A 72089-nucleotide genomic window follows, 5' to 3' on the forward strand; every position below is an offset into this window, starting at 1 on the left:
CTATAATGAATATAATTCTGTATGAAAGTATACACATCTGGTTTTTAACAATACTTTCCCATTTGGGCATATAATGGTCCATACAAAATGCAAAAAGCACTTAACACAAACCTTATTATGAGACATAAGAAGCCCTCTTTTAAGTTATTGTCCAGGGCTATCCAAGTGTTTCCCAAAATATGCAGTCTACTCTTACAGCCCTTAGTTGCCCCACAGTGGGACATTCTGGGGGCCCAAGCATTTGCAAACATGGTTCTCAGAAGCCTTGCCCTTGGCCCATTCCCTCTTGCTTGCTTAAAAAAAAAGACCTGTTAGATTACATTCTTAAGAATGAGATACCAAGGGTTATCCTCTTATTTGGTGACTTCCTACTCCTGGGGCTGACAATTTAGCTTCATCTATCAAAGTACTTATTTACAGCAATCAAAAGCCCACTTTTGCCTATTCTAATTAAAACCTCATCTGAACACAGAGTTTGCCGTTTTACCTTTACAAACTGTCATTTGCTTGAGGGCCACATCTGTCTCCTCTCTATCCAGAGGCATTTCTTTGTCACTCCAGGGCAACCACAATATACCTTCCTCTTCTCCAATGTTCTTTCCCATTCTCCTATGGCCTTTGTCTCCTTGTCTAGTATTCAATATCCTTCGTCTCTCTGCTGAAGCCATTTTTTTTGTCCTAAGAACTTGGTCATAGGATGTTTTGTGCTGACTCTGAGATTCCTTTCAAAGTCCCTGAAGACATCATGCACTTCTGAAGACATAATGCACTTCAGAAGTAAGACCCAGGGATCCTGAGATAGAACTGGCTTAAATATCTCCTCAATAAGGACTACTTTTCGTGGTAACAAAAGGCACCACGCAAATTGAAAGGTTCAGGCATCATACTGGCATGCCCGTTTTATTTGACAGAATGCACTCAGGCAGTACTCTGGCCAGCCCAGCATTCCATGAGAACTAATTGGCAAGCAGTTGTGTAAAGGCCCCCTTTAAGAGACAGATCCCTGCCCACTTAACACTCTCTTACTTCTCTTTCCTTTTGCTCTCTGCTCTCCCTTCTCTTGTTCCCTTCCTCTTTTGACCTCCCCCTCTCTCCCTTCATTCCAATTTCCTTTCTCCCCTCTTGCTCTTCTATGCTCTAACAAACTATGTTTAACGTATCCCTGCTGGTCCCAGTTCCATCTCGAACCCTTTCTAATTTTACCTAAAGCAAAAGAACAGTATAAGCTACCATAAGAGGGAGGCAAGCAATAGCCCTACTTAGCTCTCATGCTTTTTACCTGCAACAATGACAAGCATCGCGGAATAACCCTAAGTTTACAGTAATGACACTTAACTTTGTGGTAGTCAACAGCTCTCTAGATGGACTTAAGGACTACTTAGCAGGAAAGAAACCATGCTTGTTACTGAAGTATTAGCTATGTACTTAATGTTAGTGTTATCGTTAAGTGAGTTTGCTGGGAGACTGTGTATCTTAGTAACAGTAGAAACAAAGCCATAACGTCTCCCCAACACAATTGCCCAAATGTGACCTGAACAAGTATAACAATAGACATGCCACTGGCAGTTAGTGGCACATGCCTTTAATCCCAGCACTCGGGAGGCAGAGGCAAGGAGTTCTCTGTGAGTTTGAGAACAACCTAGGCTACCAAGTGAGTTCCAGGACAGGCTCCAAAACAATACAGAGAAACCCAACTCAAAGGACCCCATTTAAAGAAAGACTCCTATCCACTTATGCTCTCTTTATCTGTCCTCTCTTTCCTGCTGTTCCACTGAGGCAGATAGGACTTTTCCTATTTCCCTCTAGTCTTCTGTCCTCTCTATGATTCTGTGTCTGTTTACCTTGTTTTTCTTTCCTACCCCTTACCTCCCCTTTAGTTCTGTCTTAAGTCTGACTGCCTGGCATGTTTGTCCGATCCTCAGTCAACCTCACCTGCCATGGAATCCACCAAGGTCCCCCATGAAAGGTTTACCTCATGTATTATAAAACTCAGCATATATGTATGTAACAACAACTTATGAAATAAATGTCATGAATGAGAAAAACAGCAAGGAGGATTTGGAGGAAAGAAACGAAAGTAGAATTGTAGTAATTATAGCCTTAGAAATTTCTAAGAAAAAGAAAAAAAATCTTCCTCATCACAGTGTGATTTTTACTGTGGTTTACGTCTGGAAATTGACCCCATATTAGAGGGCAGAGTACATTCTTGAGGAGTGTGGTGGGTCAATAGGATGTGGAATCTTATGGACGCCTCTTACAGGATTCAGGAATGCCTTTGAACTCCATTATATAACTCTGTTTAGTTCTCCCAGTGACTCAAGACATGCCTTTGTTACAAAGTACAGTCGTCCTTGGCTTTTACCAGAATGCAGGGCATGCTTTAGTCCTGCACCTCTATAAACATTAGCTCAAGCAAACCCTCTCTTTGAAAGCTATTTTCTCCATTTGCTTCATAATAGTAATGTGAAGCTAATATGGCCTGTCTGGTTTTACACCTGGAGATCATGGTTCTTCCTTTTTTCTGTTTTCTGCATGGTGGTTTTGCATGCACAAGCAAGCACAAGCAAACAAGAAGAGCCTTAATCCTTTGACAGCTCTTAACTTTCTATAGGTCTGATTTTAAACAATCTTGTAGGTCATGTTTTATGAATGTCTGACTTTTGTTAAATGTGGATCATTTTTATGCAAAGTCTCATCTGACCACAAAATAAATGTAATTCTTCAGTTTGAATACAAACCATGACTGAAGAAAGGCTGCACATTGAAAGCAAATTGTTAACCTCTGTCGTATTTGGCAATTACATTCATGTAGAAATATATTTCCAGTACTGTCTGTATACTTGGACACTTTTGTGATGTATTCACAGAACACTTGATAGTTAATTAAATTTTGTATATAATGTTTATATATAGTATTTACACCAGACACTAAAACCTTATCAAGGAAAAGCATTGCATTGTCCATTAATGTTGCTGTATATTCAATTCCTTATAACATCTATGCATTTTACATAATAAGATAACTAAGGTTAAAAAGCTATCACAGCCATTTTCTAGTGGTTGGGGACTGCCTGGGGATGGCTACAGAGTCATGCACCCCAGATACCTGGCCTTCTCTTCCATCAAGGGGACCAGGGAACCAGGTAAACTCAGCTCTGTATCTGGACTGACTTTCCAGTGCCTGGGGACTGCCTGGGGACTGCTACAGAGCTTCCCCTCCTGGAAGGAGCCAAGCATTCCAGATACCTGGCCTTCTCTTCCACCAAGAGGACCAGGGAACCAAGAATATCAGGCCCTGTAGCCAGGACCTGCCTCGCAGTGTCTGGGTATTGCCTGGGGACTGCTACAGAGCCTCCCCTCCTGGAAGGAGACAAACACCCCATATACCTGTCCTTCTCTTCCGCCAGTGGGACCAGGGGACTGGGTAAACCAAGCCCTGTATCCCTGCCTGGTTTCCAGTGCCTGGGGACTGCCTGTGGACTTCTACAGAGCCTCCCCTCCCTACAGGAGCACCCAGATTCTGGGTCTACTCTTCCACCAATGGGACCAGGGGACCAGTGCCTGAAGACCACCAAGGGTAGCCTACCAACCCCAGATTCCCAGTCTTCTTCTCCACCCATGTGACCAGGAATAGGGACCAGGAAGAGGAGAACTACCAGAGTATTGGACTTGCTTGCACCCACAAAAGGGAAATCTGTTCTGCTAACTACCAGACCAGTAAGGGTCTCTTTCTGCACCCACTAGAAAAAGAGATGGGAAAGAGACAATACAAAAACACACTCAGCAACAGAAAAACAAATAGGACACAGACATATTCTAGAGACTCCTCACTAGCAATACTCCAATATTCCAATGCAAATGAAGCAGAAGAGAATGACCTTAAAAACAACATCATGGAAATGAAAGAGACCCCAAAGGAGGATATAGGAAAAATCCCTCAAAGAAATGGAAGAAAAAACAAACCAAGAAATACAAGAACTTAAAGAAAAAGCAAACCAAAAACTGCAAGAAATGGAAGAAAAAGCAAACCAAGAAATTCGAGAAATAGAAGGAAAAACATACCAAAAAATGCAAGAAATGGAAGAAAAAACAAACCAAAAAATTCAACAAATGGAAGAAAAAAACCAAAAAATGCATCAAATGGACAAAAACACAAAGCAAAACTGCAAGAAACAATTCAAACAGTGCAAGTGTTGAAAACTAAAATAAAGACAGTAAAAAAAAAACACAATCTGAAGAAAGACTGGAAATAAAAAAGCTGGGCAAATGGTCAGGTACTACAGATGCAATCATTACCAACAAAATACAAGAGATATAAGAGAGAATCTCAGGTGTTGAAGATACACTAGGAGAAACTGATTCATCCACTAAAGAAAATCTTAAGTCCAACAAATCCCTAACATAGAATATCCAGGATATATGAGACAGCATGAAAAGACCAAACCTAAGAATAATAGGTAAGGAAGAAGGTGAAGAAAACCACCTCAAAGGGGCAGAAAATATAGTAAAAAAATCATGGAAGAAAACTTTCCCAACCTAAAGAATGACATGCCAATGAAGGTAGAAGAAGCCTACAGAACACCAAACAGAGTGGGCCACAAAAAATTTCCCCTTGCCACATAATAAACAAGACCCCAAATACACATAATAGAGAAAGAATATTAAGAGCAACTTGGGAAACATGCCAAGTTACACATAAAGGCAAACCTATCAGAATTACATGTGACTTCTCCATGGAAACTCTGAAAGCCAGAAGTTCCAGGATAGATATTCTACCAACACTAAGAGACCATGGATGCTAGCCCAGACTACTATTCCCAGCAAAGCTTTCAATCACTATAGATGGAGAAAACAAGATATTCCATGACAAAATTCGATTCAAGCAATACATATCCACTAACCCAGCCCTACAAAAAATTCTGGAAGGAAAACTCCAACCCAAGGAAGTGGACTACAACCAGAAAAACATAGGCATTAGATAATCCCAACTTACCAACAGCCAAAAGAAAAATGGGTGGAATTCCACACATAATTCCACCACCAACAACCATTCCAAATCAAAGAAGAATGAGCAATCAATGGTCATTACTATCCCTCAATATTAATGGTCTTAACTTGCACATAAAAAATACATAGGCTAACAGAATGGATTTGAAGACAGAAACCATCCTTCTGCTGTATGCAAGAAAGACACCTCAGCCTCAAAGACAGACATTACCTCAGAGTTAAATGTTGGGAAAATATTTTCCAATCAAATGGACCCAAGAAACCAGCGGGGGCAGCAATCCTAATATCTAACAAATTAGATTTTAAAATAAATCAATCAAAAGAGATAAAGGAGGTCATTATATACTCATCACAGGAGAAATCTGCCAAGATGAAGTTTCAATTCTGAACATCTATGCCCCAAAATCAAAGGTATCCACGTTTGTAAAAGAATCATTACTAAAACTCAAATCACAAATAAAGTCTTACACACTTATAGTGACTAGACAGGAATACCAGACAGAAAATACACAAATAAGCAAAGGGTCTAATAGAAAGTATGACCCAATTGGGATTAACAGACATCTATAGAACATTGCATACAAATAAAAGAGAATATACCTTCTTCTCAGCACTACATGGAACCTACTCAAAAATCAAAAACATATTTGGCAACATATCAAACCACAACAGGTACAATAAAATTGGAATAGCTCCATGAACCTTATCAGACCACCATGCATTAAAATTAGAATTCAACAACACAAATTTCAGGAACCCTACAAACTCATGGAAATTGATTCATGCACAATTGCACCATTCCTGGGTCAAAGAACATATAAAAAAAAGAAATTAAAGACTTCCTATAATTCAATGAGACTGAAGACACAACATACCCAAACCTATGGGACATTTTAAAATCAGTGATATGAGGGTAGTTCATAGCACTAAGTGCCCACATGAAGAAACTGGAGAATAGTTACGCTAGAGAATTAACATCATAGCTGAAAGTTGTAGAACACAAAGATGCAAGCTCACCAAGGAGGAGAAGATGCCAGGAAATAATCAAACTGAGGGCTGAATTCAAGAAAGTAGAAACTATGAAAACAATACAAAGAATCAATGCAATGAAGAGTTGGTTCTTTGAATAAATCAACAAGATAGACAAACCATTGTCCAAACTTACCAAACAGCAAAGTGTGAACATGCAAATTAAAAAAATCAGAAACAAAAACGGGGACATAACAACGGACTCTGAGAAAATTCAGGGAATCATCAGGTCATACTTCAAAAACCTGTACTCCTCAAAATTCAAAAATTTAAAGGAAATGGACAATTTTCTGCATAGCTCTCTTTGCCAAAATTAAATCAGATAAGCAATTTAAATAGACCTATATCCCCTATGGAAATATAAGTAGTCATCAAAAGACTCCCAACCCAAAAATGCCCAGGTCCTGATGGCCTCAGTGCAGAATTCTACCAGAATTTCAAAGCAAAGATTACACCAATTCTTCTCAAAGTATTCCATGCAATAGAAGTAGAAGGGTCTTTGCCAAACTCTTTCTACAAGGCTTCAATAACCTTGATACACAAGCCACAAAAAACACAACTTAGAAATAGAACTTCAGACCAATAACCCTCATGAACATTGATGCAAAAATTCTCAAAAAAATACTGGCAAATCGGATCCAAGATCATATCAAAACTATCATTCACCATGATCAAGTAGGTTTCATCCAAGGATGCAGGGATGGTTCAACATATGAAAATCCATCATATAAACAAACAGAGAAACAAAAATCACATGATCATCTTACTAGATGCAGAAAAAGCCTTTGACAAAATCCAACACTCCTTCATGATAAAGGTGTTGGGATAACAGGAATATACCTAAACATAATAAAAGCTATATACAGCAAACCAACATCAAATTAAATGGACAGAAACTCAAATCGATTCTGCTAAAATCAGGAACATGACAAGGCTGTCCATTCTCTCCATACCTTTTCAATACTGTACTTGAAGTTCTAGTTAGAGCAATATGACAACAAAAAGATACAGAGGGGATACAATTTGGAAAGGAAGAGGTCAAACTTTCACTATGATAGTTTACATAATTGATCCAAAAAACTCTACCAGGGAAATCCTACAGCTGATAAATACTTTCAGCAAAGTGGCAGGATACAAGATCAACTCAATAAAATCAGTAGCCCTTCTATATATAGACAATAAAAGGAATTAGAAAGAAATCAGAGAAACATCACCATTTACAATCCCCACAAACCACAAAAAATGCCTGGGGGTAAAGCTAACAAAACAACTGAAACACGTGTATCACAAGAACTTTGAGACTTTAAAGAAAGAAATTAAAGAAGACATTAGAAAAATGGAAAGATCCCCCATGCTCTTTGATAGGTAGGATCAATATAGCAAAAATGACAATTCTGCCAAAAGCAATCTACAGATTCAATGCAATCCCCATTAAAATACCAGTAAAATTCTTCACAGACCTTGAAAGAATAATAATCAATTTCGCATGGAAAAACAAAAGACCCAGGATAGGCCAAACAACCTTACTCAACAAAACACCATCTGGAGGCATCACCATCCCTGACTTCAAGCTCTATTATAGGGCTATAGCCCAAAAACAGCTTGACATGTAAAATAATGGAATCGCATTGAACACCCTGATATTAACCCACACATGTATGAACATCTAATCTTCAACAAAGAAGCTAAAACTGTACAATGGAAAAAGGAAAGCATCTTCAACAAATGGTACTGGCATAACTGGAGGCTGGCATGTAGAAGAATGCGGATCGATTCATGTTTGTCGCCATGCACAAAACTTAAGTCCAAATGGATCACAGACCTCAACATAAATCCAGCCACACTGAATCTATTAGAGGAGAAAGTGGGAAGTACCTTTGAACGAATTGGTACCGGAGACAGCTTCCTGAAATAACACCAGTAGCACAGACACTGAGATTGACGATTAACACATGGGACCTCCTGAAACTGAGAATCTTCTGTAAGGCAAAAGGCAGAGTCACCAAGACAAAAAGGCAGCCCACAGAAAGGGAAAAGATATTCACTAATCTCACATCTGACAGAGGGATGATTTCCAAAATTTACAAAGAACTCAAGAAGCAAGTCTCTAAAACACCAAAGCATTGAATTAAAAGGTGGGCTACAGAACTACATAGATAATTCTCAATAGAGGAGTCTAAAATGGCTGAGAGGCACTTGAGAAAGTGCTCAACATCCCTAGCCATTAGGGTAATGCAAATCAAAACAACTCTGAGATACAATCTTACTCCTGTCAGAATGGCCAAAGTCAAAAACTCCAATGACAGTTTATGCTGGATAGGTTGTGGCAAAAAGGGAACACTCCTCCACTACAGGTGGGTGTGACAACTTGCACAGCCACTTTGGAAATCAGTATGGAGATTCCTCAGGAAAATGGGAATCAATCTACCACAAAACCCAGCAATTTCACTCTTGGGCATATATCCAAAAGATTCACATTCATACAACAAGGACATCTGTTCCACTATGTTGACAGCAGCATTATTCGTAATAGCCAGAACTTGGAAGCAATCTAAATGCCCCCAACCAAATAGTGGATAGAGAAAATGTGGTACATTTACACATGGAGTACTATTCAGCAGAAACAAAAAACAATGCAATTCTGAAATTTGCACGCAAATGTATGGCACTAGAAGAAACCATCCTGAGTGATGTAACCCAGTCACAGAAAAGAGAAACATGATATATATTCTCTCATATATGTATTTTAGACATAGATCTGGGGAGTACCAGCCTACTATCTTACTGCCAGAGAGGCTGGAAACAAAACTTTCATTCAAAGGCTTATGGAAGCAGAGTCAGACTCCTACAGCTAAACACTTAGCTGAACTCAAGGAAACCAGTGACAGAAAGGGAGAACTGATGAGCAAAGTGGTTAAGACTGGACTGCTTTAACCCCCAGAAACAGCTGAACTGACAAGGTTTACCTCTCAAATCCCAGACTGATGGCTGGGAATCCAGCATGGGACCAATCAAAACCCCCTGAATGTGGGCATCAGTGAGGAGGCCTAGGTAATCTATTGGGCCTTGGGTAGTAGGATCAGTATTTATCCCTTGCATACAAATGGACTTTGGGTGCCTATCACATAATGAAAGTTGCACTCTCATCCTGGACTCTTGGGGGAGGGTCTAGGCTTTGCCCTGGGTGAAATTACAGACTATGGACACACCTGGAAGGCCTCACCCTCCCTGGGAAATGAGGGGGTACTGGGGGCATTGGTGGGAGGGTGTGGGAAGAGGGGAGGGAAAAGGAGAGGGACCTGGGATTGACATGTGAAGCAACCTTGTTTCTAATTTAAAAATAAAAAAGTTATCACAGCCACTAAATCAATATGAAAGTTTGAAATTAAAGAATGATTCATATTTTAATTAGTATCTTTACATTGACTGGAAACAATTACAATGTTACCTTGTGTTATGTGCTTCCAATGTCACACAAAGGGAAGCCAGTATGTAAAATATATTTATATTGCCAGCAGCTACCTGAGTGGAGGGCTTGTATTCATTTGAATATAATTCTCACACACTATGAGAGTTGCTCCTAATGCATATGTATTTGATTTAATCTTCAGTTTTATTTTTAGAATGAAATATTTCATTTGGAATTGTTTGGAAGTTTGCATATCTGTAGACAAGTTTCCCAAATACGCACAAGTAAATATATCCAAATATGTATAATAATATCAATGAGATTGCAAAGTAACAATTATGAATTAGAAAATATATCTTTCCATTTAAATCTATACAACATCTCGATTCTATCACTTGACAGTAAAAATAATTAGACACACTTGGTCACCTAAATTTGATATACAATACAAGTGACAAAATAGTTCTATAACATGATTAAGTCTCTGGGAACATGTATCTTCACATGTCGCATCTTTAGCAGGTACTAATTTCAACTTCTTGGTTTTGATAATGTACTACTATTCTGAAAATTTAACATGAGAGTTAATGGCATGCAGAGCTTAAATTTCCCAAGAGTTGATAATTTTCTCTACCAGCCTGCAGTCCACACCGCCAGAGGAGCTAGGAAACAAAGAGGACCCCAAGAAAAGAATGCATGGTCCCCTACCCCCGAAGAAGGGGGGGAAATCCCTGATCAAATTGGGAGCACAGGGCGAGAGAGGAGGGATGTGGGAAGGAGAGAAGTGGGAAGGAGAACAGGAGGACTGAGACAGGGAAGGAATAGAGGAGAGCAAGAAAGGAGATTCCGTGATAGAGGGAACCTGTACAGGTTTGAGGAGAGGTCTGGCACAGGGGGAATGTTAAGGGATCCACAGGGATGACCACAACTAAGAACCTAGGCAGTGATGGAGAAGCTGCCTTTGATGTCCTTCCCCTATAATGAGATTGATGACTACCTTGGTTATCATTCCTAGTGCCTTCACCCAGTAACTGATAGAAGCAGAAACTGACACCCACAGCTAAACACTGAGAAATACCCCTGGAATCCAGTTGTGGAGAGGGAGGAGAGATGAGTAAAATAGCCAAGAAGGTGTTGGAGAAACAGTTGACCTGATGGGAGCTCAGAGACCCTAGTTGTAAAGCTGGCGATCTAGCATGAGAGCAAACCAAGCCCTCTGAATGTGGGTGCAAGCTGGAAGGTCAAGCAGTCTATGGGATCTCTAACAGTGGAGTCAGTGTTTATCCCTAGATCACAAACAGACTTTGGGAATCCATTCTCTATGGAAGGATACTTTTGCAGTCCGGATATGGGAAGAAGGGCTAGGGCTCTCTCCCAAACGATGTGATGGACTTTGATGATCCCTTGTGGAGGGCATCACTATTCCTGGGGAGTAGGTGGGTGATGGATTGGGACATCGGTGGGAAGCATGGGAGTATGGGAGGATGAGGGCATAGGAGGATGGAAATGTAAATAAGAATGCTTCTAAATTAAATAAATAAAAAGTTTAAGCCGGGGTTCCTCAGGCAGCATCAGGTAAACAGGCCGGCTTCCCGGCCTGTGTTCCAGTACCTGCAGATCACCTGGGAACTGCACAGAACTCCCAATCCCGGCGGGAGCCAAGCATCCCAGACTCCAGATCTTCTCTCCCACCAACGAGACCAGGAAAGGAGAGGAGGCTGGGAGTCCAGGGAAGCAGCTGTTCCTCAGGCAGCATCAGGTAAACAGGCCGGCTTCCCAGCCTGTGTTCCAGTGCCTGCAGATCGCCTGGGAACTGCACAGAGCTCCCAATCCCAGCGGGAGCCAAGAACCCAGACCCCAGGTCTTCTCTCCCACCAACGAGACCAGGAAACCAGAGGACCCAGGGAGACCAGGGGAGTAGCTGTTCTGGATCAAGTACAACAGGACCCAGCATAGGGTCCAGGGGACCACGTAAGAGGATAAGCGCCCCAGATTCCTGTTCTTCTTCTCCAGCCACGGGACAAGCATTTGGACAAGGAATAGAAGAACCACCAGATTATTGGACTTGCTATCCCCCACCAAAAGGGAACTCTGGTCCCCAGACCTGTAAGGGGCTTTCTGCACCCACTAGAAGAAGAGATGGGAAAGAGACAATACAAAGACACAGTCAGCAACAGAAAAACAAATATGACACCGCCAGATTCTAGAGACTCCACACCAGCAAGACCCCAACATTCCAATGCGAACGAAGCAGAAGAGAACGACCTTAAAAGCACTTTCATGAAAATGATAGAGGCCCTAAAAGAGGATATTGGAAAATCCCTCAAAGAAATGGAGGAAAAAACAAACCCAAAAATGCAAGAAATGGAAGGAAAAACAAACCAAAAAATGCAAGAATTGGAAGAAAAAACAAACCAAAAAAGGCAGGAAATGGAAGAAGAAATGAAGCAAAAAATGCAAGAAATGGAAGAAAAAACAAAGCAAAAAATGCAAGAATTGGAAGAAGAAACATACCAAAAATGCAGGAAATGGAAGAAGAAACAAAGCAAAAAATGCAAGAAATGGTAGAAAAAACAAAGCAAAAAATGGAAAAAATGGAAGAAGAAACAAACCAAAAAAGGCAGGAAAAGGAAGAAGAAACAAAGCACAAAATGTGAGAAATGAAACAAAAAGCAAACCAAAAAATCAAGAAATGGAAGAAAGAACAAACCAAAAAATTCATAAAAGGCAACAAACGGACGAACAGATAAACAGAAAAGGGCAAGAAGCAATGCAAACACTGCAAGGGTTGAAAACTGAAATAGAGACAATAAAAAAAACACAATCTGAAGAAAGGCAGAAAATAGAAAAGCTGGACAAGCAGTCAGGCACTACCAATACATGCATTACCAACAGAATAGAAGCGATGGAAGAGAGAATCTCAAGTGTTGAAGATACACTAGGAGAAATGGATTTATCAACCAAAGAAAACCTTAAATCCAACAAATCCTTAACTCAAAACATCCAGGAAATATGGGACACCATGAAAAGACCAAACCTAAAAATAATAGGTATAGAAGAAGGAGAAGAAATCCACCTCAAAGGGGCAGAAGGCATATTCAACAAAATCATAGAAGAAAACTTTCCCAACCTTAAGAAAGACATGCCAATGAAGGTACAATAAGCCTACAGAACACCAAATAGAGTGGACCACAAAAAAAATCCCCTCGCCACATAATAATCAAGACCGCAAACATACAGAATAAAGAAAGAATATTAAGAACAGCTAAGGAAAAAGGTCCAGTAACATATAAAGGCAGACCTATCAGAATTACACCTGATTTCTCCATGGAAACGCTGAAAGCCAGAAGGTCCTGGATAGATATTCTACCTACACTAAGAGACCACGCATGCCAGCCCAGACTACTATACCCGGCAAAGCTCTCAATCACTATAGACAGAGAAAACAAGATATTCCATGACAAAACTAGATTCAAGCAATACGTGTCCGCTAACCCAGCCCTACAGAAAATTTTGGAAGGAAAACTGCAACCCAAGGAAGTGGACTACAACCAGAAAAACATAAGCATTAGAGAATCCCTCTCTACCAACAGCCAAAAGAACAAAGGGGTGAAATTCCACACATAATTCCACCAACAACAACCATCGCAAATCCAAGAAGGATGAGCAATCAATGGTCATTAATATCCCTCAATATTAATGGCCTTAACTCACCCATAAAAAGACACAGACTAGCAGAATGGATTCGAAGACAGAACCCTTCCTTCTGCTGCATACAAGAAACACACCTCACCCTCAAAGACAGACATTACCTGAGATTTAAAGGTTGGGAAAAATTTTTTCAATCAAATGGACCCAAGAAACAAGCAGGGGTAGCAATCCTAATATCTAACAAACTAGACTTTAAAATAAAATCAATCAAAAGAGATGAAGGAGGTCATCACATACTCATCACAGGTGAAACCCACCAAGATGAAGTGTCTATCCTGAACATCTATGCCCCAAATACAAAGGCATCCACATTTGTTAAAGAAACATTATTAGAACTTAAATCTCATCTAAAGCCCCACACAGTTATAGTGGGAGATTTCAACACACCAATCTCACCACTAGACAGGAATACCAGAGAGAAACTCAACAAAGAAGCAAAGGGTCTAATAGAAGTAATTACCCAACTGGGATTAACAGATATCTATAGAACATTTCATCCATATAAAAAAGAATATACCTTCTTCTCACCACCACATGGAACCTTCTCAAAAATTGACCACATACTTGGCAACATATCAAACCTCAGCAACTACAAAAAAATTGGAATAACTCCATGCATCTTATCAGACCACCATGCTTTAAAATTAGAATTCAACAACAACACAAATTGGAGAAAACCTACAAACTCATGGAAATTGAATAATGCTCAACTGCACCATCCTTGGGTCAAAGAGGAAATAAAAAAGAAATTAAAGACTTCCTCGAATTCAATGAGAATGAAGACACAACATACCAAAACCTATGGGACACTTTGAAAGCAGTGCTACGTGGGAAGTTCATAGCATTAAGTGCTCACATGAAGAAACAGGAGAACATTTATACCAGAGAATTAACATCACAGCTGAAAGCTCTAGAACACAAAGAAGCAAACTCCCCCAGGAGGAGTAGATGCCAGGAAATAATCAAATTGAGGGCTGAAATCAATAAAGTAGAAACCAGGAAAACAATAAAAAGAATCAATGCAACGAAGAGTTGGTTCTTTGAGAAAATCAACAAGATAGACAAACTTTGTCCAAACTTACCAAACCGCAGAGAGTGAACATGCAAATTAACAAAATCAGAAATGAAAAGGGGGACATAACAACAGACTCTGAGGAAATCCAGAGAATCATTAGGTCATAATTTGAAAACCTGTACTCCACAAAATTCGAAAATTTAAAGGAAATGGATGACTTCCTGGACAGCTATCATTTGCTAAAACTAAATCGAGAACAGATAAGCAATTTAAATAGACCTATAACCACTATGGAAATAGAAGCTGTCATCAAAAGTCCCCAACCAAAAAAAGCCCAGGTCCAGATGGCCTCAGTGCAGAATTCTACCAGAAATTCAAAGAACAGCTTATACCAATTCTTCTCAAAGTGTTCCACACAATAGAAGCAGAAGGGTCTTTGCCAAACTCTTTCTATGAGGCTTCAATAACCTTGATCCCCAAGCCACACGAAGATACAACTAAGAAAGAGAACTTCAGACCAATATCCCTCATGAACATTGATGCAAAAATACTCAATAAAATACTGGCAAATTGGATCCAGGAACACATCAAAATAATCATTCACCACGATCAAGTAGGTTTCATCCCAGGGATGCAGGGATGGTTCAACATACAAAAATCCATCAACGTAATCCACCATATAAACAAGCTGAAAAACAAAACTCACATGATCATCTCACTAGATGCTGAAAAAGCCTTTGACAAAATCCAACACCCCTTCATGATAAAGGTCTTGGAGAGATCTGGGATAACAGGGACATACTTAAACATAATAAAAGCTATATACAGTAAACCAACAGCCAATATCAAACTAAATGGACAGAAACTCAATGCAATTCCTCTAAAATCAGGAACAAAACAAGGCTGTCCACTCTCTCCATACCTTTTCAACATGGTACTTGAAGTTCTAGCTATTGCCATACGACAACAAAGGGGGATCAAGGGGATACAAATTGGGAAGGAAGAGGTCAAACTTTCACTGTTTGCAGACGATATGATAGTTTACATCAATGACCCAAAGAACTCTACCAGGGAACTCTTACAGCTGATTAACACCTTCAGCAAAGTGGCAGGCTACAAGATCAACTCAAGAAAATCAGTAGCCCTGCTATATACAGATGCTAAAAGGGATGAAAAAGAAATCAGAGAAACATCACCCTTTGCAATTGCCACAAACAACATAAAATACCTTGGGTAACGCTAACCAAACAAGTGAAAGACCTGTGTCGTAAGAACTTTGAATCTTTAAAGAAAGAAATTAAAGAAGCCCTCAGAAAATGGAAAGATCTCCCATGCTCTTGGAAAGGTAGGATCAATGTAGTAAAAATGGCAATCCTGCCAAAAGCAATCTACAGATTCAATGCAATCCCCATTAAAATCCCAGCACAATTCTTCACAGACCTTGAAAGAACAATAAACAATTTTGTATGGAAAAACAAAAGACCCAGGATAGCCAAAACAACCCTGTTCAACAAGGCAACGTCCGGAGGCATCACTATCCCTGACCTCAAGCTCTATTATAGAGCTATAGTCCTGAAAACAGCTTGGTATTGGCACAAAAATAGACAGGTAGACCAATGGAATCAAATTGAAAACCCGGGTATTAACCCACACACGTACGAACATCTGATCTTTGACAAAGAAGCTAAAAATATACAATGGAATAAAGAAAGCATCTTCAACAAATGGTGCTGGCATAACTGGAGACTGGCATGTAGAAGAATGCGGATCAATCCTTGTTTATCGCCATGCACAAAATTAAGTCCAAATGGATCAAAGACCTCAACATAAATCCAGCCACACTGAACCTATTAGAAGAGAAAGTGGGTGGTACCCTTGAACAAATTGGTACAGGAGACAGCTTCCTGAACACAACACCAGTAGCACAGACAGTGAGATCAAAAATTAATAAATGGGACCTACTGAAACTGAGAAGCTTCTGTAAGGCAAAGGATATAGTCAGCAAGACAAAAAGGCAGCCCACAGAATGGGAAAAAATATTCACTAATCCCACATCTGACAGAGGGTTGATCTCCAAAATTTACAAAGAACTCAAGAAGCAAGACTCCAAAACACCAAAGGACCCTATTAAAAAGTGGGCTGCAGAACTAAATAGAGAGTTATCAATAGAGGACTGTAAAATGGCTGAGAGGCACTTGAGAAAGTGCTCAACATCCTTAGCCATCCGGGAAATGCAAATCAAAACAACTCTGACATACCATCTCACTCCTGTCAGAATGGCTAAAATCAAAAACACCAATGAAAATTTAATCTGGAGAGGATGTAGTGAAAGGGGGACACTCCTCCATTGCTGGTGGGAGTGCCAACTGGTTCAGCCACTTTGGAAATCAGTATGGAGATTCCTCAGAAAAATGGGAATAAACCTACCACAAGACCCAGCAACTCCACTCTTAGGCATATATCCAAAAGATGCCCATTCATACAACAAGGATGTCTGTTCCACTATGTTCATAGCAGCTTTATTTGTAATAGCCAGAACTTGGAAGCAACCTAGATGTCCCTCACCCGAAGAGTGGATAGGGAAAATGTGGTACATCTACACAATGGAGTATTATTCAGCAGAAAAAAATAATGGAATCATGAGATTCGCAGACAAATGGATGACACGAGAAGAAACCATCCTGAGTGAGGTAACCCAGTCACAAAAAGAGAAACATGGCATGTACTCTCTCATATATGGATTTTAGACATATATCTCTGGTGTGCCAGCCTACAATCCTATGGCCAGAGAGTTTGGGAAACAGAAACTTCATTTAGTGGCTGATCGAAGAAGAGGCAGACTCCCTTGGTTAAGTACTGAGGTGAACTCAAGAAAGCCAGTAACAGAGAGGGAGGACTGATGATCAAAGGGATTAAGACCAGGCTGGTTTAACCCCCAGAAACAGCTTACCAGACAAAGTTTAACGCTTGAATCCCAGGCATCAGCCTGGAATCCAGCATGGGACTGATCAAGACCCCCTGAATCTGGGTGTCAGTGAGGAGGCCTAGGGAATCTATTGAGCCTTGGGCAGCAGATCAGTGCCCATCCCAAGTATACACACGGACTTTGGACTCCCATAGAACAATGTGAGGTGCACTCTCACCCTGAACTCTTGGGGAAGGGTCTAGGCCCTGCCCTATATGAAATGACAGACTATGGACACCCCCATGGAGGGCCTCAACCTCCCTAGGGGAATGAGGGGATAAAGGAGGGGGTTGGGGGGGAGGGCATGGGAGGAGGGGAGGGAATGGGAGAGGGACCTGGAACTGACTTGTGAAGCAACCTCGTTTCTTATCTAAATTTAAACTGGAAAATAAAATTAAAAAAAAAAAGTTTAATCCGGGCGGTGGTGGCGCACGCCTTTAATCCCAGCACTCGGGAGGCAGAGGCAGGTGGATCTCTGTGAGTTCGAGGCTGGGCTGGACCGATAGCCCCAGAAACAATACAGAGATACCCTGTCTCGTAAAAACCAAAAAAAAAGTTTAAAATAAAACAAAAAATGGAAAACTCTAGAGTTGTACATCCAATGAATAATACTGTATGGGAAATCAGACAGTGGGACTGAACATTAAAGGAGATGAATAACTGTATTTATCTTCTTTCAGTTGTATTTATGACTAAAATGTTCATATTTCCTCTTCAATTTTATCAGATTTGTCATTTTTATTCCTCATAGAATTCAACTCTATTTTTACAAATAACTTGATTTAAATCACAAAACTTTTTTAGGAATATTATGTAAACAACCTAATTGTAACCTCTAGAAAAATAAGTAGAATGAATCATGGTGTTGTAAGATATTTCAGACTCTTATTTTTGTGTGGCATTTTCAGAAAGGGATAAATTAGATAGAGATTCCCTTTAATGCTTTTTGAGACCTGACCAACTAAAATTTTTTCTTTTCTTGAAGTATACATTTATCTCATCTCCATTGTGTACTATTACAAGTACTATAGACTGAGCATTTTTAAGTGAGCTTGCAAAGGCTACATCAGTATGACATAATAAATATTATAAATTGTAATTTTCAAAAATTCAATAAAAATATTGTCTTAGTGTGATCTTTCCATATATTTACACAACATGCCCTTATCTAATGCCGGTTCACTTCCTCACTCTGTCTCACCTTCCTGACTCATAGCAATCATTCCATATTCAACTCTACAATTATTTTAAACTTTGACATAGAAGAGAAACCACAGATTATTATTTCCACATTTTGCTTATTTAAGGAAAACCATCGAGTTGTGCTCATAGTGTTATGAATGAGAATTTTACTCTCTTGTGGATGAATTGCACTCCTGGGTATGTAACTTTATTTCCCATATCTATCCTTCTCATATAGGTTCACACCACACTGTGAGTCCTGTGGCTGCTGCTGTAGTAAATAAGGGTGTACAGATATCTCTTTCCTGTACTGTTTGTAATTTGACTAGAAATGAAACTAGATCCCACAGTAGGTGAAACTTTAGGGTTTGTTTTTTTTGAATTGAGGAACCTCCATTCTTTCACTAATAACAGTGTTAAGCAAGTTATAATCACTGAGCCCTTATAACAATTCATGAATAAATCCTTCTAATATACAGAGCTGCCTGTTAGTATATATAGGGATGTCTGTTAATTCTGGTTCACAGTTCTGATACACATTTTAATAATTGTTTGCATTTCGGGCAAATATTTGCCTTAGTTTTGCTTGGAATAATTCCTGTTCCTCTCTTCTTCACACTCCTTGTTCCCTTTTTCCTTACTTGTGTGTTTGTACATGTGTGTATTCATTTTGTGTTTGTTAATTTGTATGTATGTATACATATTTGCATGTATGGGCTTGTGTGTGAATTCATACTTGTACATGTGTGTGTATTTGCACCTGTATGTTTGTTTATGTACACACCACTGTGAGTTTCATTGTGCATTTTTAAGCCCAGTGGACAATTTTCTGGAGTCACTTATCTCCTGTCACCTTATGGAGGCTTGATTCTCATCTTCCTCCCACACTGTGTACTGTTGTTGAGCTGGACTAAAGCTTCCTGGAGATTTTCCCATCCTGTCTTGGAACTCAGTCTTGGAGTGCTAAGATTGTAGGTGCATATCACTACATCTAACTTTTTCCCTTGTGTTCTGTAGATCAAACTCAGGATGTCAGGCTTACAGAGTAAGCACATTTACCCCATGAGTCTTCTTGTCTTCCTCATTCTTCCTTTCTTCTTTCTTTTTATTCTATTTTTAATCTGTTTTTTGTCCTTTCCCCTTTTCATCTCTGAGGATATCTTTTTAATTAATTATCTTGCTATTTCTTCTATGTGTGCCAGTATTGTTGCCACTGCTCTGACTTTAAGGTAGCTTATTAGAGTAAGTTGTAGTCTCTTGAAATGTGAACAAAAATCATCATTCTTTTTTCATATTTATGCACATTCTTTTTAATTGTTTTACTCTATGTGTTTGAGTATTTGCCTGCAATGTATATGTATGTGCACCATTCGTGTGTCTGGTGCCCACATGGTTCAGAAGGAGTCAATTGATGCTCTTGAATGGGCCTTAGAGTTGGTTGTGAGTAGGTACATGGATCCTGGGTCCTCTGAAAGACAACAATATGCTCTTAGCCACCTAGCCATCCATACCTCCAGATCCAAGATTTGTCATAATTTCTAAACTTATTGTTTCATAAATTGTTGTGTGTGAGTCTCAAGGGGAACACTAAAGGCAAGAGGTTTAGTAGAAGTGTATTAATGTCACAGACTGACAAACAGAAAGATAAGAACATAGTGAAGATGCTGAAGTTCAGGCTCTGGTGCTAAGATAGCATGAGGAAGGGGACATCTGAGGAGAAGCAGGCTCACATAGCCAAGTGGAGATTCATGACAGTAGGCTTTAGTATGGCCATGACTATTTTCTTGAGCTAGAGAGAAAGGGACAGCTATTGAAGCAGTGCAGTTTGAGCAGCATAGTCTGGATTCCCTCATGTTTCATTTAGAACTGTTGTATTTTGGGCAATCTAAAAACTTGCTTGCTTCCATTATTTCAATACAATGTGACATTGTTGTCTTTTTAGTTTCCAGATGAAGGATATGAAGCACATCAGTGTTATAATAGTCTTCCAGACCAAAAATTTATCACCATAAAGGTGAGATGTGTATCAATCTCATTTTGGGGGAGGTCATTTAAGGTAGCCTCTCCACTATTTCATAGATTGCCAGTTGGTGTCATCCTTGTAGATCTCTGGGAATCTAGAGCCTTCATCCAGTAGCCGATGGAAGCAGAGGCAGACACCCACAGCTAAACACTGACCTGAACTCCTGGGACCCAGTTGTGGAGAGGGAGGAGTTATGAACAAAGGGGTCAAGACCAGGCTGGTGAAACCCACAGAAACAGCTGACCTGAACAAGGGGGAGCTCATGGACCCCAGACTGATGACTGAGAGGTCAACATGGGACTGATCCAGGCCCCCCTAAATTTGGGTGTCAGTGAGGAGACTTCAGGAGTCTATGGGGCCTCAAGTAGTATATCAGTATTTATCCCTGACATATGGATGGGCCTTGGGAGCCCATTCCACAAGGAGGGGTGCTCTCTCAGCCTGGACATATGAGGGAATGAGGGAGGGACTAGATCCTGCCCCGAATGATATGACAGCCTTTAGATATTCCCCATGATGGACCTGACCCTTGCTGGGGACCAGAGTAGGGATTGTATCGGGAGTTGGGTGTATTGGTGGGGGCTAGAAGAGAAGGGGAGGGAGAGGGAGCTTGGATTGACATGTGAAGCAAGCTTGTTTCTAATTTAATAAAAAAGCAAAGAAACAGTCTCCACAGGCCCCCTGAATGTGAATGTCAGTTGTGGGGCTTGAGTAGTCTATGGAGCCTCTGGCAGTGGAACCAGTGTTTATCTTCAGTGCACGAATGAGCTTTGGCAGCTGGTTCCCTAGGAAAGGCTACTCTCTTAGCACAGATACAAAAGGGAGGGTCTAGATGCACACCAAATGATGTGACAGACTTTGATGATCCCCTGTGGAGGCCTCTCCCTCACTGAGGAGTGGATGGGAGGTTGGTGGGTGGAATAGGAGAACAGGAGAGAGAAGGAACTGGGATTGGTATATTAAATGGTATTGTTTTTAATTTAAATAAAATTAATTTTAAAAAGAAAAATAAATGAAGACAGCTTCTATGCTCTTGCTTTTGTTTTGTGTGGATGACTATTTTTCTAAGAATTCCTTCTATGCATGCCACATATCTCATTCCAAATCTGTGTAAGGTACTCTGCTCTCTAATAAGTTTATATCAAATGAGAAGCAGGCATAACACAATTAGAAACACATGTTTTCTTGCAAGAGCTTTTTCTTAAGTCATACAGATTTCATTATTCTTATTTTAAAAATTAAGTTAATTTATTCTTTGAAGTAAATCCCACTATAATATAAATGCTTTTTGTCATGACACATGAACTCTTTGGGCACAGAGGTATGACCATGACTGAATTACTCCTTCTGATTATTATGTTATAGCAATGATTTAATTTAGTTATTTTATATTATATTTATATAGGATATCATGTAATACAATAATGTATGGTTTTCATGTAAGTAGAAAAAATGACATAAAACATGATGAAGTATTCATATATAGTTTTCACAGCCACAAATACAATATTTTCACAGGCAGCCAAAGCAACACTCAAATACAATGTAAATTTTCACTGTCCTTTCTGCAAAAGCAGGCACCAGGGTGACACTGGTTGCTGGAAGTTTGGGGAAATGGAATCCATACAGCAGCATTTATTTTAAAACTACTTTCCAAAGAATGATCACACACACACACACACACACACACACACACACACACACACACACAGACACACACACACACACCAAGCTAGGTTCTTGTTTGCCTTTTCTTTTTGTCAGAAACTGACCTACATGGTCTTATAAATCTTTGGGTTTTATGAGAAACTCCATAAGTGCCATTAATTTTTATTTATATTAAAAACAATCTCATTTTATATACAATCCCATTTCCCTCTCCCTCCCCTCTTCCCATTCCCCCTTCTCATGTCCCATGCACTCCTCAGGGAGGGTGAGGTCTCCCATGGGGGAATCATTCAAATATGTCACATCATTTGGGGCAGGACCTAGGTCCTCTCCCATGTATCTAGGCTGAGAGAGTATCCCTCAATAAGTAATAGGCTCCCAAAGCCCATTCATGCACTAGGGATGAATACTGGTTCCACTGGGAAAGGCCCCATAGACTGCCAAATCCCACCAACTGACACCTACATTCAATAAGATATTTTTGTAAAGAGGAGTAGCAGGAGCACATCAAAGGCAGTCTTATTGATAAATATGTGTGGGATGGTGCCTGGAACCACACTTATGTGCCTACTTTCAGCCTAAGTTAATTGAAATTTAAAAAGAGACAGTATACCCATTATGACACAATTGGGAGAAGGAATTGTAACTTCTTCCCTGTTGTTTTGGTGTACATTATCTACTTATCACAGATACCAGAAAAACTTCAGCTCACTAAAACTGCAGGCTGTGTTGACTATTTTGCATGGTGTTCTTCTTAAATTATCAAATTATTTAGTTTTCTATAAAAAATACTGTGTCCAATCATTTACATAAGAAATTGTTCATAGGTAAATTTCTTTTATCCTTCATATGCCAGCATCATCACTCTAATGTTGCAGATTCCTGTTGATATTTGGGTTATGTAGGCTTCTGTGACTTATGGGTATACCTTTATACTTTGGAGTACTTCACCTTCTTGCATTATAAAATGACTGAGGCTCAAGATGTCTGCATTTCACCGTCTTACAGTGTGTCAGCAATGTTTTCACTGTTGAACCTATTTGCTCTTTCTTTGGAAGGTGATCTTGGCAAAAGGTATGCATATTGCTGTTGCAATGTCACTACTGCCAGGCCCTTAATAAAACAGAGTCATGAAAACATGCATGCTAAATGCCTGTATCTATATGCACAGATCTCAAGGTTAATATGATCTATTTAGCCCAGACTCAGAATTACACGTTACAGTCTCCCGTTCCTCTCATTTGTAATGACTGACTTTTGACAATGAGATACAGTATCCAATTACAATATTGAATTTCTTTTTGTAGAATACATATAAAATTAGCTCACAATTGCTAAATAGTATCCCCATTATGAATAAATTTAAATTATATTTAAGAATTTGCATTTAAATCACTTTGTCCTTAACTATGTGTAGTTAAAAAATATTATTCTCTAAAGTTGTTTAGGCTAATTCTTAGCTACATCTTGTATCTTCAAATGAGTCTTTTGATTTTCTAGTTGTATCTGTTTGAGATAATATACTGAGAACATTGGTGGGTTTCATTAAATCTTGTTGAATTCTCTTTCCCTTACTCTTTATTTTTATTTATTCTGGGATAATTTCTGGGAGTGACATCCATACATTTTGTACATAGGCCACTTTGTAATCAGTAATGTGAGAGCTTTGCTCTTCTTTGGTAATGTGTACACAACTACTGACTTTTTTTGTCTTTGACCATAAAATATTTTCTATGTGGTATTGATTTCTTACCTAAGTTAGAAGAGAAGCTTGCTGTCCATCATCATTACCTATTTTCTAATTGTAAAAACTGTGGTGTTTCATGTCTTATATATTTTCTAATATAGTATTTGTTGAGCATATATTATAAGGCTATCAATACAACAAATAGTATCTTTTATATTTTTGTGTATAATTACTAGTTTCTTCTAATCGATTTTATTGTACAAACTTGTAGTGATCTTTTACTGAATTGAATTATTTTACTGAGTTTAGATGAAGGCTAAAGAAGGCATAATATGACTTTTTTCTCTTCTGGAATTTTGCTGAGTCTATCAAATATTATCTTTGTGTGATAAATTTTTAAGTGTCTATAAAAAGCTTTAAACTTTCTTCCACTAAGAATAAGTGTCTATTTCTTTAAGAAAAAAGTCATGGTCACCAATTTCTTTGGTAAATAGAAAAGAAAATATATTCTGTACCCTCAAGAGACTGTAGTCAGGATGATGCTGGGAACTTTCTACCATCTACTGTATGAGTCTAGGGTAGTCTGATAAAAGGTGAGGGATATATGTCCTATCTCCTTTCTCCCATCATCAAAATTGAGTCAAGTTCATGGTGTTTTAATCAAGGTTTCAGCCATAAGCTGGAGGTAAATACCTATGTGAGCATAGCCAAAGACAGCATAGAAACTATTTGAATAGATTAAGTACAGCCTGAATTGCCAGTTGACAAGTTAGATCATAGGGATGTATGCTAGATACAGCATGCAGATAATTTCAATCATCATGTATTTTCTGTTCTTAACATATAGAACAATGGTTTTCTTATCATTTTATATTATCAACCCATTATATTTGCTCTTTACTTGGCCTATAACTCTTACATCTTCATTGTGAAAAATGTTTTATAATATTATAGATTCATTTGGATGTGTTTCTCTACTGATGGTGCTGTCAATATTAATTCATTGCAGACTATTTTTCTATAATGTCTAAAATTTAGACATAAGGAACAGTCTCTTTGTGTCCAACATCATCAGAAATGGAAGTATTGATTTCAATGGGTGGAAAGAGTGGAAATCATGTGAACTTATAATGTAAGGAACATGGATTCAGTATCAAGTAAGTAGCAACCATGTTATCATTACTAACCACAGAGATTCCTTTGTTAATAAATACTTAAATACGTCACTAACTTATCACATTCCTCTATTGTCCTAGTTTATTTTTAAAGTTGACTGGTCTCAGTACTAATTATTATAATATTAATTATTTTACACACTAATTCCAGTTACATCTCCCTCTAGTTCTCCCATTTTCCCCACCATTTCCCCATCCCTCCCCCATTCACTCTTCAGAGAGGGTGAGACCTTCCGTGGAGGATCATTAAAGTCTGCAATTGGGGAACTGGGATTGGTGTGTAAAATAATATCTTTTCTTAATTTAAATAAAATTAATTTAAAAAGAAAGTGGCTTATTTAAATATAAAATGAGACAAGTAAGTATTTCCCTATTCAATTTCTTAGTGAGTTGTTTTTGTTTTGCTTTCTTGTTTCTTTCTTTTTACCTTCCATTCTCCTACAGGTAAATAGATTCTGTGTTTTTCTCTAGAAATTTCCTTGGCTTATCTTATTCTTGATCTCTGAAGTAGACCTCAGGTACTTTCCATGTAATTTGTTTAGTAGAATTATCTGATGTAGACTTACTTAGTTGAAGCACTCTAATGAAATAAAGCTCTTCAATTGGTAATAAAAATGTGAAAATAAATAATTTTCTTTAGTGGGAAGTGAGAAAACATTTTCTCTTCTAGGTCATCATTTAGACAATATTTGCAGGTAGACTACAATAACCAATTTGCCAAATGTGGAGGAAAACAGAAATTACTGGTAGTGCCAGAGCTGATACTAAATCCATTACTTTAATTTGACTAAATGAGCAAAATTACATATTAATGATCCTACCATTAGCTATTCCTTTTTCCCCCATATATTTGCTTTTAGCTATTATCACCAGCAGAGTCCCCTTATGCCAATTCCCTTAATTTAGGCTATGTGTGTAATTTTATTTGACAAATATAATGAAGCAAGAGTGCTTGGTTTGCTTCTCAGCCTAAATCTAATGCTCCCCATGCCTTGGCTTTATGCAGTCCTAGCAATCTCCTGGGATCAAAACCAGGTTTAGCCTTGTGAGACAATGGCATACATTTAACAACTTATTACTGTAGCTTTAGTTAATAGCCTGAAATCCCTAATATATAAACACGCACAGCTGAGAGGAAACAGAATGATGTCCACTGATGAGGTCAACTGGCATGGAAATAAGAAACTCTTTTGATCCATTTACTGATGAAAATCTTCAGAAGCTGTATAAATAATGAATTTTTACCTACAAGGTTTGGGATGTGTAACAATAAACAATAAATGGGTATAGGTAAATATTTATTGTAGAAATTACTTACAAGAGAAAATGGGAAACCAAGGTGAGTCAGCATCTTTCACCACAGAACCGGAAGCTGAAAAGAGAGCATCTTTCTCTCTTAAGCAGCCTTTTACTACCACATCAATATGTGCCTCTAGCTACGCCCAAGGTAGGCAAGGTTAGTGGCACAGCTCACCACGTTTTCATTACCACATCCTTATGTGCCTCTAATCACACCCAAAGTGGGCATGGCTAGTGGTGCAGTCCTAAAGCCTCTTCCTACAGGGGTGGCTGGTGTAGTTAAATAATTTTGAAACCTTAAAAAGCATTTAGAACAAACATTAAAATTTAAAGTCACTAACTCCTAAATTCACCTGTTCTTAGATATTTGACTTTTGATATGGAATTAACTTCATCTCTCCCTTAATTGGTTATAAATATGAAGTTTTTGACAAATATGACAAAGGAAAATGCCCTTAGTCTCATTGCTATCAGGTATATGCTCCAAATTTCCTTCCTCCAATATATTTCATGTAATAAAAACAGGAAACTATTACACTTCTTAATAAAAAGCATCTTTGGCTCCCATCTTCTATTTAAGTTTTCATGTATCAGTTTCAGTGTACATGCGGTGCAATTCTAAATTTCAAGTATAAGCAAGAGGCACATAGCATAGCCATAATTTTAGGGAGGTTATCATAATCATAATCACAGTCATAAAAAATTGAAAACTATGCTAGATCACTATTCATTTATGCTTGAAATTCTTAGTGCTGGTTAATCTGTTTCTCTCACCTTTTAAATCCTGCCTATTTCTGAAGAATCTCTACTTTTGGCAACATGTAATAAATGTCATGTGACTTGCACAAGGATCACCTACTTTTGATTTTGGTGGCATACTTCGAAACATCAAATGATGCTTCAATTAACGGTAACTGCACTTAGTTGGTTTTTTTTCTTCAGAAACCATGGTCTATGGTTTACATACAACAACTGTTCAAAGTGCCTTAATGAATGTGCCATCCACTGAGAATACATCATTTATGGGATTTAAAACTGTTGCCTTGGTCAGTTGTATAATTACCTTTTCAATTAAATTAATGAGCTGAAATCTGGACTCTTAGCGGAGTGCCTGGACCCTACCCTGAGTGAAATGACAGACAATAGATATCCCCTATATGGAAGGAATTGGCAGTAGGGTGGGAGGATGGGGGGGAGGATGGAAGGGGGGGGTTTGGGAAGAGGGGAGGGAGAGGAAACTGGGATTGACATTTAAAAATAAAAAATAAAGAAAATAAATAAATTTAGCTATCAAGTTAACTCCAGAATTAAGAATTTAGTACATAGGAAGAGATGTCTGAATGATAGTCAACAACCATGCTTGTGAGAAGGAAATTACCATTAGGCATATTTATTAGTTGAAGTTATTCAAATGTATCACATTATCAAAATAAATCTGCAAGTAAAATCCAAGGGTTAATTGATTTCTTTCTTGGTTTCATGAACTGCTCCCTCTGTAAATGTGCTAGATGTTTCTCATTTTGCTTTCTTATTTTCATAGAAATTAACATCTGTCCTTCTTTAATTAGGATACTCTCTACTCTTCACACTGGTGATTCTTAATGATTTTACTGTTTTATTTAATGTTGATTATAATTATTAGACTCACAAAATTAGTTTTTTCTAAACTCTAATATCTGTCTAGTGTTGTGTGTATGCAAATATTTCTTTTGATATGAAATTTAAGAAATCTTTGAGGTGGTTGAATTGGTGATAGGCAAAGGTAACACACCTTTATATTTTTGGATCTGAGCTTAGTCTTTAACGGCTGAGCCATCTCTCCAGCCTGGTAACTCACCTTTAAAATGCATCATTGGGGAAATGCTTTTCTACATGGGATATTGGCATAAAATGAAAAGAGAAATGGCATCACTAGGAACCTACATAATAAGATTGAGAACCTTTGGGATAAACAGTATTTTCAGCATCTAGAGAACGATTAAACATACATGTTTTACATTTATGAATATTCAATGAAATTATTTATTTATTTAGTATGAAATAATGAATTTATTTATAATGGTCTGTTTAAGAACTAAAGGGCTGGAGAGATAAATCAATGGTTTGGAACACTTGAGTTATGGCAGAGGGTCCAGGTTCAATACTTAGCACTGTCAAGGTTCCCAACCTTTTGAAACACCAGTTCAAGGTGATTCAACATCAGTTTCTCATCTCTGAAGACATCAGGCATGTATGCGCTTCACATACATACATGAAGGCAAAGCACCAACACACATTAAAAAAGGTAAAAATCTTTTAGAAGAATAAAATCATGCCGGACAGTAGTGGTGCATACCTTTAGTCAAAGCACTTGGAAGCCACAGACAGATGGATCTCTGTGAGTGTAAGGCCAGCCTGTTCTACAGAGTGAGTGCCAGGACAGGTTCCAAAAGCTCCAGAAAACCCTGTCTTGAAAATCAACAACAAAAAGTAAAATGTCTTTCTGCATATCATTGGTCAAAATTGTTTAATTGTTATTTATTGGAATTTTCTTATTAGCATCTGGACAGAAACTTAACAGTAACACTGTTAAATATTGCAAACTAATATCCAACTATTGAAATAAAAAAAGAAAATTATTTATTCCATAAGGCACAGTTTGCTAGAATGTTATATCTTTCCAATTAAGTCTATCGTGACCTGTTTAAAGACAAGTTAATTGATAGGGCAATTATCCACAGAGATTTTAAAATCACTATACAACAAAACTAAATCTAGATTATATGATTTACAACTGAATAATAAAGATCATGTCAATATCTGGCTCTAAATAATGACTGAGAATTTAAAAAATGTGTACAAAGTATTACCTAAAATAAAATCAGGCATAAATTGTATGTTTCTTTGGCTATATCAACGACTATTCTTAAATTCAAATGAATCTGATTGTCCTCCGGTAAAATTACTTATATTATCATATAAGAAACGATCAAGAGTGGCTATGAAACGGCAGTAGTCCTCAAAGCAAGCTATTTTCCAACTTGTTATTTCAACATTCTTCTTTTTTTTGGCTTTTTGGCGTAATTGTTTGTGCAACTGCAAGCAGCAGCATTAAAGAGTGGATAATGCAGAGATTGTACAACAGATGACATTTAAAACTCACTCCAATGTAAATAATTCATTTGAAAAGAGAATCAGAAAGGAAGCAGAGACATTGAAGAATAATAACCTGTCAACACGTATGCTAACAAATGACATCATCCATGCCATTCATAATCACTTGAGATTTAAAAAAAAATCCTCATCTATCTTCTTTCTATGTGTTACTCTCTTCAAACTGCAGTGAATACTTTGACTCCTGTGAACATTTGATAGTTCACCAGACCCCTGAAATAGACAATAAAATGGAGGTGTTTTCATTTTGTGACTGTCAACCCTGGGAATATTTCTCTCTGGTTGCCTTGCTTTTTCTCATCCATACAATGTTGTTGTAAACAAATTACACCACCTCCCTTATCTTTCCTTTTATTCTTTCTATTATGGGGGGATGTAAAGAGGGTATCTCTGTGGCATTGACTGCCCTGGAACTTGCTCTGGAAACCCAACCTGGCCTCAAATTCAAAGAGATATGCCTACCTCCCAAGTGGTGGAATTAAAGACATGTGTCATCACTGCACTTATTTACAGCTGTTTTGGTAATCAGAAAACGTAATAAACAAAAGTCGCTTTAAATAATGCCTGAAAGGTAATTGTTATTTATTTTCACCTATTTATAGAGCCCACAAAAATATGTATCTGAAATACTCATTTTTTGCGTGTGTCTTTTCTTTAAACTCATTATTTATCTTTGACTTTTGTTTTCCAACTCCCAGTTACCATATTTCTTGGAGAAAATTAGGGCAACTGATGCTAAGGAGCATGTATCTTATGGTGTATTGGAAAGCTGCCTGTCTGAACAATGTAGATCAGGAAATACTCAAAAAGAGCTGAAATGAGGAGCTGACTCAAAAACTCAGGCTGATTTCACAGGTTTTTCTACTAAATGAATGTGCCCTAGATGTAAGAACACTACTTCTGGACCCCAGGTCGACAGATGGGAGGCCAGCATGGGACTGATCCAGACCTCCTGAATGTGAGAGTGAGTGAGGAGGCTTGGGCAACCTATGGGGCCCCGGGCAGTGGATCAGTGTTTATCCCTGGCATACAAACAGACTTCTAGTGTCCATATCACAAAAGGGATGCTCTCTCAGCCTGAACTCTTAGGGGAGTGCCTGGACCCTGCCCTCAGTGAAATGACAGACTCTAGATATCTCCCATGTGGAAGGAAATGGCAATAGGGTAGGAGGCTGGGGGGATCGGTAGGGTGGTGTGGGAGGAGGGGAGGGAGAAGGAACTTGGATTGACATGTAAAACAAGCTATTTAAAATTAAAATAATAAAAATAAAAGAAAAAAACCGAAAAGGTAAAATTAAAAAAAAAAAGAACACTACTTCTGCAACCCTATCACCATGTACTCTATCAGCATTCAGGTCTAGGATCGCAGCTCAGTGTCTGGAGCATTTGCTTAGCAGGTACAAATCCCTTAGCTAAATCTTCTTTGTGATAAACAGAAGAAAACTATTATCTAACATTTACACTTGGTCAAGGAGACAGCAGTTCCTGAGAGAAAAGGGCACGCATCTCTGCTATTTCTTTGTATAGTCAGAAGGTAAAATAGTCTCTGAAATGTTTCTATGCTACACTCTAGCCTGTATGAAGCTGTATCTATTCATTTCTTATGACTCAATGCATGCTGAATTGACTTGCAGAGAAAGTTGACTTGGCTATGCCAGCTCATTGTTCATCACTTGGTCCACAGTTCATCAGACCTGTGTGAATGCTATCCCATTCGATGATAAGTATTATTAATGGTAGACCAATAAGAATTTTGCCCTTCTGTAACTTGGATGTTCAGATGTCTTGTGTGAGATATTGCTGTGTTCCATATCAAACTACAAACCTAAGACTCCTCCCAGCTTCTAGTATTCATCCCTCTTTCCTACCACGCCCTTATATTACCTACTATAGTTTAGTGCAAACACTAGTAATTTTAAGTGATGTAAGGTTTGAGAAACATTAAAAAGTTCAATGTAAATAGAGTTAACAGTGGGGATACATAATATTTTATGAATTATGATAAATCACATTTTATGGGCATTGTATTATTTTATTGAAAGAATAAATTTTCCTCTGAAAGAATTTGATATCACTATTCAATCTTGATCAGAAAATTAATATCTGTCTTAATTTTTAAAAAGTCTGTCACAACCTTTGTGCTGTATTAAAATGTAGAACTATTACTATACTTATTTACCTTCCTTTACATATAGTGGATAGATTTATATGTACACATGTATATGTGTATATAATATGACATGAAATACCAGATTCCTAACAATGATAATAAGCCTAAAATATGAAGCACAAAATCTGGGACCCACTATTATTTCAGCATGCTGCATTGAGGCACTTTCATAAAGGGAGTCTTCGAATTGTATGTAAATGGAGAAGACCTCATGTACACATAACAGGAGTTTACAATGAAGAAGAGGGATATAAATTACACAAGCTCCCAATTTTTGGAAAAGATATACATCCACATATGTAAGACATTTAGTGAAACCCAAGAGACAGAAATGTTACAATAAAATACAAGATACTTACTGGATTTCTACAACTCATGAATCCAATAAAGCCTACTCCACAAAGGCTTTCCAGGTAAAAGCAGAAGAAGCATTTCCAGTAACTCAGAATTTTACTTTATGAATGATAAAAAGAAAAGCTGCATAACAATATAGTAACAAATAAACAAAAATGAGAAATGCCAACAACTCATGGCAGAAGGAAATCTACAGAATATATGGAATTTCTTCTACCTCATAAAAGACATTTACAAAGAAATAGATGTTTGTCACTACAGGTGACATCACACTAAATGGAGAAAAAATGAATTTACTTTTCAAATCATGCACAGGATAAGAAGGTCATCTCTCCTCTTCAACATTGCTTGTAAAGTTACAGTCAGTTCACAAAGACTGAAATTAGAATAAAAGAAAATATGACATCAGAATACAACTACTCAAACCTACTTGTAATTACTAACATGAATGTATATGGTATACATTATAAATTTCTTCAGTGAAAAGAAAGAAAATTGAGGGCATTTATAAAGTTGATAAAAGCAACATGTAAGCAGAAGTGTAATGTTCATGACAGTGGTGGTCAAGAATAAACAAGCCGGGCGGTGGTGGCACATGCCTTTAATCCCAGCACTTGGGAGGCAGAGGCAGGCGAATCTCTGTGAGTTCGAGGCCAGGCTGGACTGACAGCCTCCAAAACAATACAGAGAAACCTTGTCTTGTAAAAACCAAAAAATAAATAAATAAAATAAAAAACAGGTGTAGTGATATCAGGAAGAACTACCCAACAGAATCAGAAGGCAGAAGGGAAAGTGTGAGGGGGCAGGGGAAGGGGGAAGAAGAAGAGATCAAGGAGGCAGAAGGTGACTCTTAGGGAAGAAAGGAACAGAAAGTGTAGAGCAATATGAGAGATGAGTGCAAATATGTTCCAGGTGCACCCTATATATGCATGAAACTTTCAAGGAGTAAAAAGTAAACATAACTCCGATAAAGTAAAGGAGAAAACCTATATATGATAAATGCCAAAATGATAACACTTAAAGTATCCTAAAACTCAGGAAGAGGAAACACACACATTTTTTAAGGCAACTGACATGAGCTTTTTCCAAGTTGTCTATAGAGATGATTTAGGGAAATGTTCTCAGCAAAGACTCATTAAAGAAGCCAGATTTAGGGCTGGAGATATGGCTCAGCCTTAAAGTAAGGTTCTCAGCATCCATTTCCAGAGGATCACAACTCCTTCTAACTGAAATTCTAGGGCTTCTGATGCCACCCTCTAGTTTCTACAGACAACTATATGTGTCTGGCTTACAAGTGCAGGCACCATGGACTCCTATTAATAAAAACGGGAATAAATATTTTTAAATACAAATTCAATACTCACATTCAAGTTGTTCACTTAGTATAGTGCCTGATAGGGTCATGCCAAGTTCTGGCAAAGATACTCATCATTATTTCTCAGGAGATTTCAGTTGTGTGAGAGTTGACATAATAACTTCAGGAGACTCTTCTAAATGCATGTGTTCAGATCCATACAGTCTTGCATTTCCAGTTACTTCATTATTTACTCAGTGAAAGGACATCACATCTCCATGAAAATATTGTACAAGAAGATAAATAAAATGCTATAAATAGTTTGCATAAAACACTAGGAGATTCCTGCTGATTTATACACAGAGAAGTCAGTATATTGGCTGACGAAGATGGAAGGTGTTAGAAGACCAGGAAGGACCTCAGACACTCTGGGGAAGCAGGATGACTTTGCTACTTCTACTGTGTTCATAGATTTGCTGATGTATATTTAATATACCTAATTACACATTTTACACTTATGGAATTACCATATGACAACTATTGTAGGAGTGAACCAAAAATAAAATATCATGATTTGCTATGAAGCCAATGAGGCTATATTCCATATAAAAATGTGGACATTGCAGGTGGAGAATAGTGGTAAGACTCTGATACATATATTAGGAAGTTTAGCATGGTCTTCTGAGCTGAGAAGCTCACAATACTCCTCTCTGAAATCACACACAGGTACTCTTACTTTCAGCCTCCCCTGTTTCCTATTCCACAGCCAACATTTGCTACAATAGATTAAGCAGGCAGATCTATGGGTAAATGTGATGGATGGATAAAGTAATTTGTGTATGTCTAAACAAAACTGCTGTTAGTAAAAGTGAATAACTGTTCTAAGAAGACAAAAGAAGAAAAAAACTAATTCTTTGCGAAGAGACTGGAGAGTCAACATGAAAGAGTTAGAATGAGCAATGAAAATAACAGCCTGCTGCTATGTGTAATAAGAGAAGAATGGCTGCCTTGATGACAAGACAGCAAGAGCAATGCCTTGAGACATTAAATCGGCTGTCAAGATCAGACAGAGATAAAGAGAGAGATTTGGCTGGGCCAGAGGGGAAGAGATAGAGGCAGGAGAAAATGTATTTAAAGAGATCTGAAGCAAGGTAGCATTGCAGTGCCTGCCAGGATATGTTAACATGCTTCATGCTGGTCTTTTGTGATCCTCAGCTGGAGGTGGGAGGGAATTCTGTGCTTTATTGACATACAGTTACACTTACAGAATAGGCTGGAGAAAAAAGCTGTCAAACAACACTTTGCAATGGGAGAAGTCTTGCCACCATCTCTTATTGACTACACAATTAAGATAATGTGCTGAGTAGATAATTTTAAAGACCGGGTTCAATATTACCATAATTTAATAGTTTTAGGGAAAACTATGAGATTTGCAAGAGCGTATATCTTATCTATAATATCTCGTATTCCTAATTATGACTTTGTAATGTGGCAAATTTCTGGTGCTAATAAATAGGAAATACATGTATAATGAACACTCTAATTTATTCAATAATATTGACCTAAGCAACCACACACTTTTTCTAAACTGATAGCTCATTTTTCTACTTTTGATATTTAAATGAAATCACTGAGGACTAAATAGACTATAGAGTCACTATTGGTTTGTGGAATTTGAGATCATTTAAAGTACAATTCTATTAGTCACTTGTACATTATTATGTTTTTGACCAAAATGAACCTGAGAGAAGAACTACGTGCTTGAAACATATACCGTGAATTGACTTTAGGCTGAAGGGGTTTATAAATATCAAAGGTAAATTTTTAAAAAAATGTTGACCAGGGTAAGTATTCAGAGTGCTGAATCTAACATACAATAGGCATATAATGATTATAGAAGTACAGACAAGGTCCTTTGAGTTCTTATTAAAATTTTAATACATAAATAATTTAGACGCGCTTAATGCATACAGGACCAAGTTAGTAACAACGATATAGAACCTGAAGTCTAAGTAACTGTGCTCAACTCTGGTTATTTTATAAAGAATTTCTACTATGGAAACCTTGTATTGAACTACTACATTTATATAGTCACTGTTATAATTCAAATGATAATTTTATTTCTTTTTATTAAGGTAGAAAAGTACTCAAAGAAACAAGACATAGCAAAAGTAATTATGTGCAGACTGATTTTCTTGTTTTCATTTTATAAAGCAAAATCTTCATTACTTGGATTATAGTGGTGAAAAAAGCATCAATCATCTCTGCTTGGATCCTCTGGTCAAATCAATCTTTTTAAAAATCTGAGTTTCCACAAATCCCAGGGTGTGTGTGTGAGTCACACCTACCTTTTGTGTTTGATGATTTTATCATAAGAGATTCATTTTTAATTTAAATTAGAAACAAGCCTGCCTCATATGTCAGTCCCAGCTCCCTCTCCCACCCCTCCTGACCCTCCCTCCAGCAGCCCCACATCCCATCTTCCCTTGGCTCAACAGGGAGGGTGAGGCCCTGCATGGGGAGTCCCCAAAGTCTGTCATATCATTCAAGTCAGGGCTGAGGTTATCCCCCATGTGTCCAGGCTGAGAGCACATCCCTCCACAAGGAATGGGCTCTAAGTTCCATTCCTAGGCCAAGGATAAATTGTGTCCATGCCCAGAGACCCCTTAGAATGATGAGGCGTCATCACTGACATCCACATTCTGCGGGTCTGGATCAGTCCCATGCTGGTGTCTCAGTCATCCATCTGGGGTTCATGAGCTCTCCCTTGTTCTGGTCAGCTGTTTCTGTGGGATTCACAAGCCTGGTCTTGACCCCCTTGCCCATCACTCCACCCTCTCTGCAACTGGGTTCCAGGAGTTCAGTTCAGTGTTTATCTGTGGGTATCTGCCTCTGCTTCCATCAGCCACTGGATGAAGGCTCTAGGATGATCTCCTGAACAGATTGGGATTATGGGGAGTGTGGGGAGAGAGTGGGAGAAGGAGTAGGGGTAAAGAAGTTGGGAAAGGAACAAATGGGGGAGCAGGATATTTGAGTCGGGGAAGAATAGTGGAGAGCAGGAAGAGAGATAGCATAACATAGGGAGTCATTATCGGTTTGAGGAGATATCTGGCACTAGGGAGGTTTTCATAGATCTACAAGGATGACACCTACTGTCAATCTAAGCAATAATGGAGAGGCTACCTTAAAAGCCCTTGCCCTAAAATGAGAGAAATTCTTTTTTTTTACATATTTTATTTAAATTTAAAACAATCTTATTTTGTATATCAGTACCAGTTCCCTCTACTTTCTTTTCTCACATGTCCCCCACTGACACCAATCCCATCCCTCTTCTGCTCCATAGACAGTGTAAGGCCTTGTATGGGGGATCATCAAAGCCTGTCATCAAAGCCTGTCACATCTTTTGGGACAGAGCCTAGGCCCTCCTCCATGTGTATAGGCTGAGAGAGTACCCCTCTATGGGGAATGAACTCGCAATGTTCATTTATACACTAGGTATAAATGCTCTTCCATTACAAGGGGCCCCGTAGACTGCCCAGGCCTGCTAACTGACACCCACATGCAGGGGGCCTGGTTCCATCCTATGCTTTCCTGGTTCCCAGCTTTCAGCCTGGGGTCTATGAGCTCCCCCTGTTCAGGTCAGCTCTTCCTGTGTGTTTCCCCAGCATGGTCTTGACCCCTTTGTCATCACTGCTCCCTCTCTACAACTGTATCCCAGGTATTTGGCTCAGTGCTTAGCTGTGGATCTCTTCTTTTGTTTCCATCAGCTAGTGGATGAAGTCTCTATGATGGCATTTAAGGTAGCCATCATTTTCATTTCATTTTAGGGGAAGAGCATTTAAGATAGCCTCTATCCTATGGCTTAGTTTATTAGTTAGGGTCATCCTAGTATATCTCTGAATATTTCCCAAGTGACAGATTTCTCTTTAAACATGTAATAACTCCCTTTATTAAGGTATCTCTTTTCATGCACTCCTACATTCTTCCCCCACTCAATCATCCTGGTCCCTCATGTCTTCCTTCCCCTCTTCTCACCTTCTCTTTCTCCTAAATCCCTCTCCCCTCTCCCCATGCTCCCAATTTGCTCAGGAGATCTTGTTCCTTTCCCCTTCTCTGGGAGATCATGTATGTCTTTCTTAGGGCCCTCTTTGTTTCTCTTGAATAGGTAGTATAGACATAGTGAAAATGCAATCTACCTTGCCAAAATCAATCTATATATTCAATGCAATCCCCATCAAAATCACCAAAAAATTCTTCACAGCCCTTGAAGGAACAATACATAAAGGGACCTGGAACTGACTTGTGAAGCAACCTTGTTTCTAAACTAAATTTAAACTTAAAAATAAATAATAAAAAAATCATCAAAAACAACCCTGTACAATGAAGGAACTTCTGGAGGCCATCCCTGACGTCAACCCTCTTTTTAGAGCTATAGTACTGAAAACAGCTTGGTATTGGCACAAAATTAGACAGGTAGACCAATGGAATCTAATTGAACATCCTGATATGGACCTACAATGGACAAAAGAAAGCATCTTCAACAAATGGTCCTGACATAACTGGAGGCTAGTGTGTAGAAGACTGTAGATAGATCCATACCTATCGATATGCATTAAACTTAAGTCCAAATGGATCAAAGACCTCAACATAAATTCAACCACACTGAATCTCTTAGAAGAGAAAGTGGGAAGTATCCTTTAATGAATAGGTACAGGAGACAGCTTCCTGAACATCACACTAGTAGCACAGACACTGAGATAGGCAATTAATAAAAGGAACCTCCTGAAACTGAGAAACTTCTGTAAGGCAGGTACACAGTCAGCAAGACAAAAAAAGCAGCCCAGAGAATGGGAAAAGATCTTCACCAACCCCACATCTGTCAGAGGGCTAATTTCCAAAATATACAAAGAACTCAAGAATCTAGCCACAAAAACACCAAAGGATCCAATTAAAATGTGGGCTGCAGGACTAAATAGAGAAGTATCAATAGAGGAATCCAAAATGACTGAAAGACACCTAAGAAAGCTCTCAACATCCTTAGCCATCAGGGAAATGCAAATCAAAACAACTCTGAGATACCATTTTACACATGTCAGAATGGCTAAAGTCAAATCACCAATGACAGTCTATGCTGGAGAGGATGTGGAGAAAGGGGAATTCTCATCTACTGTTGGTAGGAGTAAAAACTTATACAGCCACTTTGGAAATCAGTATGTTGGTTCCTCAGGAAATTGGGAATCAGTCTACCTCAATATCCAGCAATTTCATTCTTAAGTATATACCCAAAAGATTCACATTCATACAAGACATCTGTTCAATTAGGTCCATAGCAGCATTAGTTGTAGTAGCCAGAACCTGGAACTGACCAAGATATCCCTCAAATGCAGAATGGATAAAGAAAATGTGTTACATTTACACAATGGAGTATGACTCAGCAGAAAGAAAACAATGGAATCTTGAAATTCACAGGCAAATATATGAAACTAGAAGATACCATCCTGATTGAGGCAATCCATTCACATAAAGACAAACACAGTATGTATTAATCACATATAGATATTAGGCATAGAGCAAAGGAGGACCAGCCTACAATCCACACCTCCAGACAACCTAGTAAACAAGGAAGACCCTAAGAATGATTCTTATACATTCAATTTTTACAATATGTTAAAATTCAAACAATGGTAAATGGGTTCACATGACAGGCAGCTTTTAAATGTTCATTTCCCCAGCATGACACACAATTCCTCCTTATGAAATTCATAGCAATTTTCTGTTAACAAGTATTCTAAAATATGAAATAGCTTTCATGGATCAATGAAATTGCTAAATTGATTAATCAAATTTAATGGTAGAAAGATATTTGCCTTTTCATTCATAGAGATCCACAGTGTATGAATTCACTAGAGATGTTACTAAAATCTTGGTAATCTTCAATCTTGTTTTTCCATATGATGGGTGGTCACTCATTTTCTCCAGAGCTTTTCCTATGTGACTGGAAGAAGAGAGGCAATAATGACATTATACAGAATACCTGCACCTTTACCGCCCTCTCCCATCCTAGATTAAGCTTATATGGATATAAGAATGTTAAGGGACAGGGAAATTGAAATTACAGAAGGAAAAATGAGGACTAATAAAATGAGATTTGGAAGATAGGAAAGTACTTGTTTTAGTTGTTTCTGTTGCTCTTTTTCATATTATTTAACTCTTCTTAAAATTAAAAAAAAATAATCCTCAAGTGTTTGAAGTAACAATCCTGCTAAACCCAGGAAATACTTCTTCTAAAACTGGGAAACCACATGAGGGCACTGTGGCATTGCATTTTTGTCCACTGACCTATCAAGCCTCCATTTGGGGAGAATAATGTAGTTTTTGAAACACCAGGGTGAGCACACACAGGTACTCTGGGGTAATGTCTGGGCATGTGGATGGGCATAGCTGTGTGGACATATAAATCAGTTAGTGCCCCACCGAGGCAGCTCCCAGACCACAGATTGCTTTCCATATCCAGCCTTCATGACACGCTTCAGAGATTTTCTTTACCAGTTGCTCAGGCTGAACTATGATATTATGATTTTCCAATTGCAGCGATAATGGATCATTTTTGGCATTTCCCACTCATTAGAATTTGCACCAGCATGATGGATTAATTTAGGGGCATTTTCTGTCCTTGGCATAATCACTGGGAAGGGGATGAGAATAGCTGCTGTGTTGGGTAAATGAGAGCACAGGGTCTGTTTAGGGCTTAAATGTGAAAAGGAAAAGAATGTGTCAAATGGGTGGTGCAGGCAGGAGAGAGTGTATTCACAAGACTTAGCTGAGCAAAGGTGAAAGGCTCAGCCTGTTGGTTCAGATCAGAGTTAGCTCTCAGTCCATGTTGGAATGCAGTGCTAATATTGGAAAATGTTTAAATGCGTGCTAATAGAGCTGACCTGCTCATACAGCAACTTTTCCTTTTTATTAAAAATCCAAGTTACTGCATTAAAACTCATGGACCCTTTTTACTTTTCATTTGTGTCTTTTATGTTTTATTCTTATAGCCAAAGAAATATGGAAAATTGAATCCCCATTTTTTCTCTCCAATGCTGTTTCAGTGTATTTTTCCTGATGAATATGCACTGAAAACCTACCCTGTATTCAGCATACAGAAACTTTGAACATTTCCCTTTGTCTTGATTTACGGTAGTCCGTTGATAACCTAAAGACTTTAATTGAAACAGGAGGGATACTAGAACAGTATGAGTTGACTTTCTGTGATTGCAGGTTCTTCACTTCCTACATTTATTTAAAAGCTACACTACTGTGATTCATCATTTTTTGTGTATGAGCTAAGGAATCTTGGGATTCAAAGAGTAGTCTCCACCCTCATCCATTTGATTAATTAAAATTACCAATAACCTTGGCAGTATCCCCAGTGGCTTAAATGAAATAGTAAACATACTCTCACTTTTTTGCATGTATGCACTAAAAAAAAAACCAGGAAGTGCTTCTATTACCTGAGAAAATGATATAACAGAAGATATGACAGGGACAAGAAGACTGTTTAAAAAACTTTTGTTATTAATAAATGACAAAGAACATTTAGTGTACAGACTCCATAAATAAGGAATCATGAGACTTTGTTGGGTCAGTAACATGACTTTGTGTATAACAAAACGTAAATGATAAACCAAATAATGGATTAGAAAAGTCTCAGAATGTTGTTAGTTAATGCCAAGATTGAAAAGTCAAAAAGGAGAAGGTGGATACATCTATTTACACCCACACCTGCATAAAGGGTGTTTTCTGTTTCAGATGGTAGTACTTTATAGACGACTAATAATAAGTAAAACCAAATCTATGCTAGCTAAGACAAGGTACCTTTATAAAGGCTCCTGGAAGCAGAGCTATGGCAATTGATTTTAAGTAGTTTTTTTTCTTTGAGTCGAAGACTTTGCTGGGTGCTGGTTTGGACACTTCTCTCATAGCATCATTTTGTACAATTTTCCTTGTAAACTAGAGCTTTTGCTTTATCACACCACCACCTTCACCCCGGCTTGGAAAGTTCCATTTATAGATAGCTGTGTGACTCCATTATGACTTCCAGATCACCATCTGACTGCCCCACTCTCACACAGGTCTTTTCCAAATACTCTATCTAACATTCTTAGACAGTCTCATCAAGACAGCTTTCAGTCTTTCCCATTCTTCTCCCCTGTATTATTAGTCTCACTAGCATATGTCATATTTTAATTCACAGTTGCAAATCATCATATGATGATATTCGGTACCAATAAACCCAGCATACACTGAAAAAGAGTACCTGTAGCATGTACTTTGTAATCTGGCTTATTGGTACCATAACTTATTATGGAGTACCTTAAATAGGCTGAGCATATTTGCATAAACCTATAGCTGGGCATAAAAAAGGCACCTGGAAGGAAAGTTTAGCTAGAATTATTTAAGCTTTTACAAATAAGCTTTATCAGTGGGTATATTAAAAGAAAAAAACTATGAACAAAGGTGTGTGTGTTGTGTGTGTGTAGCTAGCAGCCTGTTGATGATAAGAATACCAAATAGAAGATATATAACCATTTAATAATATGATGAGGAGAGTTTTTTGAGACATTTAATCATTAAAATTGTTTTTCCTTACAGTGATATCCATCTCAAGATGTACTAGTATGTAACATTTATAAACTTAATAATTTTGTATAATATGAAGTGCTGGCCATAGAAGTTTTCACTTCTTGATGATACCAGTATAGAAAAACCCTGGCATACTGTAAACATAAATATGTTAGCAGAGAGAAAGATTAAAAATCATATGTATTATGGAATATTTTTTAAGTTGTGTCACGTTTGTTCGTGCTGTGTAGTATTTGCTTAAAGATGCAAAGTAGTATGGCATTCTTTTATGTTGCATTTGTTTACCTCTATGAAGCTGTGTTACTTTGCCTGTTTAAAATATCTGATTGGTCTAATAAAGACATGAACAGCCAACAGCAAGGCAGGAGAAAGGATAGGAAGGGCTAGCAAGCACAATAAATAGGAGGAGAAATATAGGCTCAAAGAGAGAAGAGGGAGGAGTGAGAAAAGGAGAGGAAGGTTTGAGGGGACAGTCATACAGCCACACAGCCACCAAGGAGTAAGAAAGAAAGAAAGAAAGAAAATGTATAGAATAGAAAAAAAAACGCTGGATCTGTAGGGAGAGATGTAGGGACTTGTGGTGCTGACCACACCCATTTTGGGCTTGGTCACAGGTACATAGGGAACATGTGGAATAAAGGCCTGAGGAAAGGCTCGCTCTCTTTCCAGGTTCCAGTCAGGTCTTAAAAGGTTGCAGAGACAAACCTTGGTTCTAGGTTTCTCGTGTAAATAATTTCCCACAATAAATAACCAACAATACCTTATCCCATGTACTGTTATATTTCCTCTACACAGAGACAAAACATGGTTAAAGAGAAATGGGATAATTTAGGTTAAAAAGTTGGCAAGAAAGAATCCAAACTAAAGCTGTGCATTCAAACACAAGAATAAGTCTAAGTGTATTTATTTGGCAGCATGGTGGTAGCCCACAAAGAGTCAAACAAAATGCTACAAAACAATTACATATTTGAGTAATTGGTGTAGACAAATTTATTCTCATAATTAATTCAATTAAATGAAAACATAAACATAACCTTGAATTCAAGAAGATTACTGGATTTTTGTACATATGAATGATAAGCTTCCAGGGAAGTAAAAGTTATTGCATGGCATTGACATGAGATTAGATAGAGTGACAGTCTATGGATTACATAAATTAAGCTATTATGTTTATCTTGTCAGTCACTTTAAGACATGAAATTCATTTCACAGTATAGAGATAGCATATTATTTGTTTACCATTGTAAACTTAGATATGAATATGATAAACTTAATGCATGTACAGCATTGGCTGGGATATGTGTTTAAATATATTATCAAAATGTTTAATGTTCAGAAATATATGAAGGAAAAATGCACTTATTATGATACTACATAGGGTTGGATATTCCAAACAAAAATATGACAGAATTTTTAAAGCACAAACAACATAGTAAAAAATGACAATTTTATCAAATGCAATCTACACATTCAATTCAATCCCCATCAAAATCCCAACACAATTCTTCTCAGATCTCAAAAAAGTACTCAGCTTCATATGGAAAAACATACACCCAGTATAGCCAAAACAATCCTGTACAATAAAGGAACTACTGGAGGCATCACCAACCCTGCCTTCAAGCTCTAAAAGAGACATACATGGATCTGCCTAGAAGGGGAAAGAGACATACTCTAATGAAACCTTTGTCCAGTAATTGATAGAAACAAATGCAGAGATTCAGAACTCCCACAGTAACTAGCTCCTCCAGAGATGGGGGAGTAATACCATTAGCAAAGAGGTCAAGACCATGGTGGGGAAACTAGCAGAAAGAGCTGACCTAAATTAGTGGGAGCCTACTGTCTCTGAAATGACAGCTGGGGAACCTTCATAGGACCACATTTGGCCCCTTGAATTCAGGTGACAGTGGAAGGCTTAGGTAGTTTGTGTGGCCACTGTGAGTGCTACCAGAAGCCATCACTAGTAAATGAAATAGTTTTTTTGAGAGATACCTTGCTCAGGGTTGGGCTCTGATCCTACAAGATGTTGTGATGGGGCAGAATTTCTTACCCTCTTGGTGAAGCAGATAGGGGGTGAGATGAGGGGAATTTAGGGAGAGCAGAAAGAGGTGAGAGATGGGGGAAGTCATGTGTATATGTCAATAAAGCACTGTTGGCCAATAGGGAACCAAGATAGGTGGGACTGGGAGTCCAGGAGGACTCTGGGTTGGAGAAACACAGGAGGTCAAGATGTAACCGCTATGGGGTAGGAAGCCCGGAAATTTCTCCGGTAAGAGAAATACTTAGATTAACAATTATGGGGTAAATTACTTAAGTCAGAGATAGCCAGTAAGAAACAAGCAAGGCCAACAGCTTCATAATTAATATAGCCTCCTTTGTGTCATTTGGGACTGATGCGGCTCCGGAACCAGGCTGGCAGGAAGGCTTCTCAAGGGAGTGGAAATGGGATTAGTATATAAATAAAATAAATGTCCCTATTATAGTCATAAAAACTGAGTATTGGCATGAAAACAGAGACAGACATGTGGATTAAATGAATAGAATTGAAGATTTTGACACTAATATACATACATAGGAAGACCCAATTTTTGACAAGGAAGCCAAAATTGTGCAATGGAAAAAAGAAAGCATCTTCAACAAATAAGCCATGGTGTTGGCATAACTGGATGTTGACATGTAAATGAATGCCAACAGATTCATATCTCTATCCCCATGCACAAAACTCAAGTCCAAATAGATTACTATGAAGAACTAAACATAAATCCAGTTACACAGAACCTGATAGAAAAGAAAGTGGGAAGTAGCCTTGAATTAGCACAGGAGACCACTTCCTAATATAATGCCCATAGTACATAATGCCAGTAGCACAGACACATAGAGGAGCAATTAATAAATGAAACCTCCTGAAACTTCTGTAAGACAAAGCACACAGTCAATAAGAAAAAATGTCAGCCTACAGAATGGAAAGAGATCTTCACCAACACAATATCTAACAAAGGACTGATCTCCAAAATACATAAAGAACTAAAGAAATAAGACATCAAATTACCAAATAATTCAATTAAAATTAGGATAAAGATCTAAAAAGAATTCTCAACAGAAAATTTTCAAATGAGTGAAAGACATTTATGGAACCAATCAGAATCCTTAGCCATCAGGGAAATACAAGTCAAGACTAAACTGAGATGCTTACTAACTTACACCTGTCAGGATAGCTAATTTATGTTAGAAAGGTTGCAGGAAAATCGGAGGACTCCTCCACTGCTGTTGGGAGTGGAAACTTGTACAGCTACTCTGGAAATCTGTATGCTAGTTTATCAGAAAACTGGACACTAATCTACCTTAAAACCGCTATTGGGAATATACCCAAAAGATGCTAAATCGTACCACAAGGACACTTGCTTAGCTATGATAATAGCAGGATCATTAATAATAATAAGAATCAGGAAACAACCTAGATGCCCCTCAACTGAAGAATGGATTAAAAAATGTGATACATTTACACAATGCAGTATTACTCAGTGGAAAAAAATGATATCATGAATTATGTAGGCAAATGGATGGAACCAGAAAAAGTCATACTGAGTGAGGTAGCCGAGACCCAGAAAGACAAACATGGTGTGTATTCACTCATAAGTGGATATTAGACTCAAAGAAAATGATAACCAGGCTACAACCAACAACCCCAGAGAAGCTCTAGAAAAGGAGGACTTTAAGAGTGAAGTGGATTGAGGGTTCCAGGAAGCAGAAATAGTTGAGATCTACTGGTAAACTAGAAGGGGAGGTAGAAGTGAGAGACTGGGAGTAGGAACATGAGGCATAGAGATGACCAAGTTGGGGAAGGGAAAGAAAGGGGGAGCAATGAAGGAGATATCTTGATAGAGGAGACATTATGGGGTTAGGGATAAGCTTCTAGGGAAATTTCTAGGAATCCACAATCTCACCCAGGTAAGATGATGCCTGAACTGGCCTGCTTCTCTAATCAGCTTAGTAACTACCCTAATTGTCATCATATAACCTACATCCAGTAACTGATGGAGGCAGATGAAGGGATTCACAGTCAAGCAATGGGCTGAGCTCCTGGAGTTCAGTTGAAAAGAGAGAGAAGGGACCATATAAGCAAGAGGATAACCACAGATACAGCTGACCACCTCTAGTGGGAGCTCACAGACACTGGACTGGCAGCTGAGGAACCTGAATAGGACATATCTAGGCCTTCTGAATGTGAGTTGATGGTATTATGGCTTGATCTGTTTTTGAGGTCCCTAGCAGTGGGACCAGGACCTATCCCAAGTGCATAAAATGACTTTTTTGGAGTACATTCCCTATGGAGTGATGCCTTGCTCAGCCTTGATACAGTGGGGATGGGCTTGCTCCTGCCTCGATGTGGTATGCCAGATTTTGTTGACTCCCCAAGGGAGGCATTACCCCCTCTGAAGAGTGGATGGGGTATGGGATGAAAAGTATTGGGAGATGAGAGAAGGGGATGAATGGATAACTGGGGTGGTAAGTAAAATGAAAAAAATATTATTAATTCAAATATTCATAGTATGAATCAAGTTCAAATGACGAATTTCTATTTGCATAATTAATAAATTTGTCATAAAATCTATTGCCATTGTGACCTCTAGTGATCTAAACGGAAGACACCAATTGGCAAGCTAAGCAATAATGTAAAGACCACCTCGAATGCCTATTCCTGATAGTGAACTTGATGTCTATAACCATCCTGGAGCCTTCATCCAGTGACTGATGGAAGCAGAGGCAAACACCCACAGTTAAATACTGAACAGAGCCCAAGGAACCCAGCGACAGAGAGAGGAGCGAAGAGCAAATTGGCAAAGAATGGGCTGGCAAAACCAGCAGAGACAGCTGATCCGAAAAGGGGAGAACTCTTGGACCCCAGACCGACAGCGGGGAGGCCAGCATGGGACCGATCCAGACCCTCTGAATGTGAGAGTCAATGAGGAGGCCTGGGCTACCTATGGGGTCCTGAGCAGTGGATCAGTGTTTATCCCTCAAATACTAACAGACATCGTGTGTCCATAACACAAAGAGTGTTGCTCTCTCTGCCTGGACTCTTAGGGAAGTGCCTGGACCCTACCGTGAATGAAATGATAGACTCTAGATATCCCCTGTGCGGAAGGAATTGGCAATAGGGTGGGAGGATGGGGGGGATGGAGGGGGGGTGCGGGAGGAGGGGAGGGAGAGGGAACTGGGATTAACATGTAAAACAAGCTATTTAAAATTAAAATAAAAAAGAACATAAAAATCTATTTCATACATGACATCAAATCATGTTCTTGTTCAGTAGTGAGTCTTCTATTGAGATTAGCTCAAGTCTGTTTTCTTTCCTTTATCAACATAATTTGGGTGTGCCGGTTTGGGAACTTTAGTACTATATAAATATATTTTAATATCTATATAAATATGTTTTAGCTGTATGATAAGGTATAGTTAGTATTCCTTTTTCTAAAGGAAGAGTCAGACTAACATAAAGGATACAGAGGAGTTTCAAGGTGAGTCTGGATAATGCAATGAGACACTCCATCAAAAAACAAAAGCTCAAAATAGGGCTAAAATAGAGTAATAAGACAACTAAAGGATATCAAAGGGTTATAAATTAAAAAGGAATAGATTAAAATATTTTTCAGATGATATGATAGAATTAATAAGTGACTAAAAGAAAATGCTACCAGAAACTACTGTAACTTATAAGTACTTTCAACAAAGCCACAGAAAAATTAACTAAAAATGTCAGTAGAATTTCAGTATACAAATGAAAACCAGATTAAAAAAGCAATCAGGAAAACTACACCTTTCACAAATGGCTCAAACAATATAAAATATCATGGAGTGCCTCTAAACAAACAAGTGAAAGACTTATTTGGTAAAACTGCCAGGTATAGAAGAAAGAAATTCAAGATATCAAACATGGGATGATCTCCTGTATTCATGGATGGTAGGATTATCATATGAAAAATGGCAATCCTGGGGAATGCCAGTCTACGGATTCAAGGAAATCCCTATCAAAATTCCAACACAATTCTTCACCTAATCTGTTATGAAACTTTTAGCTTCATATGGAAATGCAAGAAACACAGTACAACTAGAATAATTCTGAATAATGAAAGAACTGTGGGAGATATCACCACTCCAGATTTCAAGTTATAATACAAACCTACATTAATCAAAATAGCATGGTGATGGCATAAGAACACATAGACGATATAATGATTAATGAAGTAGAAGCGAAGATACATATATAAATCCTTACATTTTTAAAAGAAGCTATAAATTCACATTGGAAAAAGGATAGTATCTTCAAAAATAGTGTTGTAAAACTGGGTAGTCTCATTTAGAAGAATTCTGAAAGATCCATACCTATCACCCTTCACAGAAATCAACTCCAAATGATCAAAGACCTCAGCATAAAGCCAGATAAACTGATTCTGATATAAGAGACAATAGTCATAAACTCATTGTAACAGGAAAAGTCTTTCTGAATAGAAAACCATTAGCATAGGCACTGAGAACAACTAATTAAATGGGACTTTATGAAACTGAGAAACTTCTGATAGGTAAAGGAGACAAAATAGCACCGTACTGAATGGGTAAAGATTTTTTGAAACACGTTTTTATTATATTTTTTAAATTAAGAAAAAAGCTTGCTTCCCTTGTCAGTCCCAGCACTCTCTACCTCCCCTCCATGCGTGCTCCCCTATAGTCCCCCAGCCCCCCACCCAATCCCCACTGCATTCCCCAGGGAGGGTAAGGCCCTCCATGAGAGATCTCTATAGTCTGTCATTTCATTCCGGGTAGGGTCCAGGAACTGCCCCAAGTCTGTAGTCTGACAGTCCCCAGGCACTAGAATGCAGGCCCAGATACAGTCCAGAGTTTACCAGGTCATGTGGATGGAGAAGAAGACTAGAAATCTGGGGTTCATAGGCTCCCACTGGGAGGGGAGACTCAATGGTTGTCCCCAGGTACTGGAATGCAGGCCCAGAAGCAGGTCCTGAATTGCCTGGTCCAATGGGTGGAGAAGAAGCCCAGGAATCTGGGGTGCATAGTCTCCTGCCAGGAGGGGAGGCTCCTGGGTAAATATTTTAATCTAGCACACATCTGATAGAAGACTTATACTCAAAATAGTAAAAGAACATGAGCAACTAGATATCAAGAAAGGAACCAAGTTCAACTAATGGTGCTGGCATAAATGGGTATTGGTAGGAAGAAGACAGTAGATAGATCCATGTCTATCGCCTTGCCCAAAACGTAAGTCTGAATGGATCAATGACCTCAACATAAATCCAACCACCTGAAACTCTTAGAAGAGAAAGTGAGAGACACTCTTCAATGAGCTCATACAGAAGACCGCTTCCTAAACATAATACAAATAGCACAGACACTGAGAAGGACAATTACCAAATGGGACCTCCTGAAGCTAAGAAGCTTCTGTAAGGCAAAGGACACTGTCAGCAAGACAAAAAGGCAGTCCACAAAGTGGGAAAAGTTATTCAGTAACATCTGACAGAGTGCTAATCTCCAAAATTTGCAAATAACTCAAGAAGCAAGTCTCCAAAACACCAAAGGATCCAATTAAAAGGTGGGGTACAGAACTAAATAGAGAATTCCCAATAGAGGAAGCTAAAATGGTCAAGACACAATTAAGAAAGTGCTCAATATCCTTAGCCATCAGGGAAATGCAAATCAAAACAACTTTGAGATACAATCGTACTACTGTCAAAATGGCTAAAATCAAAATTACCGAAGACAATTTATGCTGGAGAGGATGGGGATTTGGGGGAACACTCCTCCACTGGTGGTGGAAGTGTCAACTCTTACGCCCACTTTGGCAATCAGGATGGAGATTCCTCAGGAAAATGGCAATCAATCTACCACAAGACCCAGCAATTTCACTCTTAGGCATATATACAAAAGATGCACAATCATACAACAAAGATATCTGATCTACTATGTTCATAGTAGCAATATTAGTAATAGCCAAAACCTGGAAGCAACCTAGATGCCCCTCAACTGAAGAGTGGATAGAGAAAATGTGTTACATTTACACAATGGAGTACTACTCAGCAGAAAAAAAAAACAATGGAATATTGAAATTCACAGGTAAATGGATGGAACTAGAAGAAACCATCCTGAGTGAGTTAACCCATTCACAAAAGGACAAACATCATATGTACTCACTCATATATGGATTGTAGACATGGATCATGATAGTGCCAGTCTGCACTTCCACTGACAGAGAGTCTGGAAACAGGAAAGAACGTAAGAGAGATATGCATGGTACCCCAGAGAAGAGGAATGAGGCAAGAGCTTCTGAAGAGATTGGGAACACAGTGAGGGGTGGAGGGGAGTGGGAGCTAGGAAGAAGAGAGGGGAAGAAGAGGAAAAGAGAGTAGGTAATGGGGGAACAGGAAGGTTGAGTGGGGGATAGAATAGCCCGGAAGAGGGAGTCATCGGTTAGAAGACAGATCTGGCAACAGTGAGACATCTACTGATCTAAAACGATGACACCAACAGGCAAGCTAAGCAATAGTGGAGAGACCACCTTAAATGCCCGTTCCTGATAATGAACTTGATGTCTATAGCCATCCTACAATTTTCATCCAGTGATTGATGGAAGCAGAGGCAAACACCCACAGTTAAACACTGAACTGAATCTATGGAACCCAGTGACAGAGAGAGGAGCTATGAGCAAATTGGCAAAGAATGGGCTCCCAAAACCAGCAGAGACAGCTGATCTGAACAAGGGGGTGCTCTTGGACCCCAGACTGACAGCTGGCAGGCCAGCATGGGACTGATCCAGATCCCCTGAGGGTGAGAGTCAGTGAGGAGGCCTGGGCAAACTATGGGGTCCTGGGCAGTAGATCAGTGTTTATCCCTGGCATACAAACAGACATCGTGTTTCCATAAGACAAAGAGGGATGCTTTCTCATCCTGGACTCTTAGGGGTGAGCCTGGCCCCTGCCCTGACTGAAATGACAGACTCTAGATATCCCCTATGTGGAAGAAAGTGGCAATAGGTTGGGAGGCTGGGAGGATGGTGAGGGGGTTGCAGGAGGAGTAGAGGCAGAGGCAAGTGGGATTCACATGTGAAAAAAGCTATTTAAAATTAAAATAATAAAAATTTTACAAAAAGAGAAGCTAGCAAAAAACAAGTCAAGCTAAGACCGGGCATTTATATGTAAAAAAAAAAGAAAAAAATGTACAGATCTAATCTGTTTTCAATAGAAAAACTCACATGATTGTAAAACAAAGGACACATCAATATCCTTTGCTAGTTTGACATTTAATCTTGAACCTGTAAGAGTGACTAAGATTAAGCAAATAAACAAACAAACAAGCAAACAAAAAACATGTGACAGCTCATGTTGGCAAGGATAGCAATTAAGATGAACATTCATCTATTGCTGGTGGGAATGGAATTCTGTACAGGCACTATTGAAATAAGTTCAGTAGTCCCTCAGGAGGATAGTAGTGGATCTACTTCAAAATCCAACTTTTCTACTCAAGTATATATCCAAAGGACAAGTCATCCAACCAGAAAGACACTTGCTTAATTGCTAGTCTGCTCATCAAAGCTAGAATTTGGAAACAGCCTAGAAACTTCTTAACAGATAAATGAATAAATAAAATATAGTTTATAACATACTGGAGTACCACTCAGCTGTTAGAAAACTGGCATTATGAAATTTGCACGCAAATGTATGGAACTAGAAGAAATCCTCCTGAGTGAGGTATCCCAGAGCTAGAAAGTCACGTATGGTATGTATTCACTTATATGTGAATATTACCTCTTATGCAACCAATAAACATGTTACAATGTATAGAACTACAGAAGGTAGGGGACTGAAGGAACAGATAGCTCTCATTAGGAATTGGAAATAAAATAGATAATTATAGATTGATGGAAGTTGTTGAATTGGAAGAATCAAGTGGGATGGGAGAGGATGATGAAACGAATAGCTAAAATTAAGGAATATTTAAGGGGGTTGTATAGAATCCAGCACAGTAGAAAGTTTGTAAAATATATAAATATATGAGGGAAATGTAAATGAAATTGCCAAATAATGGGAGAAAGTCCTAATTGGCCATTTATTATCTCCAAACAAAGCATCCAACACTGGAATTGAGTTATATCTAACTGAACTATTGTCCAAAAGGACCCCAATGGTTATCACCAGACAACCCATACTGTTTCCAAGTCTATAGGTTGCTTTCCACAAACTAGCATCAAGGCTCCAGTGATGAAGACAACTAGGCCTTGTACTGACCTTGGAAATTGGTGTCTACACAGTGTCTTCACCTCATAATCTACTCTCTTCAGTACAGTAATGTACTCTGTATGTGACTAAAGGAGAAGAAACAACAAATGAAGCACAAAATATTTCTTCAAAAATGGTTTACTGCCTGAAAGAAATGTTGGGACAATGGTGGCACAAAACTTGTGGGAGTCAACAATCAATAATTGATTTGACTTATAGTCCTCTCCATGAGATGAAACCCATCCTCAACACTGTTTAGGTGACCATAAACCAGAGACTAGATATCTCAGAGACATAGGTTAAAACAAAACATATTTTAATAATAATTAAAAATGACTCCTTAAGATATTCTGCTGTATTCATATATCATAGACAATACTCAGCCTTAAAGAGAATGTCTCCATCCAATCAATCACCACAAGGCTCAGGGAAACCCTGGGAAGAAGAGGCAGAAAGAATGTAACTGGCAATGGAATAGAGGACACCATGCAAACAAGACCCACTAAAAAAAATCAGTAAAGCTCATATGAACTCAGAGATGGACACAACTTACACGGGTACTTCAGGAGTCTGTACCAGGTCCTCTGAGTTTATATTATTTCTTCCAGATTATTTTTATGGGATTCCAGTGTATATGAACAAGTAGCTCTCTGAATTCCATACGTTTTCTTGGGTTCTTTTCATTTTTCTTGTTGGAATGAATTAAAAAATGAATGAATAAACAAGTGAATGAAAATATGGCCAACAGCCAATCTAGCCAATATAACTGAACAGCCATTTTTACCTGGTGGGAAAGGCAAAAATCAGTTTTCTCCAGTGGAGTGACATTGGGTTTATCAGCCACTCTAGAGCAGGCCTCAAGTTCAGGAGTAGTTGACTACCATGTAAGGGATTCTACAGTGTTTTTATTTGGTTACAGTTTGATGTAGTTTGGTGGGGATATTGTCTTATTTTTTTCTTCATTTGGAAGTGCTTGTTGTCATTTGTAGTTTTGAAGTTTTTTGGGGGGAGGCAGGGGAATTTCAAGTTGTGTAGGTAGTGAAGGGAAGAAGATCTTAAAGGACTTTGGGGAGGAGAACATCATCAAAATATGCTAAAATTTAACATTTGTTTTGAACCATAAAATATATTTAAAAATTAAAAGGAGGTCTGTCTATGAATATATTTTCATGATATAACAGTTGCATATTACTCTAGATTCAATCCAAATTACTGCAATAATAAATGCATTCATTTTAGTCTTTGAAAGTCACCTAAAGCTTTGTGTGTTGATGAATCAGTCTCCTATGTGTTGCCTGTTAGGTGCCTGAAATTTTAGGAGATGAATCTTGTAGAAATGCCCTTAGTTAATTCAGTACTTTGGAGAATATTGTGGGAGTCTGGTATCTTACTTTCTCATTTGATACTTGACTATAAGGCAAGCATCTTGTTCTATTACATGACCTCTGCTGTTACCACTGAGAATGCCTTGTGTGACTTCAGAGTAATACATCAATCCATCATGGAAAACAACCTACTACATAGTGAGCATTACTGCAAATGTTTTCTTTGTAAGGCAATATACAAGGTATTTCATAGTAGTGAATGAGAGCTCTAACCCTGGTGAGACAATTTATTCTCTGGTTATCTTTGGGAGAATGTGGAATACTTAACACTGTAGATTTCCTTCATTTTGATTAGACATAAACACTCTTTCACTAGCTCCACTGTAGTTCCATAGGAGGTGATGTGTGGTGCCACTCCTAAAATTAATACTCTAAACAAACACACAAACAAAAACTTTGTATTTATATCTTCCTCTTATAATAGAGTTTCAGATGAGCAAACACACACACAAACACACACACACACACACACACACACACACACACACACACACACAGAGTCTGATTCTAACTAAGCACTGATCCATTAACAAGTGTTGCTGAAAAAGTGGTCTGTAACTCATGTATCTGCAATCAGAGAAGCATGTTCTAAAAAGTTCTGTTGTTAACGAAACCTCAGAAATAAATATGAGTTAATAAAATTGTGAACAGGAAGATAAACTTGTCTCTGTATTTTAGCAGTCTTGTGCTCATAAATGAACGTGAAACTTCCTACCAATATTATCAAAAGTTCATATGCAATCATTGCAGTCCTCATCTGATTTGAAATTTGACAGTTTCTCTCAAGATTATGTGAAAAATGCATCTGAAATGTATTTAATGTGCTATTCAGAAAATATTGCAGAAGGCAGACTTCTTTTTTCAAAATTGTTTTCCAATTCAGTTGAAGATTTAGTACATGAAGAGCTTGTGATGATTGCAAATGATGGTAAAGTCTGTCAAGAGAAATCTGTTATGGAGCTCAGACCTAAGTACTAATTACCTGACAAGTGCTATGTATACACATACTGTGTCTTCCTATCCAAACACTCACACTTCCATGTGCATTTATATGCACATATATTATGTCTCACAAATATTGATACTTTTTAATAAATTTTAAAGTATTCGTTGACTTTGGGCATCACTATTCTTTGCTAATCATTGCTATGACAAAAGCCCTCCAAAGTTTTTATTGCTGTATAGAAATATAATTTTGGAATCAAACTTAATTTTTAAAAACAATGATAGGTATCTTCAAAGTGTATCCATGATGGGTACACGTTAATCATTAACTCTTATCTTAACAATGTACTTATTGAGAGTTCTTTTAAATGTGAAGTTCTGTGAATACATTATCAATTTGGACAGAGAAAGAAAAATTTGTAGACAATGATTAACTCAACTGCAAATCATTTTACACAAGTCCTTTTTACTTTTATAATAATTCTACTTTATCTAGAGAGAATATATTCTTTAAATCAAACTAGATGCTAAAATAATGAAATATAAAGATATTTGTGTGGAGTTTCATATTCATGAGCTTCTAAGTTGCTGGATGTTAACCTCAACACAAAACATAAATACAAAATTCTTCTAATCAACTATTAAGTTTGGGGAACTTTTTATGGAATAGATCAAAGCAAAATGAATTAATACAGAAATATTTTATGAAGGAAATATCTATGGACACAGATTAAGACTCTGATAAAAAGAGGCCAAGTTTCTGTGGTCATTGCTTTATGGTTATGGTTACTTTTGATGATTAATTGATTGATTAATTTATTCATCCATTTACTAAACAACATGTGTCTAGTTTGCAAAAACATACTTTTTGTGTTCAAAGTTTGATTAAGTTTAGGTAGGCAATAGATGAAAATTCCTTTTCATAAACATAGGAAATATTTCCAAATTGCATGCTAAACTTCAGAGACCTATGGTCAAATATTAAAAGAAATCATGTGGACTTTTGAAGAATGAGTTTTAAAACATACATGTAACATAAAATGTTGAACTCCATTAGTCCTAACATCTGGGAAGTTGAGGTAGGACAACTCCTATTTTTAATCTGTGGTGGTTTGAAAGAAAATGGTTGCCAAAGTGACTGACACTATTACAAAGAATGGCCTTATTGGAGGATTGGTCTTACTGGAAGAAGTGTGTCACTGTGGAGATGGACTTTGATGTCTGGTGTGTGATCAAGCCACACCCAGTGAGACAGACCACTTCCTGTTGTATGTAAGAATTATGACTCTCAGGTATTTCTCCAGCACCATGTCTGCCTCCATGCCACCATTTCCCGCCACGATGATAGTAGATTTAACTTACAAACTGTGAGTCACTCCAATTTGATGTTCTCCTTTATAAGAGTTGCCATGGTCATGGTGTCTCTTTACAAAATGCATTCTTTAAGAAGACCCCATTTAAAAGGGAATTATGCTCTACATATAAAAATGAGCCTTATATTCACAGAATAAAAATATAGGCACCAGGAGAAAAAACAAGTTAGCTTGTGTTTGCTTTATTAATTGTTAACATATTCACTATTTTTTTATTTTTAAATAATATGAATTTATTTTCTTGCAATTCTAGAGGCTGGAAGTCCATGACTAGGTTACCAACATGGTAGCTCAGTCTCTGGGTGGTAGATGGTCACCATGTTACTTTAGGTTCATTCAACCTCCACTTTCCGTGTCTACAGAGAGATACAAGTCCTTTATACCTCTTCTTCTTCCTGTAAAGACACTAATCCCATCACAAGTCCCATCCCCAAAAATGCATTCAAATATAATTACATGTCATTTCAAATTATCCAGAAAATTATCTCAAATCCAGATAATCTTGTGCCAGGGCTTCAACATAAGAATTGGGCAAGGCTACAATTTATTGAATAGTGAGCAATTTCAAATGGCTCAGTCTAAAATATTCCACCAGTCAGAGATGAATTTCAACTGCATTTTATACTTTTACATGAATGTCTATATCATTCTGAAATTACATTCATACATATACATAGCACCATGAATTGTATAACCCAAATCTGGGGACAATTTTCCATGCCATTGGTATTATAGGAAACATTTTAAATGGCAGTGACACATTTCCATGACACCTAGTTTTATCTGCATCTCCTATTTTTTTTAACTACAGATTCATAGAAATTGAGTTGCTAGGTCAAAGGGCATGAACTTTAAAACCTAATCATCTTAAAATTTCACATCAACACTTTATTTTACATGTCATCTTAGAACATTAACAATCTTGTTTCCCCGAGACAGAGTTTCTCTGTGTAGTTCTGACTCTCCTGGAACTTGCTCTGTATAACAGGCTGACCTTACACTCACAGAAATCTGCCTGCCTCTGCCTCCTGGGATTAAAGGAATGCCTCTTGATTTATCACTGATTTTTACTTAATGTTTAGTAGTTTGAAAAGACGAATAATTTTTCTAATTGCCAATAGTTTCTCTTATTTTTATCCCTGGGTTATTCCAGTTTAGTACTCACAACCATTATAGGTCTTTCTACAAATATAAACTTGATCATTGTGCTTGTATGATAAGACCCTGTATTTATTTAGTTTTCTCTGTACCTTGGGTCTAGAGCATATTTATTTTTTTAATTAGAAACAATCTTGTTTCACAAGTCAATCAATCCCAGCTCTTTCTCCCTCCCCTGTTCCCCTGACTGCCTGAAAACCCCACAACCTCCCACCCAATCCCCACTTTGCATCACAGGGAGAATGAGATCCTCCATGGGGGAGCTCCAGAGTCTGTCATTTCATCTGGGGCAGGGCTTAGGCCTTCCCCCATGTTTCCAGGATGAGAGAGCATCCCTTCATGTGGAATGGGCTACAACTAGCTAGTGTCATAAGATATGCACAGAATAAATGAATACACCCAAATTTCCAACACCCACCACTATATAATCTAGAGTAAGGTGTTACGATTCATTCAATCCTTCTTTTTATGAATACCTAATAAGGGTAGTTCTCAAAAAAAGTAATACACAATTCCTCTCTGATACTTTTTTTAAAGATTCCCTTTATCTTTGCTTATATTACCTTAACTTGGCTTAAAATATTTTTTATTCCATTTCTTTGCATGGTTTCAGGACACCTATCACAGTATCCTATGTCTTTTCCCACCTTTAGTTCTGTGAAATTCAGCAACTCTTTCTCCTTCTAGATTGCACTGTATGTTCATCCTTCTGTCTAAGATAGTTTCTATGGTACATTCATGCTGCAAATGCCAATTTTAAATGTTTTTCTCTCAGGAAGGAGTTCATTAATTAACAAAACTTGTGATAATATTCATTAGTCATGAATAGCTGGATATTGGCTTATGTGCTCAGCAGTGTCATAAACTTCAAGAGAACTTCCATGCACCATTTCATTTTAATAGTTGTATTTCAGGTACATTAAGCAAAGAAAAGTATATGGTCAGAAATATATGTAATAAATACTTGAAAGAAATGATGAGTCAAGGAATTGTGGCAGATAAGACTGAGATTAATGCATCTTTAAGGAATTGCAGATTATATACAAAGAGGAAAAACAACAGTGCTTCTTTGCCAAATGGTGTCATAATACCAATGCTTTGACCAAATTTTCACTTCTAAAAAGTTTAAATTCAACTATCAAGAAAATTCTAATAGCCAGTTTTATTTACAATTTTATTATAATTTCCCAATGACTAAGAGATTATTATACCCAATAAAAACAAAATATTGCAAAAAACATAGAAATATTAAAAGGCATCCACAGACTGAATTAAAGTAAAGAGGGTATATTACATATATGGAAAATGCATGCATAAAGATAAAACTAAGTCTTTCAATAAGTTTATATTTTCTCTCAATTCTTTTGAAGTAAAAATAATAGTGGTATTTTAAATTAAGATTTACTATTTTACCAATATAGCATGATAACAGGAATATACTGTTTTTTCCACAACTAATATGTTGCCACATTTGAATCAGATTTTCATAGATAATAGGGGATGTCCTTCTGTATTATATTTCTCTTATTGCTTGATAAATAAAACACTATTTAGCCAATATACAAAGAGGCAACAAGACATTCAGGACTAGGAGACAGACAAGGAGAATTCTGGGAAAGATAGGCAGAGAAAGACCATAAGAGGACACCATGTAGAGACCAGGAGGATAGGAAGTGCCAGGCATTCTCTGGTAAGATAAGGCCATGTGGAAATAGTAGTTATGAGTTAATAATTAACAGAGTTAGACAGTAAGATGCCCAAGCCATTGACCAACTGTTGAATAACCAATATAAGCCCCTTTGTGTTCATTTGGGTCTGAAGTGGCTGCGGGAACAGGTCGGACAAGGAATCTAACAGCATAGTAAGTGTGACTATGTCTGTTTTGACATATTTCCACCATTTTTGAGAGATCTGACACACACCATGGATGCTTATTAATAATTTGCCAAGTACCCTTAGCAGTAGTGCTAATACTTTGATTACAGGTGATATTTCTGCTACAGATGCTCCTACTAGTTGTATAAGTACTGAAATCACTTCCACTAGTAATATTAATATGGCAACGCTTCCTATTCATAAAACTGGTACTAGTAGCAGGCAACAGGAACAGTGTAGATATTGTGTGTGAAGCTATGCAATGAAATAATTCTTATATATCATTCTATTCAAAAAGAGGGTTGTTTCTGTTCATCTTCACTGGTAGTATAAGAAAGTAGTTTAAGCTATTAACAGGCCTTCCTTATCTTTTTAAATTTTTTGTAGCAATCTTCATGTACAAATAAGAACAACTTTAAATTTACAAGCATATCTAATGAAATTTAATAACTGTCTTGAGGTTTATTTTTATTGAATGATTTAATTTTTTCCACACAATATATTTTGATCATTTTCTTTGAGGTATGCAATAATATATGAGTACAGCACTATGTCATTACAAGACATTTCCTCTTATGGTCATTCAGAAGATTGGCAGTGAGTTTCCTTAGGGTCTGTGTCCTATCTAGCATAAGGTAATTGTCTTCACTCACTATGAAGTGTGGATTCCATCTTACATAGTGTGGCTGAAATCCAAGCAAGAGGTGGTTTGCTCACAGCAACGACATCTGAGGCAATATTGCATCAGTATATTGTGTGATCAGTTAGCAATGATGGGGTGCAGCATTTGTATCCAGATGAGATTGATGTTTACTGATATGATACAAATCACTACCTAGAACTGGGAATGCTAGTTATTAGAGGTCAAGCTTCTCTCTGAGTACCAGTTTAACTTCTACATTTAGAGGACATGAAAAAGCAGTGTCTTCAGCATTGGGACTTTCTCTGACCAGATACTTAAAAAAAAAGCTATTATTTATAACCATGGTGTTGACACAGTTGATATTTTTATGTTTTTATTTTAGTATTACCAATAAAATGTAGAATAGTTTTAAGTTTTAAGCATATATTTTATATTTTCCTTATTTAAATATGATATTTACTTACAGTTGTATAAGACACCAAATGTAGGACTTTGTGCACAATGTATGATAATCTACAATTCTCATTGCTGTATTTAAAAACATTTTAATGTGATTTTTGTAAGTTTTTTGACACAGGGTTTCTCTGTATTGTTTTTTGGACCATGTCCTGGAACTCGCTCTGTAGACCAGGCTGGTCTCGAACTCACAGAGATCTGCCTGCCTCTGCCTCCTGATTGCTGGGATTAAAGGCATGTGCCACCAACACCCGGCTTTAATGTGATTTTAAAAGCTATGATTTGTAACATGAAAAAACAATACCCAGAGTCTGATATTGGGGTTCAAGCTTCAAGCTGAAGATCAGAAAATTAAAGCAGTCAGTCACTAATCTTACCTCTATAAAAGGGTTGTCCTGACCTCAGTGTGGCTGGAGAATAAAACTCTCCAAGCTTTCCACATAGCCATCAATCTGGGGTCCAAAAACTCAACTTTGATCAGGTCAACTGTTTCTGTGGATTAAACCAGCCCAGTCTTAACTCCTCTGCTCAACAGTTCTCCCTTTCTGTTACTGGATTCCAGTTCATTTCAGTGTTTAGCTGTGGGTATCTGCCTCTGCTTCTATCAGTTACTGGATGAAGGTTCTGTTTCCCAGACTCTCTGGCACAGGGATTGTAGGCTAGAATTCCCCTGAATCACATCTGAATTCCATTTATGAGTGAGTACAAACCATGTTTTTCTATTTGTGACTGAGTTACATCACTCAGGATGGTTTCATCTAATGTCCTCCATTTGACTGCAAATTCCAAAATTCCATTTTTTTTCTGCTGAATAGTATTCTATTCTGTAAATGTGCCATACTTTCTCTAAACACTCTACTGTTGAGGGACATCTGGGTTGCTTCCAGGGTCTGGCTATTACAAATAATGCTGGTATGAACATAGTGGAACTGATGCCCTTGTAGTATGAATGTGTATCCTTTGAGTGTATGTCTAAGAGTGGAATTGCTGGGTCTTACAGTAGACTGATTCCAATTTTCCTGAGGAATCTCCATACTGATTTCCAAAGTGGGTGTACGAGTTGGCACTCCCACCAGCAATGAGGGAGTGTTCTCTTTTCTCCACATTCTCTCCAGCACAAACTGTCATTGAAGTTTTTGATTTTAGCCATTGTGACAGGAGTAAGATGTTTTCTCAGAGTTGTTTTGATTTGTATTTCTCAGATGGCTAGGGATGTTGAGCACTTTCCCAAGTATCTCCGAGCCATTTTAGACTCCTCTAATGACAAATCTCTATTTAGTTCAGTTCCCCGCTTTTTGATTGGATCCTTTGGTGTTTTGAACACTTGTTTCTTGTGTTCTTTGTAAATTATATATTAAGAAACTAATTTTCATTTTTAAAAGAAAAATATTAAGTGATTTTATTGGAAGATTTTGATTGAAAATAACACTTGATCTAGAATATATCGCAGTTGTAGAATGTTTACCTAGTTGGCAAGAGCCAGCTTTTGAGCCCAGTTACTGCCGAAATACAAGGTATTTTCATACACACTTCTAACATCATCATTCAGGAGGATGAAGTAGGAGAAGCAGAAGTTCAAAGTCATACTCTGCTATATAGCAAGTTCCAAGGTCATTTGGTCTACATGGAACTTTATCTCTAAATAACTATAAAATAAAATTAAGTAACAAGAAAAGCCAAAAATGGCAGTAGTAAAGCTAAATAAAAATTAAAATTAAATCCCCTTTTCATTCTTAAATTTCTCTCTTCCAATTTGAGAGAGTTAGAGGATAGTGAAACTCAGTGATCTGGGCATTTATTTTTAACAACATAGTGAAATATATATATATATATGTATATATATATTTGATTTGTTTCTTTTTTACTTATTTTATGTTAGTGGGTGTTTTGCCTGCATATGTGTCTCTGTGAAGGTGTCAGAAGCATTGGAATTTGGAGTTACAGATAGGTGTGGGCTACCATGTAGGTGCTGGGAATTGAACCTGGGTCCTCTGGAAGAGCAGTCACCTCTTACTTGGTGAGACATCTCTCCAGCCCCTTGATCAGCTTCTGTTTTTTACATTTTATTATATATTTAAATTAGGAACAAACTTGCTTGTCAGTCCCAGCTCCCTCTCCCTCCATTCCATGCCCATTCCCCCCCATTACCCCTAGCCACCCACCCAATCCCCACTCAATTCCCCAAGGAGGGTAAGGCCCTTCCCAAAGTATCCATATTGAGAAAGGATCCCTCATTGTGGAATGGGTACCCGAAGTCCATTTGTGTGCCAGGGATAAATACTGATCTACTACACAAAAAACATATATATTGTCTGAGTCTCCTCACTGACACCCACATTCAAGGGGTCTGGATCAGTCCCATGCTGGCCTTTCAGCCATCAGTCTGGGGTCCAAGATGTCCCTCATGTTCGGGTCAGCTGTTTCTCTGGGTTTCACCAGCCCATTCTAAACCCTGTTGCTCATAACTCCTCCCTCTCTGTCACTGGGTTCCAGGATTTCATTTCAGTGTTTATCTAAGGGTGTCTGTCTCTGCTTCCATCTGTCACTGCTTAGAGGTTCTAGCATGCTATGTAAGACAGTAGTCATATTAGGGAGGGGTATTTAATGTAGTCTCTCCATTACTGCTTAGTTTGCCAGTTGGTGTCATCCTTGTAGATCTCTGGAGATCTCACTACTACCAGATCTCCCCTCAAACCTAGAATGACTCCCTCTATTATGGTATCTCTCATCCTGCTCTCCTCTATTCTTCCCCCAACTCAAACTTCCTGCTCCCCCATGTCCTCTCCCTTCCTCTTCTCTCCTGCTCTTTTTCCTGGATCCTTTCCCCTCCCCCACCCTGTGCTTCTAATCTGCTCAGGAGACCTTGTCTCATTACATCTTCTCTAGGGAACCATGTATATCTCTCTTAGGGTCCTTCCTGTTTTCCTGCCTCTCTGGCAGTGGGATTGTAAACTGGCACTCCCCTGATTCATGTCTAAAATCCATATATAAGTGAGTACATACCATGTTTGTCTTTCTGTGACTGGGATACCTCACTCAGGATGGTTTCTTCTGGTGCCATCCATTTGCCTGCAAATTTCAATATTCCATTGTTTTTTTTTCTGCTGAATAGTATTCCATTGTGTAAATGTACCACATTTTTTCAATCCACTCTTCAGTTATGGGGCATCTATGTTGCTTCCAGGTTCTGTATTCTATAAACTTAGTGGAACAGATGTCCTTGTTGTATGAATGTATGTCTTTTGGGTATATGCATTACAGTTGAATTGCTGGGTCTTAAGGTAGACTGATTCCCACTTTCCTGAGGAATCTCCATACTGATTTCCATAGTGGCTGTAGAGTCAGCACTCCCGCCAGCAGTGGAGGTGTGTTCCCCTTTCTCCACATCCTCTCCAGCATAAACTGTATTTAGTGTTTCTGATTTTACCCATTCTGACAGGAGTAAGATTGTATCTCAGAATTATTTTGATTTGCATTTCCCTGATTGCTAAGAATGTTGAGCACTTTCTTGAGTGTCTCTAAGCAGTTTTAGTCTCCTTTATTGAGAATTCTCTATTTACTTCTATATCCCACTTTTTAATTGGATGCTTTGGTGCTTTGGGCACTTGCTTCTTGAACTCTTTGTAGATTTTGGAGTTCAGCCCTCTGTCAGATGTGGTATTAGTGATTATCTTTTCCCATTCTGTGGGCTGTATTTTTGTATTGTTAACTGTGTCCTTTGCCTTGCAGAAGGTTCTCAGCTTCAGCAGGTCCCTTTATTAATAGTTGATCTCAGTTTCTGTGCTACTAGTTTTATGCTCAGGAAGCAGTCTCCTGTACCAATTCGTTCAAGGGTAACAGCCACTTTCTCTTTTAAGAGGTTCAGTGTAACTGTATTTGCCAGTATTTTATTATTTTTGCATTAACGTTCATGAGGGATAGTGGTGTGAAGTTCTTTTTCTTAGTTGTGTCTTTGTATGGCTTGGGTATCAAGGTTATTGGAGCTTTGTAAAAAGAGTTTAGCAAAGACGCTTCTCCTTCGATTGCATGGAATACTTTGAGGAGAATTGGTATAAGGTGATCTTTGAATTTCTGGTAGAATTATGCATTGAGACCATCTGGACCTGGGCTATTTTTGTTTGGGAGACTTTTGATGACTGTTTCTATTTCCATAGGGTTTATAGGTCTATTTAAATTGCTTATCTGTTCTTGACTTAATTTTGACAGCTGATATCTATCCAGAAAGTTGTACATTTCCTTTAAATTTTCAAATTTTGTGGAGTACAGATTAAAAAAGTATGTCTTGATGATTCTCTGGATTTCCTCAGTGTCCATTGTTATGTCCCCTTTTTTATTTCTAATTTTGATAATTTGCATGTTCACATTCTGCCCTTTGTTGAATTTGGATAAAGGTTTGTCTATCTTGTTGATTTTTCTCAAAGAACCAACTCGTTGTTACATTGATTCTTTGTATTTTTTCCTAGTTTCTACTTTATTGAATTCAGCCCACAATTTGAATATTTCCTGGCATCTACTCCTCCTGAATGAGTTTGCTTCTTTTTTATTCTAAAGCTTTCAGCTGTGCTTTTATTTCTCTAGTGTGACTATTCTCCAGTTTTTTCATGTGGGCAATTAGTGCTAACTTTCCTCTTGTCACTGCTTTCAAAGTGCCCCTTAGGTTTGGGTATGTTGTGTCTTCATTCTCATGGAATTCTAAGAAGTCTTTAATTTCTTTTTTATTTATTTTTTGACCCAGGAGTGGTGCAATTGTGTATTATTCAATATATATGAGTTTGCAGGGTTTCAGGAATTTGTGTTGTTGTTGAATTCTAACCTTAACACATGGTGGTATGATAAGACACATGGAGTTATTCCAAATTTTTTTCTACCTGTTGATATTTGCTGTGTGGCCAAGTATGTGGTTGATTTTTGATAAGGTTCCGTGTCGAGCTGAGAAGAAGTTATATTCTTTTGTGTTTGGATGGAATGAATCTATAGATATCAGTCAAAACCAACTGGGTCTAAACCTCTATTATTTCCTTTGTTTCTTTGTTAATTTTCTGTCTGGTGGTCCTGTTTAGTGGTAAGAGTGGGGTGTTGAAGCCTCCCAATATAATTGTGTGGGGTTTTATGTGTAGTTTGAGTTTTAGTAATGTCACTTTTACGAATGTGGATGCCTTTGTGTTTAGTGAATAGATGTTCAGAATTGAGACTTCATCTTGGTGTATTTCTCCTGTGATGAATATGAAATGACCTTCTTCATCTCTTTTGATTCATTTCAGTTTAAAGTCTAGTTTGTTAGATATTATGATTGCTACTTCTGCTTTTTTCTTGGGTCCATTTGATTAGAAAATCTTTTCCCAACCCTTAACTCTGAGGGAACATCTGTCTTTGAAGCTGAAGTGTGTTTCCTGTATGCAGCAGAAGGAAGGATTCTGTCTTTGAATCCATTCTATTATTCTGTGCCTTTTTATGGGCACATTAAGACTATTAATATTGGTGGACACTAATGACCTTTGATTGTTCATTCTCTTTTGTCTTGGAAGGGTTGTTGTTGGTGGATTTGTGTGTGGATTTCCAACCCTTTTCTTTTTTGGATGTTGGTAAAGGAGGATTATCTATTACCTCTGTATTTTCTGGTTGTTGCTAACTTGTTGGATTGGAGTTTTCCTTCTAAAACTTGTTGTAGGGCTGGGTTAGTGGATATGTATTGTTTAAATCTGATTTTGTCATGGAATATTCTGTTTTCTCCATCTATACTGTTTGAAAGCTTTGCTGGTATAATAGTCTGGGCTGGCATCCTTGAGAGTTTCTAAGGAGAAGTCAGGTGTAATTCTGATAGGTTTGCCTTTATATCTCATTTGACCTTTCCCCTTAACTGTTCTATGTATTCTTTTTTTTCTTTCTTATATATATATATATATATATATATATATATATATATATATTTTACTTTTAAATTTAAATTAGATCAAGGTTGCTTCACATGTCAATTCCAAGTCTCTCTTTGCTTACCTCCCCTCCTCCTGTGCCCTCCCACAAATCACCAAATATCCCCTCATTTCCCCAGGGAGGATGAGGCCCTCCATGGGGTGTCCATAGTCTGTCATTTCATCCAGGGCAGGGCCTACACCCTCCCCCTAGAGTTCAGGGTGAGAATGCTTCTCTCATTGTTGGATGTGAGTCCAAATTCCATTTGTATACCAAGGATAAATACTGATCTACTACCCAAGGCTCAATGGATTACCTAGGCTTCCTCACTGACACCAACATTGAGGGGGTCTTCATCAGTCCCATGCTGAATTACCAGGCATCAGTCTGGGATTCAAGAGCTAACTCTTGTCAGGTCAGCTGTTTCTGGGGGTAAAACCAGCCCAGTCTTAATCCCTTTGGTCATCAGTCCTCCCTCTCTGTCACTGGATTTCTTGAGTTCAGCTCAGTTCTTAGCTGAGAGAGTCTGCCTCTGGAAAGATATCACTTGCCAAAACTAAATCAAGAACAGAAAAACAATCTAAACAGACTTATAACCCTTAATGAAATAGAAGCAGTCATCAAATATCTCCCAACCAAAAAAACCCCAGGTCCAGATGGCCTCAGTGCAGAATTCTACCAGAAATTCAAAGAACAGCTTATACTGATTCTTCTCAAAGTATTCCGTGGAATAGAAGCAGAAGTGTCCCTGCCAAACTCTTTCTACGAGGCTTCAATAACCTTGATCCCGAAGTCACACAAAGACACAACTAAGGAAGAGAACTTCAGACAATATCCCTCATGAACATTGATGCAAAAATACTCAATAAAATACTGGTAAATCGGATCCAAGAACACATCAAAACAATCATTCAATACGATCAAGTAGGTTTCATCCCAGGGATACAGGGATGTTTCAACATATGAAAATCCATCAATGTAATACACCATATAAACAAGTTGAGAAACAGAAATTACATGATCATCTCACTAGATGCTGAAAAAGCCTTTGACATAATCCAGCACCCCTTCATGATAATGGTCTTGGAGAGATCTGGGATAATAGGAACATACCTAAACATAATAAAAGCTATATACAGCAAACCAACAACCAAAATAAAAATAAATGGACAGAAACTCAATGCAATTCCACTAAAATCAGGAACAAGACAAGGCTGTCAACTCTCTCCACATTTTTTCAATATTGTACTTGAAGTTCTAGCCAGAGCCATAGGACAACAAAAGGAGATCAACGGTGTTGGGGGGAAGTCCTGTGAATTTGTCAATAAAGCACTGCTGGCCAATAGGAATCTAGATAGGTGGAACTAGGAGTCCAAAAGGACTCTGGGAAGGAGAAACACAGAGAGTCAAAATGTAACACCATGGGGTAGGAAGCCGGAACTATTCTCTGGTAAGAGAAATACTTAGATTAACAATTATGGGGTAATTACTTAAGTCAGAGCTAGCCAGTAAGAAACAAGCAAGGGTAACAGCTTCATAATTAATACAGCATCTTGTGTGTTATTTGCGGACTATAATGTGGCAGAGCCTAGGCGCCTGGCGGGTGATAAACCAAAGTGGCTAGCAAGGAAAAAGCTTCTCTTTACACAAGGGGATACAAATTGGAAACGAAGAGGTCAAACTTTCACTATTTGCAGATAATAATGACAGTTTACATAAATGACCCAAAGAATGCTTTGGGTCTTGATTATTATGTGGCAAGGGGACTTTTTTGTGGCCCACTCTATTTGGTGTTCTGTAAGCTTCTTGTACCTTCATTGGCATGTCTTTCTTTGGGTTGGGAAAATTTTCTTCTATGATTTTGTTGAATATGTTTTCTGTCCCTTTGAGTTGGGTGTCTTCACCTTCTTCAATACCTATTATTCTTAGGTTTAGTGTTTTCATGTTGTCCCTTATTTCCTGGATGATTTGTGTTAGGGATTTATTGGACATAAGATTTTCTTTCTTCGATGAATCTATTTTCCTAGTGTGTCTTCTACACCTGAGATTCTCTCTTCCATCTCTTGTATTCTGTTGGTTATGTTTGCATCTATAGTATCTGACCATTTCCCTAGTTTTTTTTATTTCCAGCTTTGCTTCAGACTGCATTTTTTTTATTGTTTGCTTTCAATCCTTGTACTATTTGAATTATTTCCTGTAATTTTTCTTCGTGTTTTCCCCCCTTTCTTGTATTTGTTGGATTTTTTTGGTTTGTTTTTTTCTTCCATTTCTTTAAGGGGTTTTCTCATATCCTCTTTGAGGGTCTCTATAATTTTCATGAATGTGTTTTTTAGGTCATTCCCTTCTGCTTCTTCTGCACTGGAGTGTTTAGGTCTTACTGGTGTAGAACATCTAAACTCTGGTGGTGTCATATTTGTTTGTCGGTTGCTGTGTTTGTTCTTATATTGCCTCTTTCCCATCACTTATTTCAGTGGGTGTAGAAAGAGCCTCTTATTCTCCTGGTGGATAGGCAACCAGGGTTCCCTTTTGAGGGGTGCAAGCAAATCCAATACTCTCTGCTCTCTGCTCTCTGTCCTCTGTCCTGAGTGCAGGCAGGAGTGGACCTATTCTCTCTGCAGTCTCCTGGTTGTTTGGTCATCCATCGGGAGCACATCTACCTGGCTGTTTTTTCCAGTCCAGGAGACCTGAGAGAGGGCTAGAGGGAGGAATTCAGTCTAAGATGGGGACCCAGAGCTCACCTCTGCCCTGAATGTGGGCAGAAGTGTACCAGCTCTCTCTACGGGCTCCTGGTCACTTGGTCAACTGTCCAGGGGCGAGTTGACCTGGCTCTGCTCCCAAAGTCAGGGCATTGATCAGCTTCTTGATTGTGATATTTTATACTCTTTAAAAATTAAGTATCTGAGACATGCACTAATCTTGTTGGTATAAAGCTAAGAATTTAGGTTTCAGTTAATTTCTATGTCATTTTATCAGAGTAATGGTAGTGGATTCTCCCCTGGGACCTATGACCAGTATCAGCTGGATTTTATTGCATTCTATGACTCAGACATATCGTTTCTTAATAAATGGGGTTTATAGTCATGTTATAAAGAGTTAAAAGCTCCATTTTTTCAAGGGGTAGAAAATAACACAGACTCACAAGTGGTGAAGTTGCAGAGAATGAGAGACTTCAGAGTATTCAGCTCTAAATATGATATCTGTATGTCAATCCCTACTCCCAAAGGATCAATAATCTTTAAGGAAGTAGGTTAAATTACTGTAAAGGCCAGAAGTAGTGAACAACTAAACGAAAACTCTTTTTTAACAAGACAAAACAAACAAACAACAAACAGGGCAATTGCAACTGTGAATTTAACATTCGGTATAGCATGCACAAGAACTATGCAAGCTTATGCCATACTATGTCCTGGCATGCAGAGTGAAGGTGCTGATGAAGTCCCACACTTAGAAATAAAATGAAATTGTCTATATAATGATGTCTAATGATATTCTGCTATACTCATACTTTGGTGCCTAGCTCAAATGTCATCAGAGAAGTTTCATACAGCAAATGATGGAATCACAGGTGGAGACCCACAGCCAAACATTAGGCTGAGCTAAGGAAATACTGTTGAAGAGAGGGAGAAAGGATTGTAGGAATCAGTGGGGTCAAGAATATCACAAGAAAACCCTACAGAAGAAAGTAACCTGGGCTGAAAGTGTCTCATAGAGACTGAAGTGACAACCAGGGAACTGCATAGGTTTGACCTAAGCTCTCTGCATATATGTGACAGTTGTATAGATTGGTCTGTTTGTGGGACTCCTAACAGTGGGAGCAGGGACTCTTTGACTCTTCTAATTTTGGTGATTCTATTCGTCATATTGAGTTGCCTTGCCCAGACTTAATACAAGGGGAAGAACTTAATTTTACTGCAATGTAATATGTCATGTTTTGTTGACATCAATAGGAAGCCTGACTTGCTGAGTAGAAATGGAGGAAGAGAGGTTTTGGGGGTGTGAGCAGAGAGGAGGTGTAGGGTGAGACTGGAAGGAGAGGAGGGGAGGGAGAAGCTGTAATCTGGATGTAAAATAAATGAAATTTTAAAATTTAAAAAGAAAGAAAGTAAACAAAAAATGTAGTATCAATTTATAGTGCTGAATTTACACTTGTAACTTGCATTCTAAATTCACATGACCTGGGTTAACCCTACCCATATATCTTTCTTATTGAAACATTTCTACAATTTGGGGTACAAAATTTAGGTAGATATTTTATCCAAATAACAACATGAAATATTTACTGCAAATATTTTAAACAAACTGATTTACAGATAGGAAGCTATCCTTAGGTCCCTTATCAAATATGAAGATTTAGAATATTAAGTGCTCTCAGAATACGGTTTCTCTGTTCTCAAAAATATAAAACAGAAAAAATTTAATGCAATATCATCCTTCTGTGACTGACAGGGTACAGTATGGAAATCTGTGCATAGAGGAATACTGAACATGCAGAATCACAGCTCTGTAAGAATCCTGTGATAACTCATGGTGATTTTATACTCCCCGACACACACTCACCTGTGTGTGTAAGTGTATGTGTGTGTGTGTGTGTGTGTGTGAATAAATCCTGCTGCAGACTTGCTTGCACACACATAAACAATGACAGCCTTACCTGTTTTGATGTAGGCTTGTTGTTTCACTTTATGAAGTTATGAAACAATACACATTGACTAGAAAGAATGCTGCAGGTTTTGACTTTTTACCTTTGACTTTTGAACTTTTCCTTGGACAAGAATATGGGACACTACATTCTCTAGTAGTTCTGGGCAGTTTAGGTGAGCTTTAGATCTCAGCCAACATGAGATTGTCCAAGTTATTGACAGTGTACATTCTATGCAGCTGCCAGCAGTCTTTGGATATTTTAACCTTACCCTTCAGAGCACTTATGATATTCAATACACTATAAGACAGGCTCTGTACTAGATTGTCAAGGTGGAGTGAAAAACCAAGTGTCTTTAAGGTAACTTCACACTACCATTTATTAGATAAGGGTTGAAAATGTTTGCTTACAATATTTTAAATTTACAATATGTATGCTTGAATATAATGCTATCATAAATTATTGACACATTTGCACACAATATCTACATATAATATTTGTATGTTTATATATCAATATTTATAGTAGATATTATATATGTATACATACATATGCTTACACACATACATATACACACATATCATTTCTATAATTATATACAAATATTTATAGAGGATACTATATTCTTATATATTTGTACATATACACATTCATACATACATACACACACACACATATATATATACATATATATATCAAAGTTGGACTTGAATAGCAATACATATGTGATTACAGGACTCTGAAGTTTTTTTGTACTACTTTTTAGACGAAAAGTAATAGATTTATTTTTATCTAGAAACCTTACAAATTTCTTACAATTGGGAATATGACAAGAAAAAGTTGGGTGTGTAGACCATCTCTATCAATGTGCTTCAAACTGTATTGTTTCATTTAAATGAGGTTTCTTCTCCTAAATAGGAGCAGAAGAGGAAATAATGATTATATTGCGTAAAGATGTAGGCTCAAAAAACCTCAGTGAGTTCTTTGGTATTGGATTTTGCTGCATCTCCTGGCCCATGTGCATTCTTAAACTCTCATCCTACACAATGAACATGATCTCTCAAATTCTAGGCTCTCCAGAGATTTTAATATTCAAATTAAAAATATTTTAAAAAGACATATATACATGTATATATATGTAGCTTGGCATGTAAATATATACTCTTAATTATAATTTAGACATATATGATAACTACTGTCATAGTTAACAAAGCATTAATATATCAAGAGACTATCTATATATTATGTGTGAAAGAAAAACATATTATACTGGCTATTTTCATCACTTTTCCAATAATACACAATGGATTCTACTTTTGTCAGTAAAATCAGGTTTTTTTATAGCTAAACTCCAATTTTAGCTGCTGAGAAAGCATTTCTCAACTCCAAGAAGTTTCTGTTTCACTTTGAAAAGTTGTTTTCACAGTCAAAGCCATAATGCTAAATCTCATTTCCCATCCAGCTTTCAGAGGGATTTACTGGATTCTTAATTTGATGATTTGAGGTGTATTCATAATAAAATACATTTTAGAGCATATTTCTGACATAGTGGTTTAATAACCAGTTTGTCTAGCACCAGAGAGAGCATTATTGCTCCATTTATAGAGGATTGTGTTCTTACAAAAGACTAAACAGAATGTGTACTGGCTATGG

The sequence above is a fragment of the Mesocricetus auratus genome, unplaced genomic scaffold, assembly GCF_017639785.1.
Source record: "Mesocricetus auratus isolate SY011 unplaced genomic scaffold, BCM_Maur_2.0 Super-Scaffold_100714, whole genome shotgun sequence".
Classification (NCBI taxonomy): domain Eukaryota; kingdom Metazoa; phylum Chordata; class Mammalia; order Rodentia; family Cricetidae; genus Mesocricetus; species Mesocricetus auratus.